General features: G+C 40.3%; 1 protein-coding gene across 1 annotated transcript; it reads left to right on the top strand.

Moving 5' to 3' along the window:
- The first annotated feature begins 6,260 nt into the window (after positions 1 to 6,260).
- On the top strand, positions 6,261 to 29,537 carry BMS1 (BMS1 ribosome biogenesis factor). Its single transcript, XM_059821047.1, has 23 exons — positions 6,261 to 6,271; positions 6,734 to 6,983; positions 7,363 to 7,553; positions 8,918 to 8,997; positions 10,524 to 10,712; positions 11,225 to 11,367; positions 12,685 to 12,806; positions 13,507 to 13,703; positions 14,426 to 14,562; positions 15,132 to 15,952; positions 16,783 to 16,884; positions 17,979 to 18,136; positions 18,660 to 18,741; positions 19,731 to 19,807; positions 20,847 to 21,026; positions 22,749 to 22,937; positions 23,541 to 23,721; positions 24,264 to 24,322; positions 25,326 to 25,448; positions 26,506 to 26,653; positions 27,569 to 27,744; positions 28,214 to 28,375; positions 29,060 to 29,537. The coding sequence occupies exons 2-23, from the start codon at positions 6,808 to 6,810 to the stop codon at positions 29,294 to 29,296; spliced, it is 3,930 nt and encodes a 1,309-aa protein (XP_059677030.1). The 5' UTR covers positions 6,261 to 6,271; positions 6,734 to 6,807; the 3' UTR covers positions 29,297 to 29,537.
- Positions 29,538 to 66,960: the final 37,423 nt, after the last annotated feature.

The following is a 66,960-nucleotide window of genomic DNA, read 5'->3' as shown; positions in this document are numbered from 1 at the left end:
TGCAACTGTTGCTCCCTGTAAGTCCTTATGTCACTCCTGGCTCTCTTAAATCGTATTTCTGGCTTCTTCTTTGGATTAATACGTTGGTCATGATTTCACCTTGGGATGAAAGCATAGACCTTGCTTGTTCTGTACATGACTTGGATGAGCAGAGCTGTCTGGAGTTAAAAAAAAGCAGCCCTAGGAAAGGAAAAGGTTGTGCTGAGCTCTTCAGCCCATGCTCAGGAGGGAGACTGCTCCTTCTCCCCCAGGTGACTGCAGAGTGTGCTGGGGGAGGCTTTGTCCTTCACTGTGAATGGTGGATTTTGATGCAACGTCTAGTAAAGCCACCAGTGTTTTATTTACCGCAGTTAAGTTGACGAGAAATACCCCATGGATGTGAACAGGAGCAGGGTAACTAAATGGAGCAGACGAGATCTCGTCCCCCGGCTGCAGTACGAGCTGGGATGGTTTCCCTTTGGGAGAAGGGTGGTATGGAGGCCTCCCGGCATCCGGGGGAGACCAGGGTTTCCACCAGAGCCCCAGGCCTGTGGTGCAGAGAGAAGGGGAGCCTTCTCAGAGGGCAGAACGGAAGGTGAAAGATAACTTCATTAAATTATTCACTCTCCATTTGAATTAAAGAAAGGTGGATGGGTTTGTGGCGGCGGCGGGGGCTTCACTGGGAGACGCTTTGGCTCCTTCGATGGGGCGAGACCTCATTATGTGTATTTTGGTGATGGGATGACAATGGAGGTGTGGGAGACAGCTCTGAGTCACCCTCAGAGGCCCGGCGGCCCCGGCCCCATTGGCGGGCCCGGCCGGGGTGGAGGGCTCATAAGGCAGGGAGCGGCCTCTGCCTCCCCACCGCCCGCAGACCTCGGCCCGCATGGAGCTCGCCAGCCTCCCCCCTACCCCCGGCCCCACCGGTAAGCCTCCCCGGGGAGGGCAGGGCGGGTCGGGCTGGGTTGGTGGCAGTGTTGGTGGCAGTGTTGGTGGTGTCGGGGCGGGAGGAGGGCGGCTCGGCTCGGCGCGGCGCGGCGCCCCCTGACCGCCGCTCCCCTCTCCCCCCAGGCGAGGCCCGGACGCGCCCCGCCGCCCCCAGCGCGGGGCGGGAGGGCGGCCGGCGCAAGCGGACCACCTTCAGCAAGGCCCAGCTGGAGCTGCTGGTCCGCGCCTTCGAGAAGGAGCCCTACCCCGGCATCGCCCTGCGGGAGCAGCTCTCCGGCCTCACCGACATCCCCGAGTCCAGGATCCAGGTGAGAGGGGTGGGGGGCGGCTTCCCCCGGCCGGGCCGCGGCAGGGCCCAGGCGAGGGCGGGCGCTCACTCTCTGCTGGCCTCGCAGGTGTGGTTTCAGAACAGGAGAGCCCGGCAGCTGAACCACAAGAAGAGCGAAGCCGCCGCCTGCCCCAAGCCGGCCTGTAGCAAGCAAAAGCCGACCCGCTGCGGCAGCGGCTGCCAGGAGAGGTCCCGGACGCCGCCGCAGGGTCTTGGGCCAGACCAGAGCCTCCTCCATCTGCAGCCCGGCCTACCAGGAGGAAACCAGAGTTTCTCCGGTCAGCCATCACCCTACTCGGGGCAGTCGCACTCAAAGCTCGATACTCATTTCAGGAGCTTGGATAACGCTTTTGGAGCCCCAGGTCAGACCCCAGCTCACTTCGGTTTGGACTGCATGGGAAAAGGGGTCCCGCTCAGCGCGGGAAGCGTGGGGAGTCCCCCCCAGCTCTTGCTGCCTGTCCATCAGGCGCAGGAATATCCATACCTGAAGAAATCTTTCCCTGAAAGCTACTACTCAGATGCAGGTGTTTTCCAGTCTTGTATAGAAGATCAACAGTACCTGGCAGCTAAAGAGAACATGTATAGGAGGCCTGTCTTTAACTACTTAAATGCTAACCAGGGCCTGGGCGATGAGAACTATTTAGCTATCAAATCAAACACTTCTCCCTTTGGGAAGGGCTCCACTTTTAATTATGGTGAAGGGGAATCTAAGCTTGGGCTCGAGCAGATGAGGCACAGTCCACCTCAGGTTGCAGCAGGTCATGCTAGTCCTCCTTTGGTACTTCCAAAACATGAAGGGGGTTATCAAGGGACACTTGCCACTCCAGCCCCATCATACGAGCAGCAGCTGCTGGAGACAGTAAATGACTATGATCCTCATTGGCTGGGCGTGAGAAATGAAATTTTGGGAACTGGGTTAGATTCGCTGTTTGAGCAAAATGGGGAGCAAGGTGGGCCAAAAAGCCACCTTTTTGCTTTTGGTGGCCAGAGTTCAACCTGTCATTTGGGTCACACATGAAACTGATGGTGGGTCTGCTTGCCTGATGAAAAATTAATGTAGCTTTTTGTTTGATTGGCAGTGTCGTCCAAAGTGGCTAGAGGTTTTGCAGGTCTAAGTGTGGCGTGCTTGCTCTGAGTTTTGTGCGCTGTCTGGAGGGGGAAGAAAGATAAGCAAAATTAGCAAGGGCTACAGGAGAACAACCTGCTGAATTTGTGCTGCCTTCCCGCCCCACCCTAGGGGAACTGTCACCAAGCTTGCTTGTGGTATTCCTGTATGCGTTTGGTTATCGGCAGCCACGCATTAACTTGCATGTACAGACTTAACTTTTTCACAAATAGGTCAGTACTGAAGATTTACTTTTCCTATGTTCAGACTGTGCTGGATTAATTCTGCCAGGAGGCTTGGGACTATGTCATTGGTTTTGTGACCTTACAGCACTGAGTTTTGTTTCTATTCTGATCAGAATTCATTTACTTTAACTTAAGAAATCTGTAGAAAACAGACTTATTTATAGCTTTTAGTGGAGAAAGTGTTAACATGAGAGGGGTACAACCATGGGAAAAGCTGCCTTGGTGGTGGCAGGGGACAGCTCACTGGGTGTGTTTGATTCTTAGGTGTGTTCCTGATAAAGAACACTGCTGGTCTTTTCCTAGATACTTAATGCATAGCGTTTTCATTTAAAAATGACCACATGTAGCCTTTTAAAAGGCAATATTTTTGTGATTTCCTTTTGTATAATTTTTTCAAGTTGTCTGTTTTTTTAAAATTGTAGTTTTCTATTTGCCAAATGAAGGTTTTTCTACCTGGGTGACAATGAACTTGTAGAACTGCACTAACAGAAAAAACAAGAAAGAATTGTGTTCCATCTTTGCATTCGCACATGGAGCCTATTTTTAGACTTCTCAAGATCCATGGCCATCTGGGAGACCACTGTATTCATGGAAGTGTTCTTCATACGTATCTCTGGAGAGCTGCCATGGTTGTGTATTAAAGCAATATCAGGCCTAGGATGCTGAAAATGATACATGCAAATCCTTTTTTTGTTTAAAATGTGGCTCTGGAATATTTTAAGTATGCCTAGATTTTAATACATATGTTATTAACTTAATTACTTTGTTTATAGAACAAACAAAACATAATAAAAATGAAACTTAAACCCAGACTGTTATTTTATTAATAAAGTTGATATATCTGTGAAGAAGCTGTCTATTGAGATGTGTACACAAGAAGTCCAGAAAATTAGTCCTGACTTTTGTCAGTAATTATTAGCTGTGGTTGTGAAGAAGTCATTTCACTTTTCTGCCTTGACCTGAACGATGGGAACACGCTCATGTATTACAGAAGATCTATAGCTTCATACAATAGCTGCAAGGCACTTTGAACACAAAAAGTTGTATCTGAGAGCTAAGTACAAGGTGAGGATTGTACATATGACTCCTTTAGTAAACTTTTTTAAAACTGTGCACTAAGACTTACATATTTACATATACCCTCTCCCTCATACAATCTACTTAATGAGAAGTGAGACTTGTTCCTAGGCACAGGCAGAACAAGAATAATAATTTTACCCATGAAAAAGACAAGAAACTGATGTTCAAAAGTGTGTACCAAAACAGTCTTGCTTCATAAAGGAAGACTGAGTTGAAGAGGAAAAAAGACATCTGGAAGAATAGCATGCCCCACTAAACCAACAAAGATGTGGGCTTTTGGTTCTTCCCTGGCATCAGCGACCACCTGGCAGGCAACACCCGATCTTCCTATGGTACTCTCCCTGCTGATCTCAATGCATAACCAGCACCCTCTTATCTAATAACGGTCTGAGGTAAATAATTGGAGGGTCATTGTTACAGATTCTCTTAAGTGAGCCTGGTGTTTGCAGTGCATCCAGCTGTTTCCCCATCTCATTCTGTAGACATCCTATGCTGTCAAAGCTCACAAAGCTGCATCAAGGCAGCTGTGTTAGGCATTTGGTGTTGAGCTGTCACTCCTGGCTGCTCTAATAATACCAGGCATTATGAGCCCTTCATCGGGTCTAGGGAACACGCTTCCCTTATTAGCAAACTGACTCTGAATGTCCCCCCTTCTTCCTTCTTACCCCAGCTTTATATGCTGAGTATGACATCATATGGTATGGAATATCCCTTTGGTCAGTTGGGGTCAGCTGTCCCGGCTGTGTCCCCTCCCAACTCCTTGTGCACCCCCAGCCTACTCGCTGGTCGGGCAGTGTGAGGAGCAGAAAAGGCCTTGACTCTGTGTAAGCACTGCTCAGCAGTAACTAAAACATCCCTGTGCTATCAACACTGTTTCCAGCACAAATCCAAAACATAGACCCATACTAGCTCCTATGAAGAAAATTAACTCTGTCCCAGCCAAAACCAGCACCCAAATCCATGTTTCCAACACTGAAACGGAATACACTCTGAATACTTCTTGTGAGCAAGTCCAAGAAAAAATAAATCATTCTCCCATCACAGAGCTACCTACAGCTCAGGGTAGAGCTTTCCTGTAAGTTACTGGTTTTCTTTATCTTGTTACAAATTGCTTTTAACCGACCTACCCAGCACATATTTCACTAATAAGAAAAATCTGTGCAGAGCAGTCAGATGCAACGCTCTCTTGTGATGTTTCTGTAAACTCTCACTCCTTGCTACGAGGTGGAGAATGCCAGAACACAAATTACATGCTTATTCAACATGTAGGAGGTACTTTCACAGCAATGGTATTAGTAACTTCCCCTGGACTTGGATGCCAAAAGTATCTCTGCTGTCATACAAGTAGGTCATGCTGAGGAAGAGGTGGGGCAGGAACCAAGGGTGTTCAGTATTGGACTACTCTTCCATTGCCTGTAAAATGCTCCTGTTTATAGAAGAAAGGAGGATTTTGCATGCTGAATATTGAAAACTGTATCTTCTCCCACATAACGTGTCAATGAGAGATAGCGAGGACCCAAATTTACCAATGTGGCTTATAGTCAGCCTGGGCCTGCCCCACTGCTAGGCTTCCTGAGTTCCTCATTTTGTGGGAGCCTGCAAAGCGCATTCCTTTCTTCTCAGCAACCTCCTCCAGCTGCAGGACCAGAGCGACAGCCACAGCCCCTGCAAGCTGCGAGTCCTCGCTGGGCGCTGCCCGCCCGGGAGGCAGGATCTGGCCAGCCCCACGGAGGCAGCAGTTCATCACCTGCCCGGACACCTCTTTAGCAGCCCTACTTCTCGCTGTTTCTTGGCATAAGGCAAATTACCCCAGTAAGGAGGCTCTTTGCTTAATTAAGCAGGGCCTGTACCTATAAATAACCTCAGGACTCGCCTTGAAGCGCAGGCAGAGGCCTGAGATAAGCTACTCACGTCTCGCTGGAGTACCTTGACTCCCGCAAGCCTCGTCACGTCCTTATGGGGTGGTGGGCTTGATATCTGAAAAGAGCCCCCATCCAAGTACATTTCGTCCGTTCCATAGCACTGGAAAGCCCTTCACAGGTTTTCACCCTCCGACTTGTTTGCCCTCCCACAGTCCTTGGTAAGGATTTCTTGTTCTAAAAAAGATCTTGTTTCACGTTGGTTTCTGGGGCCACCGCAGCCCGTTCGTCGGACAGCCCCGAAGACTGCGCGGCAGCAGGCGGGAACCCCCGAGCGGCCGCCGGTCAGCCGAGCCGGCAGAGGCCGTCAGCCCCGGCCGGGGCGCGGGGGCCGCACTCCGCAGCCCCCGGTGCTGTGGGGCACGCACCGCCGGACGGCTACCGCCAACCTTCACAGCACTTGGGGGAAAGTTAGTGATTCACAAGTCAGGCGCAGTCACGGGCCGGTTCCCGGGGTCCCGGCCCGGCGGTGCCTGGCCGCCGTGGCGCGCCCGACCCCGCTGAAGGAGCAGACAGGTCCGTGCCCCGCCGGGCTGCCGCCGTGTGTGTCTGCAATAGGGCTCCGCCGCAGCCGCTTCTCCCGGAACTCCAGGCGCAGACGCTGTTTCCGGGGGCCGCCATTGCGGGCCGGTCGGTGCGGGCCCACGCGGACCGTGCGGCGGGACAGGTAGGTGGTGGCGGCGGCCCGTGGGGAGCAGCCCCACGGGGTGGCCCAGTCCCCCTCCTCAGAGGGCGTGGGGCCGGCCCGCGGCGTGCCCGGCAGCTCCCTGCCGCCGGTGGCGTTGGAAATCGGCTTTCCCTGGAGTAAAGTAGCGGCCCTCCCCCTGCGCTGGCCCGCACCGCCGGGAGCAGGCTGCCGGCCTGCCCGGAGACCCGCGTCCTGCCGGCACGGAGCCCGGCCTGGGCCGAGCCCCGTGGTCGTAGTGGCCCCGGCCAGGGCACAGGGCCTGGGGTCAGCCAGGAGTGCCCCTTTACGCTGGGTGGGCTGCGGCGCTTTTCATGAGCGGCCAGGCAGGATATAAATTAGCTCTTCTTTCAGATGGTTAAGTAATGTTTAGATGGTCCTGCTGTTCTTTCACAGGTATGCTGTATACGTATGCTGTATGTGCTAACTGCGTTTTCTTCCTAGGTCAGCTGTGCGCAGTATCACACAGAAACAACATCTACATCGTATTGATTGTAAACAATTGTTGAAAGAGCAGGATGGAGGAAAAAGAGAAGAAGAAGCATCGCGCAAAGCATAGTGGGCCAAAGGCAGAGAAGAAAAGGAAACGTTATCTCAATGACCTAGGAATAGGAGATGAGGAGAATGCGCGGAAGAGAAACCCCAAAGCCTTTACTGTCCAGTCTGCTGTGCGGATGGCCAGAACGTTCCATAGGTAAGAAGTGGGAACTGGTTACAGAGTGTGCAAGGTCGGCTGGATGGATAGGTGTTGGCTGGGGTTTCTTTGTTACTTTGTGTAGAAATATACATAGTGTAACTTTCACTGGTGTGCTTCCATAGCTTTCATCATTCATCAGGTTGTGTTGTAGTTTATGTGTGTGTCAGCAGTATGTTATGTGGTACAGCTGTGTTAGTCCTAATGGAAAAAAATGTGCATAGCTCCTCAGACTTGGTGGGAGTTCTACATACATATTAGTATCTGGGCTCTTGGTGAACTTTTGTGTCCGAGTTTTTGCAAGTACCAAAGACTTTCAAAGAATAAATGTGACTGTTTTTTAAGTTCTTGTATTTATTTATTACAAATTTCTTTTCAGAACTCAGGATTTGAAGACTAAAAAACATCACATTCCTGTGGTTGACCGTACTCCTTTGGAGCCACCTCCTGTGGTGGTGGTTGTAGTCGGCCCTCCCAAGGTTGGGAAGAGTACCTTAATAAAATGTCTCATTAAGAACTTCACAAGACAAAAACTGGTTGAAATCCGGGGTCCTGTTACAATTGTTTCAGGTGAGAACAAAGATGTGAAAAATGGAAATGCTTATTTTGCACTCCTTATTTGTCTTGCTTTTAGAGCTAGGGCACGTTCATGTTCTCATAATTTTTGGTAATTTTTAAAAAATCATTTGTATGTGTTATCAGACATACTTACTAACAGTAAAAGAACAGTGAGATCTATGCTTTTGGGGGACTTGTCCCTCTGAACTTGTTTTCCACCCTGCTGGGATCCCAATTCTGGGGTTTTTCTTAATCTTTCTGGCTTTTTTTCCAGTTTCCATCCCCCAAACTTTTCCCAAGTTTTCCTTTTCCACTGGGTTCTGTTTTCCCTTTTGAACTGTTCTTCTCTGGCTTCATCCTAACCTCTACACGCATTTCCCATTCTTTCAGGTTCCCTGTCCTATAATCCCGTCTTTGTGTCCCTTTCTTTCTTAAGCCAAGAATTAATTTGCCTAGCCATTTCCAGTTATGTTTCTCCACTTCACCCCCTGGTCAGTTCCTTTTCCTTTTTGTTAAGTTTTCAGTCCCAGTTTCCACTTGTCTCAGTCTGTTCCTTTCATACTTTTCCCTGTATATTACCGGGGGGATCACTGAGGTTCTAACGGGGAGCACAGCCCACAGCAGCTCAAGGAACCAATTTGTAAGGGAAATCTTGCTTGGATGCAGACAACTATATGTTTGGTGCAGGTAGACTCTTCAGAGACTTGAATAAATCTCCTTTTTTCAAGGAATAATTGACAAATGTGGGAAAGAAAAAATGGAAAGGAAAATTCATGTGTTAAATTGGATTTCTTAATTGGTCTCCTGGGACTCAAGGGCTGAATTTTGCAATTGATAACCTAAAGAAAAAAACCATGATCCCTGTTGTCTATAGTTGTTTAAAGTTGTTATTCCTGTTGTCTAAAGTTCAGTTAGGTAACTCAAGTTAGTCAAGCCAAGTTAACAGTGGGTACTTTTTTCTTATTTGGACGCATGTTATGAAATTTTTTGCTATGTAAATCTACTCTTTTTTTTTAAAGGCTAGAACAGAGTGTATTTTCCCTGATAATATCAAAAGAACAAAAATATGTGGTAAAATAAAATCCACAGTACTAACTGTGCTATTAGCTTTGTTTTTGGAAAAGACCGCACAACTCCTTTGAAAACATGCACTCAACCTGATAATTTTAAACTAAAAAGTTAAAATTTAGAAGAATTATAGATGTTTGAAAACAGGCACTTCTACAGTGGTGCATGTTGGACGATCTATATGCTAGACAAGAATTTGAGTCCCAGACACTGTTTAGGAACTTCAGGAATGTGACCTGAAAAGAAGACAGTGAACTAATTAGTTTCTTCCCTCTGTTTCAGTTTTTGATTCTTAATTCCATTTTCAGGTAAAAAACGCAGGCTAACTATTATTGAATGTGGATGTGACATTAACACAATGATTGACCTGGCTAAAGTTGCTGATTTGGTAAGTTAACAATGGCACATGCTTTCTACGACAACTTATATTGAAAATACTACTTTTGACTGGACTGCACCAGTGTCTGATTTCTCTACCCATTGCTATCGAAGGCAAAACTGTCTTTGGTTTCAGAGAGAATAGGACTAAGCTCAGCAATAAACCTAATATCCTAGAACAACCCCTAGGACTTTCCTTATCCTGGGAGTGGGGGGGAAATAAAGTGTGTGTGTGGTGGTGGGGAGGATGTGGAAGAAGGGAAATGCAACTGAACTTCATTGCAAATGCAACTGGTAAACTTTCAGTGGAAGATCTTACAACAAGCCAAGGTGATAAAGTGACTTTTCATTAAGGAATTTGGTCAAACTGTGGAAAATCTGAAGATGGTTTTTAGTCAAGAATTTTTCAACTAATCTATAGAGTAGAAATATGTATTAGTTTAATAGTTGGTGTTATTTCATGCACTCTGATGTCTCCATCTTTGAAGATCACTGTGTAGTAATACGATTGATTTCCCTGGAGTGTGGTCACCACTGTAATTTACTTGTAAATTTTGGTTCAGTGATCTTGGGGACCCAGTGCATGATCCATTTGTCTATTTAGAATTTTACTTTATATGTTGATTTGGAGTATGTTATTCATAGCTGATTAGGGTTTGGATCCTTATCTAAATACTAACTATCTAAATATCTAAATACATGCGTGCACTAATCCCGGTATCATTCTACTTGCATGTTTTCTACTTGAGGAAGGGAGATGTATTAAAAAATACAAACATTTTCTGTTAGTAGATGTGACGGGTGTTTGAGATTCTGCATGTGCATGGTGATGCTGAGACTCTATTTAGTTTTATCGTTAGGAGGCTGAGATTACATAATCGTTTGCAGATCTCTGTCATTGGTTCCCATGCGCTTTAAGTTCTTAATTGCTGAGGCCCTAATATGACTTTGCTTCCATTTTCATGTGACTGTTGGGTGCTGTTTTCCTGTGTCAGTGCGTTTTAGTGATGCGTAACAGTAATTGCAATGTGTGAAGTAAGTTTGTCTCATTTTGCCAAAAGGCTTGGCCTTAGAGGCGTTAGTGCATCCAAGACACAGATATAAAAATGTTACTAATTTTCTCAGACATTCCTGCAAATATTGGAAGATATGCAAAATTGAGTATTTTAAATTCACCAAGTAAACACCTGTTCAGACCTTACTATGATACTGTATGTTATTGCATTCATAGAGCAGCCTTATTCTTCTATAGTTTTCTTGGAGACAACAAGCAAATCAAGTCTATACAAAGGCGATTTGATTGACAGGAAGAAGAAATTTGATTTCCTAAGCCCCACTAACTTCTAAAGCAGCTAAGTTCCATACTTTAATTAAAAAGCCAAAGCTGTTTTTCAGGTTATATGAAAATAAAGAACAAAACTTTTTGCAAGGTTTTGGTTCCCAAGAAGCTTATGACTTTAAAGGTGTGGTCTTTGAAATTAGCTCATGTGCGCACCGTGGTATTGTTATAGTGAAATGCTGATGATCTGTTTTCAGGTTCTAATGCTTATTGATGCCAGCTTTGGATTCGAGATGGAAACATTTGAATTCCTGAACATTTGTCAGGTACATGGCTTTCCCAAAATTATGGGAGTTCTTACCCACCTGGATACATTCAAGAACAACAAACAATTAAAGAAGACTAAAAAGAAGTTAAAGCACAGATTCTGGACTGAAGTGTATCCGGTATGACATTCAACATTCATTTTTTCCATGTATTTCACATTATGGAAGCTAAATTAAAAGTGGGGCAATACTTAAGTATTTATTATGTTCTTACATCTTTTAAATAATAGTATAAATGGGCAATGCTAATGTTGTATCAGATTATGTAGTCTTTCTTCTATTTGCTAGAATACTCGTGTAATTATTCCCTATCCCAGTGTGACTAGCTACTAAACATGGGATACTAGTAAAACGGTCTGTTACACAGGAGCTGTGCAAGGAGGATCTGCTTGTAGGTCTGAGGGACAAATTAACCTTTGTACGAGGTTTTCTGGATGTGAATTGTTTCCCCCTAAGGTTTAGGGGGCAGTTTTCACGTTGAAGTAAACTAATTAAAGTTTGATCTTTTGGAACCAATTGTAACCTGCAATTTCTGATTATGATTTACAAATTAGAATTGCGTTACCTTTTTTTTTTTTTTGGTAGGTATTAAATTGATGATTAATGTTTTTATGTCTTTTTAATGTGTTTAGGGTGCTAAGCTGTTTTATCTGTCTGGGATGGTTCACGGAGAATATCAAAAGCAGGAAATTCACAATTTGGGGCGTTTTATCTCAGTTATGAAATTCCGACCTCTCACTTGGCAAACATCTCACCCATATGTTCTCGCAGACAGGTGTGTGCTTTTCTCTCTGTTCTTCGATCTCAGCATAGAAAGCACCTTGCTGTTTAAAAAAACTATAATAATAAAGCCAGTCAGCTCTATGTGTGAAAGGGTATTTAGCGTTATCTAGATGGCTTTGGGGAAATGAAAGCATACTCTTCAGGTTTGTGCCAATAACTTTAGCCGTTCAGTTTTCACTTGCAATGGATCATGTAGATAGGCCTTTGGTATATTGTAAATACTTTTGAAACACAGAAAAAAAAATTCCTGCTTGTTGATGATTATATTGAATTTCTGTGGAAAAGAAACAGCATTCCAGCAATTTAACAACAACTGGTGAATTAGTCCTGTGAGTTCCCTGGAACATAGCTCTGCTCCATCTCCACATATAGCATATTTGATTCACAGTCTCTTTGGAACGTGAAAGTAATCTTGACGGTGTTTCTGCCTACCTGAGAAATTACCTCATCTTTCATATTTTATTGCCGGAATGCTTACAGTTGTGACTAAACTCCCACAAGAATCCAAGGTGCCTAGAACAAGTCTCTTTCAAAGCTCTAATTCTTTAGGAAAAAAGGTCAGAGAAGTAGATAAGTGTCATGCAACGTCCTGCAAAAAGCACAAAGGAAAGAGAGGGCAAATGAGAAAAAAAATATTCTGTAGTCTTTCAGTAACATTGTTTTAGGTTGCTATAACTGTTACAATTATTTTAATTGTTGGGTCAGTTTTAAGCTGATCTGCAGCCAGAACGTGTGTCCCATCCTCCTCCTTGGCTGTGTGTTTGTGTTGCCTCCCTTGTGCAGTGTAGAAAGGAGCTCTGGAAGGAGTTTCCCCTCCATCTGCCTGAAAACAGCCAATCCTTCCCTGTTCCCTTTTCTGTGGTAGTTTTTGTGTTACCCACTGCCATTATTAGGGAAAAGAAGGTATTGTGTGGCTGCAGAGAATGCATCATTCAGCTGTCTTAGGGTGATGATTCTGTTTTCCCTCTAATGACAAAATTGATTTGAGGAGGGTTGTGTGTGGAAAGCATATAAACAGTAATTAAAATGTGCTAAGAAAGCAGTACATGTTTAGTGAAATGTCAGTAAGTCTTTTGGAAATATATTGTTGAATATGATTATACAAGTTTTAAAATAAAATTTTAAAATATTTTTGAAAGATCTTTTTTCCTTTTTTCTTATGCTCATTCTATTTTGATTATTAGAGTCTGCAGAGCACGCAGTGGCAGCAGTGATGCTGCAATTCTCTTTTCTTAAATTACCTTTTCTCAAAAGTTACTACTAGGACTGCTGGATATTCTAACTTAGGTTTTTTTTGAATGTTGGTTAGAATGGAAGAGTTGACAAACCCGGAAGATGTTCGAATCAATCCCAAATGCGACAGGAAGATATCACTTTATGGATACGTGAGAGGAGCACACCTGAAAAACAAAAGTCAAATTCATATGCCAGGTAATTTATCAGATTCTTAAAACTGTTTTTATACTGATCTAGGAATAACAACATAGCTCTTGCTATTTTTATTGTGGAATGATTTGTATCTTTATACTGTACATTGTAAAATAGATTTTCACCTTTCTAAATACATGTTATGTTTTTGGAAATTATATTTCATAGTACACGTTTTTGTAAAAATAAATCATTGTAAATAGTTCTGCTTTTAATTGTGCAGTTCTGTTGCAGAGTTAAACACGATATTGGCAGTGTCTGAAGTTTTTCAAAGATGTTTTGCTTTAAAAGGTGCTTTAAGTGTAAAGCATACCAGCCCTAATAGTGAAAAGTAAATTTGGCTTATATAAAATTTGCCATATTCATTGAATAAATTTAATATTTTAAGTGAATGATTTAAAAGCTTAAATTAATTATTATTTTAATAATAAATTTACAGACCTACTCAGAAAAGTGAGTTACTAGTTTTCTCATTTAAAAACAAGCAAACAAACCCAAAGCTTTGCAGTACTCTGGTGAACTTACGTATGCTTCTCTAAGTAAGGCAGAAGAATTGGATGTTCGATACAGGGCTCACTGTTGTTGAATCAGTGAATGCTACAATGTTTTGTTTTGTTTTTTTAATCTCTTCATGGTGAATTGTACAAATTTCAGAATCAAAACTTTGTGAAAACGTTATTGCTTCCCTTTTCTGTCACCCCAGGTGTAGGAGACTTTACTGTGAGTGATGTGAGTTTCCTACCAGACCCCTGTGCTCTACCTGAACAGCAGAAGAAGCGTTCTTTAAATGAGAAAGAGAAACTAGTCTATGCCCCTCTTTCAGGAGTTGGGGGCATTGTATATGATAAAGATGCTGTTTATATTGACCTTGGTGGAAGCCATGCTCATGAAAAGGAAGAGGTAAGGGAATGCTGTTGGTGATTTGAATCCTCTTGCAAAACGTAGTTTTTATCCTTAGAGTCAAAATAAGTGTTTAAAAATAAGCTTGTTAAAAATATCCCTCCTCTGAAATCACTAGAGGATAAAAAGAAATTACCCGCTATGGATATATAAGGATTGACTATTTTAATTCTCTGTGTAAAATATTGAGCAAAACATTTGAAGGATCAGTTAATAATAAGTACCTAAAGTTAGTTTCATAAACTTTCCAAACATTGACCTAAGATGTATAAAACCTCCTGGTACTGGGAAATTAACACTCTTATTTTGCAGGGCAGGGTGATTGTGGGAGAACACTTACAGGATTTGACTGGTCAAAGGGAGAGGTCAAGAACATTTGTATACAAACAGGTTAAATTCACCTGTTTTCCCCTGTATTGTGCTAAATGTTAAATATGTTTGGGTCTATGATATTTGTATTTGCTGATATTTACTGTAGTGGTTGCATAGTGAAGGAGGCCCTCTTCACTTTTTATGGGGGTAATATCATATGCATTCTTGAAATGTGAAGAGGGGAAAGGAGATTTTGGTATTCTGAGAAAATCATTATTTAAAATGCTTAGGAATTTTTTCTTGCATATGCATATTTCTACTGTTTTAGCCAGATTAATGACTCTGTTAGCTGTTCATTAGACATTTGTTTATTCATTTTAATGGAAAAGTTAAAAATGTTGGTTTTACAGGAGGAAGTGAGACCAAATCACGAACTAGTTCAGAGCCTCATCTCCACACATTCAGCCATTGATGTTAAGATGGCATCAAGCAAGGTCTCTCTCTTCATGGACTCCAGACCCTTAGGTTCAGAAGATGTAGGACAAGAGTAAGTTTTGAATGCTGAGCAGTGTTGGAGCATGAATGAATCTCTAATTTCAGGCTCTAATTTAGGAAAAATTCTCAATAGAGCACAGTTTGTAGAATGGCTTATTGCCCAATTCTTCCTCTTCTGAGACTGCTTATATGCCATGTGTGTATTTTGAGATAGAAATAATTGATATTAGAAAAGTTTTGCAAGCAGTATAGTCGTGCCTTCCAGGAATTCCTTGCTGATATAGCCCTAAGTAACATATTCCTGTTTCTCTTCAGAGTTTTGTAGAGTGGCAGTCATAATCTTCAGTAAAATTAATTTTATAACTTATTTTTTATTCCATAGAAAAAGAAGTAGTTTTTTGGAATTATTTATGGCTATAACATAGGGTGTGTTCTTGAATTAAGAGGCATTCCATACTTAAAGAACTCCATTGCCTTTTTAATGTTCTCCATAACCTCGCTCTGTTTTAAAAAAAAAAATCATTAGAAAAATATTTTTAAATATTAACATGAAGATTCATTTTCATTAACATTTCCTTGTACTTTACCATCTTACCCCAAATGTGATCTTTGGGAAAACAGGTTTGTGATGCCAAAAGAAGAGAGACATATTGATTTGAAGACTGGAAGAGTACGTCGGAAGGCATTATTTGAAGAAGAGAAAGAAAATGATGATATGGTAAGTGATGAGGAAGACGACCAAGAAGAAGAAGCAGCAATGTCTGAGAATGAAAGTGATGGCGATGATGAAGATGATACTGAGGGAGAAAGTGACACAGAGCTATTAGGGGAAGAGATGGCTCTTGGGAGAGCCAAACGTCTGAAAACAGAAGTGGCTAAAGAAGAAGCTGTGAATGAACTGCCAGCATTTGCAGACAGTGATGACGATCTTGAGGTGAGTACTGAAGGAGAAGAAGGAAAATCTGCCCCTGAAGAGAACGAGATGGAGGAAGATGATGGTGAGGAGGAGGATGAACAAAGGTCTTACGAAAATGAAAGCTCAGATAGTGAATTTGAGGCTGCAAGCAAGAGAGCATCTGAATCTAAGCAGTATGAAATAAATAGTGAAGATACAGAAATGAGATCACAAATCTCAGATCACAGTCGGAAAAGAAAAGCAGTGCTCACTACAGATTCGGGAAACTGCACAGCAGAAGAGGCATCAGAATCTGAGGTTGAAAACTCTTCCCTTGATGAGGGCAATGATGAAGAAGGATCACATGATGAATTAGAAGTTGAAGAGTCAAATAGAAAGGGATTTCGGCACACTCAAGCTAAGAAAGCTGATAGTATTAGACAGACTAAACTTAAAGCTATAGAAGCTGAGGATGATGATGTGGAGAATCTACTGAGAGAGGAAGAGGAGTATGAAGAAAAAATAGATTTTTCTGCTGACACAACAGGTAGACTATAAACGTTAAAAATTTTTACTGTCCATTTTTAATTGGGTTCATTGTTAAAGTATATTATAATTAATAAATACTATGTAATGCTGCCCCTCCTATATATATAGAGCGAGTTGTTAAATGGCAATCGTCAAGTTAGGAAACCTGGGATTATCTTTTATTAAGCCTTTGATTTGCAATATAGTATGCAGGTCTTGGCTTTCCTTCCTCTAAAATGGAGGTGATTTGTTTTATAAAATTCATTGATTCTACATACATTTCTCTTTTAATCTTTATGGCTATGTGTGTAAAACAAATTATGATGCTCTATCAGATTTAGAAAGAAGAAAACATTCTTGGGGGAATGTTTCTAAAATGTATTAACTTTTTACTGAGACTTGGAACAGGCTGCCCAGAGAAGTTGTGGAGTCTCCATCCTTGGAGATACTCAAAAGCCGTCTGGACATGGTGCTGGGCTACCTGCTGTAGGTGACCCTGCTTGAGCAGTGGGGCTGGACAAAATGACCACCAGAAGTCCCTTCCAACCTCAACCATTCTGCGAGTCTGTGAGGAAGATACGTATCATCATGAAAATAATAAAATCTGTTACTATTGCTAATAATATCTTAAAATTTTGTCCTAAAATTAGGACTCATCAGAAAAAAAATCAGTGATACAATTTGTTAGCCATGGTTTATGTTTCTGTGTATGTATGAAGAAAAGAAACTGTGGGCTGTGCCTACACTTCTTAACGCCTGTCGTGGTCATGTCCTTATTTAAATTATTTGTGTAGCTCCCAATTCTTGTTCTTTTTTGGAGGTAGAATACAAATTTTTTTCCCTTTTCAGGTGCACTTAAGTGGAAAGAGGACCTTACACAGAAGGCAGCTCAGGCCTTTCTGAGACAGCAACGTTCAACCCCCAATCTTCGTAAACTCATATATGGAACAGGTAGAAATCTGTTTGGAAACTTGTACTGACTTAATATATGGTAGCTTTTTAGCTGTTACCAAGTTTGCAAGTCTGAATCTTTGAGCACTGTCTTTTGGTGGGAGGCTTGAGGAGAGTTAATTGACTTTTTCAATTGCTGATACTAATTTTCACTAATAATTGTAATAAAGTCAGTTTTTACTTTTCCAATAAAAAGCATTTTGAGCTCATTTTCTAGACTATTCGATTATTACTCATGTTTTCTGGTACAACTATTTCCCCCCAAACATTTAAATATCTGGTAGATATTATGCAAATCCATTGTGGTCATTGATGTATTTCATAGAGGGATGTCGTTTGTTGGTTGTTTTCAGGAATTTCTGTCTCACAGTGACTGAGAGTGGAATATTCTCTTAGACATGACTTTGTATTATCATGTCTGTAATAAGGGTGTTTGTCAAGGAAAAATAAAAGCTAGCTGGCTTGAAAGGAAGAGAAAGTTGCTGTTAATGTAACTTTTCCAGTAGTTGTCTGAGTGTACAAACCTGATCATGTAGAACCTCTGTAGAACACAATGAGAATTTGGCTTTTGTAAACCTTCCACCAGTGCAGGAGCAGGAAGATTTGCTGACAGATTCTCAAGTGCGGTATTCTTGATTTACAGACTAGCTTAATGTCATTTCTATTCACAGATTGTTTTGGTATTGTTTCCACTTACGATATTGAATGAACATCTTGTCGTTACTTATTGGGTAGTATTTTTTCAGATTATTCCAGTTATGCAAGTAGAACCAGATTTCAGGTTGTTCAAAGAAATTTGAACTATGTGGAATTTGGGAAAGGAATTACATATTTTCCTGTATGACTGAAGTGTATAGTATCTCCCTGGTTGCTGCTCACCTCATTTTGTCCTTGTGAAGGTATTAATTTAACTCTTACACTGGATCAGTGTACCTTTTTCTTCAGTCTTTTATATTTAAAACTATTTTTAGTTCGCATCTTTTTTTCCTCAAACTACTGCAGGTATTGTGAAACATAAGGCAGAAGAGAGGTTGTTAATGAACGTAGTCCATGTACTGTGGGGGAAATAATCACAGCTTGTACGTTTCATTTAGCTGTCGAGGATGAGGACCATGAGAGTGAGGATGCAGGTGATGAACTTGGAGGTTTGTTTCGTGTCAGCCGTCCAGACAAGGCATCCAAGCAGAAGGCTAATGCTCTCGACTGCTCCAAATTTCTGATAGAAAAGCCGCAAGACTGGGATTTAGAAGAGGTAATACCATTGGATAATTGCTTCTGCATATCCTGTACTGGTTATGTCCTGGCTGTGTCTCATAAAGTATTACTGAGTTGTTACTGAAACAGACCTGTGGGAGCTATGGCTGGAGTGTCATATCTTCTGCTACTTGCTGTCGTTAGAGGTATTTACTAGCTAACACATTCCAAGGTCTGTTCTTAACAGGAATGGAAAGTTAGAATAAGTCAATTTAAAGCTTGGCTTTCTTGACCATTTGGTGGATCATAGTTCGCTATTTATTTACCGAAAAGTAAAAAGCAGTGAAGATATGATGTAGTGTAAGACCTTGGTAGTGTAAAGATCTTTGGGCAAGAGTTGAGCTGGCTTCACATTCCTGCTTTTGCTGAGGCATTGTGTAGTTTTGGTAATGATGTCTTGATGTGGAGCTGTGTGTGAGAATATCATATTATCTCTGAGGTGGTATCTCTGATGGAGGAGTGGGGAACATAGTGGAGAGTGTTTCTGTTGATTACAAGCTGTAACTGTACCTACTTCGCAGGTTATGAGCAGTATTCGAGACTGCTTTGTTACCGGAAAGTGGGAAGATGATAAAGATGCAGCAAAGTTGTTGGAGGAAGATGGTATGTGTAAGAATTCTAAAAATGATTAATGTATACAGGATTTTTAAGAAAAGTATGGCTTTGTAGTTAACATATGTAGAATGTTTTGCATTATATATTCGCAAATTTTTTCATACTATTACATAAAGTATTACACAGGTACTAATATAATTAAACTCACATTGCTGTAAGTCTCTGTACAAGCAGTAAACAAGTAGCACATTCTGAAAATCTACTCTCTGAAAAATAGGGTTTAAATTTGAATTAGGAAATGGAGTCCTTAGTCAACACTTGGCCATGCTAACTATGGTTATGTATCTGAGTTTAGCTATTCATCCTCTATGTATGGTTTATTCTTTTGGATAGTCTCGGTGAAAATAAGCAGAAATTCTTTTTTAATGGGAAGGCAAAGTGGTCATTCACATTTGGCTGAGAAGCGAGATCTGTCTTCAGATGTTTTGGAGCTGTTGTTTTTGTTTGGTTGGTTGTTTTTTATTGTTTAGGAAATATTTAGACATTTTCAATAATATGGCTGTATCTTATATGCAAAATGATTGTGGTTTGACAGGCTTTTATAAGCATTTGTTTTTAACTTAAAAATTGTCTGCTATATTTCAATTTTTAATTTTTTTTTTTAAATTAAAGATAGAATTTTGACTCCTCTGCTGGTGTCTTGTGTCATTCGAATGCTAACTAACATGCTGTATGGTCCTTTGGAATGATCTAAACTTTATTTACATTTTTGAAATCAAAGTTAAAGGTATTGAAAGGCAAAAGGAGGAGTCACTGGAATTCAGCTGAGAATTTTCAGCTGAAACTATAGAGAGGGCAGAACAGACTTATAAAACTGTTGATGGGAAGAAAAAATATTTGGGCTGAAACTAATCTACAAAGCAGTACTGAGAAGTACACTACTGAAAATATGAGAAATTGTATGTAACAATACAACAGAATGGTTAACTGCAATATAAGAGCATGGTTAACTGTCAGATATCTGCTTATTGTTGCAGAAGAACTGTATGGAGATTTTGAAGATCTTGAAACTGGTGTTGTGCACAAAGGAAAGCCTGCTGCTGAAGGAGATGAGGTCTGACCTGTATTTTCATATTCTGTAGCAATGTGCATGTATATGAGTTTCTGATCAAGTGATAGGCGTCCTATGCAATAAATTCAGTTTTCATGAATCAATAGGAAAGAAATCAGTGGGAACAAGGAAGAAAAGGTCTATGTGTTACGGACTTCAGAACGTATAAATATCTAGAAGGGCATGTTTTTAGTCTCAAACTGAATTGTTGTTTAAAGTTAATTATGTCGGAGAAGTCACCTCACTTATTTAACAGTAGGTGTCAGGCTTAATCAAGAGCTGGAGGATCTGGAGGTATGAGAGAAGTATTTAAAAACCAAAGGTAATCATAACTGTTTGTACTATGTCATTTCATCTGATGCAGAAGATTATAGAGCTCTGTTTTAACACAACAAATCGTGGAAACTGACACAGGTTCCTAGTCATTCCTTGTATCTGCATAAAAGAGGCTGGTAGAAGCAATTTTATGCTGTGACTTGGATATCTTCCAAGAACAGAGCTGTAGTTGTCTGTGACAATACAGATTGAAAAATCAATTTTTTTTCAGACTGAGCAGCTTGATGGCTTTGCATTTCATTATAAAATTGAGGGTAACGGCATCATTTTGGCAGTTTTCAAATGGACTATGAACCAACTTCCTCCTCTCTGGCCTCTGGAGTGCTGCCTTCCAGCGCAGTATTACTCAATGCTATCAACAATTACCTTTTTTTTTTCCTCTTTTATTATGTGTGTTTATTTTAGCTGTAGAATAACAGATAGGTCAGTTCTAGGGTCTGTTTCTTGACATAAAAATAAACGTTAAGTCAAGAAGTTTTCTCAGTGAAAAAGGATATGATTAGATCATGAAATGTTTTGGTCATTGCTGAAGTTACATCTTGTATGAATGACTTAATAATTTTTGTCTAAAACTGAAGTATTTTTGAAGTGTCTAATAATTTGCATTATGACAAAATGTTACTTAATAATATATATTAAGCTGTTAATCAGAATGGGTTGTTTTCAATGAACCGTTTTACATGTTTGATACCTTACTGTTGACTAGTCTGGAAGTGAAGAGGAGGAAGATGGAAAAATGTCCAAACCAGAACCTGAGGAGGAGGAAAAGAAAAAGGAGCGCATGGACAAGAAACGGAAACTGAAAGAAATGTTTGATGCAGAGTATGATGAAGGGGATGCCACGTACTTTGATGATCTTAAAGAAGAAATGCATAAACAAGCACAGGTACAAGCTGTTAACTTGGCAATTTATCTGGCTACATGTCTTCAAAAATACCCCACAGAGTTTGCCCAAAGGTGTTTTCCTGGAGACACACATGACATTCAGGAGCTACTTCAGAAAGTACACACAAAGAAATAGATGCTTGCAATTATTTTATGGTTGAACTTTTTGATTCCATTAGCTGGAAAGAAAAACACACAAACAAGCCAAATAACTGAAAGCTTAATTTAAATTGACTTAAGTAGTTAACCATATTCTAAATGACTGAATAAGTCAGGATGTGTCATCTAAACTAGTATCTACTTAAAAGTTTTTTAACAGTTACCCATTTGTCCTGTAGTGGTGGAACTAGCATGACAGGTCTCAAAAAAACCCAAAACATGAGAGAGAAGGTTCCCCTCCAGGAAGAGGAGGGGGCGGGGAAAAGGAAAAAAAAAAAAAAAAAAAAAAGGCATCCTTTTATGTGTAGGAAGGTGAAAAATCTTTCTCATACTAATTTGTGTCAAAAATTTTCCTGGTATTATTTTTAGTGTGATTTTTGCAATGTTACTAATGGATAAGTAACTTCTGTGTGGCAGTCTTTTTCATCAAACTGTCAGGTTATTTTGAGGAAAAAATTGATGACCGTTGCTCTGTACGTGTGGTAGGAGTCTTCAGGGTAACTGTATGCAGAATTGGAGGTGTTGATTTTGTTCCAGGCCTTGGTTTTTTAGATAAAATCTTGTAAGCTCAAAAGTAGTTTCTTTCTTTGGCTGACTTGAAAGAACATTGCCTTACATTCCTAATAACTTCACTGTCTTCTCTTCTGACAGAATCTTGCCCTAAATAGTCATCAAATTAATCGTTACCTTCTTGCCTTAGCCTCTGTCATAAGTAAGCTCTGGTATGCTGATGTACTGACCAAGAGCACTTAAAGCGTAAAGAACGACATTCCAGTAAAAGAACACAAGACAATTTACAACTGTTTCATTTGAGGTCTGTTACAGAAATACCTATCAGCAATACTTCTACTACAGGGTGGAAGGGCAAGGATCTCAAACTGGGGATGTGTAAAGGCTTCTAAAAAAATAAACTTGGACTAGAAGATTGTGCCATATCTCAATACCTTGAGAAATGAAATTAATAATTAGTTTGCTTAAACATGGCGTCTTTTAGGTAGCTGAACATCAGGAGCTAGAACAGGAGGGTGAGGCTTCTGTTATTCACAAGGATATGTTCTTAAATATTTACACTATGTACATTCATATGGTACAGAAGAGCTTTAAAAGACTCTTTTGATGATACACAGTGTGAGGATGCACAGGAATATTATTAAGCTGCTGAGTAAGATAGGAGCCCAGCCTCCTCGTAAAGTGACACCTTAAAAATCAGGACGTTAACTTTAAAAGGTACTTGGGCTCCTAAATCAAAAACGTACTTGTGACAGTCGTATCTTTAAAATCCAAAGTCACTATTATGAAAGGTATATCAGAAGTCACTCAGTCATTTGCTTCTCTTGGGTACTGTCTTTCAAGTAGACTAACAGGCCCACTTGGGATTTCAAATTGAAAGGAATTCATGGTGGCAGAGATCTTGCTCTGAATAGAAAGTCAGAAAACCTATCAGATCTTTTCCAAAAGATTTATATAAATGTTAGCATGTTTTAAATAGAACTGGCACCTCATGAACAAGTTGTTAATTCTTGGATTTTGTAAAACACATGGTGACTTTCTCTTTGTCATATAGCTTAATCGAGCGGAATTTGAAGATCAAGATGATGAGACCAGAGTGCAGTATGAGGGCTTCCGGCCTGGGATGTATGTTCGAATAGAGATTGAGAATGTCCCATGTGAATTCGTCCTGAATTTTGACCCTCATTATCCTATTATCCTGGGTGGTTTAGGCAACAGTGAAGGAAATGTTGGATATGTACAGGTATGTAGCCAAAGCTGTGAGTGCACTTTATATCAGTACAGGTATGTTTCAGAGTTATTATTTATTTTCTGTGTATTAACGATACAGTAAACACAGAGAGAAACCTTTGTCTCTGTCTCTTGAACAGGGGATTTACTTTTGACACAAATAACTCTACAGTAGCAGACACTGGATTTTTACAGGCTTAACTGGATAACTGGAAGAAGTTGTTATTGTTGTTTTAATGTTCATTTGCAGAAATGTCTCGGGACTAAGGTCTGATACTGTGATTGCTAAATTGCAAACATAAATTGTACTCTGAGGTTCATGGTCTTATGGACAAGTGGCTATAGAAAAGTTATTAGCACATATATATGTATTTTTTAATATAATACTTGCTCGTATGCATACAAACATGACTTCAAAGTGAGGGAAATACTGATTAGCTTTACCTTTCCAGTCAACCTAGTGTTAATAAGAATGTTTGAAGATAGAAAGCTTACTTAATCAAAAATTCTAGTGTAGGTGGAAGTTGCTTTCAATCATTCCTGAAAATCAAGGCTTGAATTTCAGAATTAATGTTATTATCCTGTAATAGCATTGTTCATCTTCTCTTCTAATTAGTTGCGCCTGAAGAAGCACCGATGGTATAAGAAGATACTTAAGACACGTGATCCTTTAATCCTGTCATTAGGGTGGAGGCGATTTCAGACTATCCCCATGTTCTACATTGAAGATCACAATGGGCGTCATAGGCTTCTGAAGTACACACCACAACATATGCATTGTGGAGCAACTTTCTGGGGTGAGGGCATTCTAGAGTTACTATCCTGTATCACTTAATCATTATAAAATTCTCAAGCTTTACAGGATGTATCAGGGAGTACAGTCAGTAGCTTTTGGAATGAGAAGTCTTTAAAAAGTTGTGTTCCCTGTGGAATATAAAATAACACTGAATAATATGGGAAAATAGGCAATTGCCTATGATTTGTGAATTATTTGAATGATTTGTGAATTATTTGGCTTTTAATCAAATTCTGAGCATTCTGCTAGATTGTATCGTATCAGAGAGGAACCTGATTTGTTGGCTGTGTGCAGAGACACACTTGCACGCATTATGGGCCCAGCCCTGCAAATGCTTCCATACATGAGTAACTTCTTGTTAACCATGCCTTTAACTTTTGTGGTGCTATATATGTGAGTAATGGGTTGCATGCTTTAAACTTTTATTTAGTTTTATTCATTGAGAATATTTGGCACGTATTTCTAAGCTTTCTGACTTTAAATAGAGGCTAGATGTTGTGTAGTAAAGCTTTTCATAATTTTTTAAATTTAATTTTCTTGTAGGGCCCATCACCCCTCAGGGGACAGGATTTTTGGCAGTTCAGTCTGTCAGTGGCACAACGGTAGGTTTGTTATCACAAAATGTTGATTACTGCTTTCCTGGGGTCTTTGGATAAAATACATAGATTTGGGGAAGGAGGTTTACATACGGCAAAGGAGTAATGTTGTAGGAACTGAGAAAGCAGGTGGACTCAAGCTTTTGAAAGGTGTATTGTGATGAGATAGGAAACTGGATGGAGGCTTTTTTTTTAACATTTTTCATCTGCTACACTGAAAATGACAAATATTGCGTTATTATTTTCTGTGGAAGGATTTCTACCTACTTGATTTTCAGGTACTAAGTATTTAGATAACTTTTAAAACCTTTTTACAGGATGAGATACTGATGTTCCTGTTGAAAAAGTTTGCCCTTAATGTGATTTCTCTGCGTCTTGTTAGAATGTTTATTGGTATCTGAATTAATTTAAATACTGTTAAAACAGTATTTATCAAATATGATCTTTGTTGCATATGTATTACCCAAAGGTAGATTTATGTTTTCATACAGTGTATAACAAAAGCTTTGCATGGCATTGTAATGAGCACGACAGTAATTGGAGTGGTGATTATTATCTCCTTCCTAAAATAACACCTTGTTTAAGTCCTACTGCACAGTCATCATTACATGTATTTAAAAGGCTATTTTCGTCATGTGTCCCTAGCATAATATCGTGATTTACAGCAGTGCAGAAAGCACTTCTCCTTTGAGACTTTCTGTCTGAGTAAGATTCTGTTTCATAAAGAGAATGCAGTGAGGTAGATAACAAGGACTCTTAGATTGCTTTCAAGGTAATTAGAATGGCAGTTCTGAAAATTTCATTAGTGAATGGTAGGAATGTTATGTCAGCCACACCTCAACTAGTCTGTACGAAGTCAATTTGCATTTGTCATGCTGCTGTACTCTTGTAAAGGTGTTAAATTCTGAACTGAAATTCTAAAAAGCAGTGAAATTCTATCAGTGAAATGGTTTCTTTACTGTTTGGTAAATACACATTCAGCAGTGTCTTTCATCTCTGTATATTTCAGCCTGATTTCCGGATTGCTGCGACAGGAGTTGTGCTTGATTTAGATAAATCCATAACTATTGTAAAGAAATTAAAGCTAACCGGTTTTCCATTCAAAATTTTTAAGAACACTTCTTTTATTAAGGTAGGTGTGTAGGTATGTATACTGTAAACCCACATGTACTGATGTTAGGAACGAATGCAACTTGGTACTCCATCTGTCTTTTCTGAGGCAGAAGTTCCCTGTAATTGTTGTGTAGTGTTCTGGATCTCAGTAGTGGCTTGGGGTTTTTTTGAGCTCTCTTCAGTGCGGTCTTGAAAGGTATTGATCATTAGCCAATGAATATGAATTGTTGTAACCAGACAAAAATTCTGCAACAGTCTCCTGGCTCACATTCAATGTGATTTCCCGCTCTTCCCCCCCCACCCCCTTTCTCAAACCCACTGATTAGTCTCCCACAGTGGCAGACACCTGTGGAGAATGTGAACCTGTCCCTGGTGTCATTCAGGCAGCTTGATCCCATGGAATTTCAGCTCTGGAATCAAAGATGACTTCTAGCAGTGCTTAGGACTTCACAGTTACAGTTACAAAAGTGTTTTGGGCAGGAAGTGTTGCAGAAGTGAATTTTCATTGACCTTTCAGCTGTCCTTAGTTGGGCTTTCAGGCTCAGGAAGAGGTTAGGTTATTCTGCATTTGGTGCAGTAAGCAACTAAGCACTGATCCCAACAGTGAAGCACTCGAGTGTTTGCACTAAGCATACACAGAATTTTTCCTGACTTCCTTGACATTTATGAAAGCAGCACAAACCTTGGAGAGCTATATTGTATTAGAGTCTCAGAGCTAGCAACTTAAGGCAGCTTACTTGCTTTTAAAGTATGCTGTGTTCCAGCAAATGACTTTAAAAGAAAACTGGACAGATTCTCTTAAATATGTTCTGGTTTAGAATTTTAAATGTATATATTTAATGCTAAGAAGCCTTGCCTGTTGTGTATGACTCTAAGTAGATTACTTCTAGTAGCTTAACTTAAAGTCAGCTCAGTAGGTTTTTGGTATGATCAGTACTCTTAGTATAAAGACAATGTTATGTTCTTCCTGTTTCTTTGCAAGATATGCTTGTGGGAATTAATGTTTTTTGTGGCCTACATAGGTCACAGAGAGAGACTTAGCATCTTGAATGATGGTGGGTAATTTACACTTTCAGGGCATGTTTAACTCTCAGTTGGAAGTGGCTAAATTTGAAGGTGCAGCGATTCGTACTGTGAGTGGTATCCGAGGACAGATCAAAAAGGCCCTCCGAACTCCAGTAGGTGCCTTCAGAGCAACATTTGAAGACAAGTTGCTGATGAGTGGTAAGTTGCACTTTGTGTAAGTTATCTCACAATTTTCGTCCTGCTTCACAGATTGAAAAGCTGTGTCTCAGAATCTCTGGAATCTGATAATTGAGATGTGAATTCAAAGAGCATGAAATACCTGGTGAGATGCAGAATGAAATTTAAAAAAAGTACATTTTATGTTGGATTTCTTTCAGTTATACTCAGAAGTCATATAGTATGCAGATGAAAAGGTTTGTCCTGGAGATCTTTTTCTCTGAGTGTTTTGAAGTGTTTTACACAGCATGGTATACTTTTCTCCTTGAATGTGAAGATGAATTGTATTTAGTGGTACAAGTGCTAGAAGGACATTTTTTCTGAGAAATCCAAAGAGTGGCATTGTAACTCTAGTTAACTTTTTTCCTAACCTTTTGGGGAAATTATGCAGGGGATAGGGGTAAGTGATCCTGTGTTTGCTGAGCTTCGCTGTCATGTTGAGAACATGAGTTTATGCTTATTTAGGTTTATACGGCCTCTGTTTTCCTAAACCCATCGCAATTATGGGTAGTGCAAAATAAAATCAAGTTATTTCTTTTATGAAAATAGGCAGAGGAAAAGCAAATTGTTTTTGTCAGTAATAGTAGAGGCACAGATACATATATGAACTGGGTTGCTAGTTCTTTAATTGAATATGAATAATGAATAGAGTGGTATTCAGCTGGCTGCTTTTCAGGAATATGTACTGTTTATGACTTTTTGGGGTTTTGCAGAATCCGTGTGTACAAAAACATTGCTTTTGCCTAATGTTGCAGAGATTAGGTATTTACATGAAACACAATACTAGCATGTGGTCTAGATGTTAGTTGTCTATTCTATTCAGGCAATCTTTGCTTAGAGTGGGGATGTGATGAACTGTGTTGTTACAGAGCCAAGTAACATTTCCTTTTCTTTCAGATATTGTCTTTGTGAGGACTTGGTATCCTGTTTCTATCCCAACATTTTATAACCCCGTAACATCCTTGCTGAAGCCAGCAGGTGAGAAAGATAGTTGGAGTGGAATGAAAACAACAGGCCAGCTGAGGCATGAGCGAGGCATCAGACTGAAACAAAACAACGATTCTCTCTATAAGGTATATTTGATATGTCTTTTTTTTTTTTTTTTTTTTAAACCAGTCATCACAGTCAAATTTGCACTCTGCCTCAGACCTGTGCAGACTGAGAGTAGGGTAAAGTGTGCATTCATACGTATGCATGCGTGACTTTATATTTTTATCCACAAGGCACAGCCTTTCCTGGCATAAGATGGGAGTAAAGCAGTGGAAAGCAGATTGTTATGGGTCAATGAGAGTTTATCAAGTAATCTGCAGGGGAGAGGTCTTCTCCAAAAGCTTACTGAGACTTCTGTCATAGTAAAATAGGGGTAAACATACCATTCACAGTTCGGTGCAAGGATGTCGGAGAACGTTTTTTGAGTGTTTGATGGGGTTTTTTGTGGTTTTTTGTTTGTGGTGTTTTGGGGGTTTTTTCCCCTGAAAGATGGAAAATAACAGCTTTTTAAGATCATGACTCTTCATATACGTTCTATATCAATTCTTTCAGCCTATTGTGAGGGAGAAGAGGCATTTCAATAAGCTCCACATTCCTAAAGCACTGCAGAAGGCACTGCCTTTTAAGAACAAGCCTAAGAATCTTGAGAAGAAAGGCAAGACTCCAAAAGACCAGTGGAGACCAGCTGTTATCAGGGAGCCTCATGAAAAGAAGGTAATTATCACTTATTCTGAAACAAGGAATCTCGAAGGGCAAATGTGTTGCCTAGACCTTTTCTAACTATTGTTTTGGCACTTGAGTCTGCTGCAAGTGCTAAAGACATATATGCTCCTAGTGAAAAATAATCACCTGCAATTTATTTTGTTCCTGTTTGGCATGCGATACATATATGGAACTGTCTCTGAGTGGATGGTGTCTATTATTTAAACTAGTAGGTCACCTGAAGCCTAAATAGGACTTGCAAGGTATTTCAGTTGGATGTAGTGCTCTCACATTATGGGTGACTTAAATTGGCAGCTGCGGTCTTTTATTTGACTTGTCATTGCTATGCATTGTTAACAAAGACAGGACTTAAAGCAAATACTCTGCTTCAAAAATTGAGAATTATAGAGTACTTGCAAAGTAGATCCAAACTTCGGTTTAAGTGTTCTGTAGTAGCAATTAGCCTTTTAAATAGTATCTAACCAAAAATCAGAGTTCGCAAAAATTAAGCCTTTGATTAACTTCCCAAAAAGATAAATGATTAAACCATTTTAGAAATTGGGTAACAGGTGCAGAAATAATTAGGAACTTGCCTTGAATCTCTGATTCATTATATGACTCTTTGCTGAGGTTATACTGTTTCTTACTCACCAAAACTGAACTGTTTGTGTATTGATTCTCTATTTTCTGTTTTAGATATCAGCGCTACTCAGTGCTTTGAGTACAGTGAATAATTACAAGATAAAGAAAGCCAAAGTAAAACATCGGGAGCAGCTTAAAGAATATCTCAAAGTTAAGCAGAAGGAGGATGAACAGAAATTCAGGAGACAAAAGGAGGCTAAGAAAAAAATCTATCGCATACTGGGACAAAGGGAGAAAAAGAGGCAGAAGTCAAGCTTGAAAGGATCTAGCAAGGGAGAGAAGAATATGTAAAAAACTTAATCAGATTTTTAGGCCAAATGAGGAAATAGGGTAGCTGTGCAATTTTCTGTTGAAGAGACAAAAAGGCTTTGGACTACACTAGATGTGCTTTCAAGAGAAGAAAAAAATGCAAATATGACTTTACTCAAGCTCTTGAATACATTTGGCAATGTATATAAATAAGATGTAGAAGTATGGATTGTGGTTTTTCTACATGATATTCTGGAAGACTTTGTATTTCAGTATATTTCTATCCATACTGCACATTCTATCTAGCCAATAAAGTATTTTAATGTCAATTACAGAATATTGTTTGTAAGTGTTTTGTGTGGGAGAGAGAGCTCCTCTGGATGTCTCTGAATGTGCTTCTCTGCTGGTAGTACTTTGAGCTATTGCCTAAATTTTGCCCTTGGCAAGCCTTCTGTTAAAAGGCATGAAGATCAGCTGTTGCTGGGCAGGAGTTTTGGATTCTCTAGCTTTGATGTGCTAGCAGATGCCACCAGAGTAGTTTGCTCCTGTGCTTAGATCATATGGTCCTGCATGAAAGCATCTCAGTTTTTTCCACTTCTCACTAGATACTAAGCAGATCTTCAAAACAGTGTTTCATCCAGATCTTCTGTTACTTAACCAGTTTTGGCACACTGAGACTGTCAGTAGATCCCTCAATGACTGCAACTTTCTGGGCAAGCAGTGTCAGACCCTTCCCAAATGTGTGTAACTACTTGGGGATTGTCTGTGAGGTAAGCACAGATGGGGTAACTTGCTTCCTTTGGGAACATCTACTTACATCCAGCCAGCTTGGTCTGATGATACGGTGTTAAGACTTTCTTAGGATGAATGGAGAGGAGCGGTACTAGATTGTTTCAGTCCTGTTAAATTAACTGAGAGTTGAAATCTTTCTTGGCATGACGAGAGGCTTTGAACAATCATTTTGTTGGAAGAGCAGGGGAATTTATTTTTGTTATACCATATATGGCATCAAATAGTTACTGCGATACACGTATTTTTAATACTTCATCTTCGAACAGGGAGTGGGTCAGATAACATCAGTAATTTCTTGGTCTCCTTCCTGAATGTTTTCCCTCTTTATCATCAAGCCAAAATTCATTATTATTATTGTTACACTGTAGTAATATTTGCTATCTCAGATGGAAGATTCTGTGTGGGATCAGGCTGCTTCACACAAAAGCTTTCTGCTGAATGGGTTTGTAGACTTTTTTGTGAACGTTTAGCAGTTCAGGATTTTCTTAATCTCATAATGTTCTGTCTACTGATACTGAAATTCTAACGCATCTGTCTTTGCCTACATGATATTAGGCTGAAGCCTGACTCAAATTAATTTGTCAGTAACTTTTCCCCCCGTGAGATTCAGCTGAGGTCACGTGAATATAAAAACACAATTTATGCTTAAATAATTGAAGATTCTTTGCTGAATAGACAACTGCTGCCTTGAGAGATTTACAACAAAGCTGTTGGCTTTTTTTTGCCCTAGAGAGTGGCGCAGGGTAGTCCACCGTGACTTTGTTCTGCAGGGTTGTTTCCTTTTCTGTCACACTGCACTAGGCTAGGTCTAATCTAAACCATCAAGGAAGTGTTTCCTATTAATCCCATGTTTATGGGATTGTGAGTAAACTTCCATTTTATGTGCTGTTGCTTGCATCTTCATGTATTCACGTGTGACAGGTAGTTGTATGTTTTTTTGAGCACCTGAGAAGTTACCACTGCAACGCTGGACTTAAGGTTTCACATCTGCTATTTATATGTAACAAAAAAAAACTTTGATGTAGTTTGTTCATAATAGCTCTGCCAAAGATGAAAATGGGGAAATGGCGGACTTCAGTCTTGTTTTCCTTGTGGAGAGAACCACTCGGAGAGCCAACCAGGCATGAAAATGTTTCACCTGCAAAGACGATACAAGATACTTATTCTGGATTACACTTTTTTTACTCTTTAGGTAGCCCTTTTCAAAGGGAGAGAAAATCTTGTGAATTTAACTGATTTCTTTTAAAGAAAGAAAAGTTTAATATGCAGTGGGTTGTAGATAGGCGCTGGTGTGTCTTGTGAGCCCTGCTGAAAGAAAGGCAGAGGTTTTGCAATCTCTTGCAGTGCTGACTTTATTTTGGAAATGGATGAGGGAGAACCACTTCAGCGACCGTGCCAGCAGAGCCTGGCCCTGCTTTGGCCCAAGGAGGCCTCGCACCGCCCAGGCGCTGTGGCGGAGAGCCTGGCCAGGGCCCGGGCATGTGCCAATTGTTCCTGGGTTGTGATTTACAGTGCTGCAGGGTAGGTCACTGTAAATCCTCTGCTCCGGTGTGAGGGGAGCACTGCACAACATATAGGTTGAAATTGGTGCTGTATTTGTCTGAAAATGACAACTGCGCTACAGCCCTTGCATGGCTGGGAGAGACATTAATCCTGTATGTGAGGAGAGTTACCAGAGTCCTGGTAACAAAGGTATTTGGGTTTCATCCAGAAAGACTAAATAAAACCTTGGGTTTAGTAGTAATAGCGACCTCTAATAGTGCTTTTGGCCTGTTTTTAACATCGAATGTTTTGGTTTTGCCCCTGGGACAAGAGAGGGCAGTGGTTAGTGCTGAGGCGGCTGAGCTGGGTGCAGTGTTCAACTGGCAGCCCCGAACTGCAGCTGAGGGAGGTTTGCTCTGGAGAGCCGCTGCGTGCCAGCGAAAGCTGCTGGCCTTGGAGAAAGCGAGGGCCTCGCACTGCATTAAGGAACCTCCAAAGTTACTTAAACCCCCAAATGCGTGCCCCCCTCCTCAGAAACCCGTTTCCCGCCACTGGGCTGGGCCCGCAGCTCGCGCTCCCCTCTTGCCTGGGCCTTCGGTAGAGAGGAGGCCAAAGCCTGCCCCGCAGGCTGTGTACCTTACTGCAGCCGCCAAGTAAAGCTGCCTGCTAGGAAAACAAAAACAATATTTACTCCTCCACATCAACTGCAAAAAAAAGCCTGAGTTATCAGAGGGAATCACTGGCAACAGTCTTGTGCTGGCAGGTGGTGGAACAAGGGGCTGAACTGTTCTTATCTTGGATAAACCTAGTCAGCGCTGCAGGAGGTACAAATAATTAGCAGTCTTGTTTGTGATTAAGCCCTAGGCAAACATGAAAACCTGTAACAAAAACAAAATCTTTTGTACAATGATTTCCATGTTAAAGGAAAAAAAAAAAAGTAATCTGCTACTAGAAGGCACCATACGGGTCTTTCAGGCGGGGTAATGCAAAATGAACTGTATCCCAACATATTTCACCTAGGAGAGGATGCTAATTGCCTGTAAGCAAGGGGATTTCAACAGCAATGGTTCAGCCTGTGAGGCTTCAGAAATGTGTAACTTGGGAGAGAAACTGAAATTGCAAAGAAACAGGCCATATGTGGTTTTGAATTAGAATTAAAAATGGATGAGATGCGAGGGTGTGATGGGGTACAATCAAGAGGGCAGTCGTGTTGCTGACGGGGGTCTGTTACCCACAGCACTACCTGTGCAAGTGGTTAGCAAAGGCAAATGCTAGGTGAAGAGCAGCTAGGAGCTGGCTTTTTAAATAAAACCCTTCCTAGGAAGCATAAAGCTAGATGAAGAATATTTTCAATTTTGGATTAACTACCTGGATTAATTTTACAAGGATTAGACCTCATTCCTCCTAACTCTTAGTGTTGCTTCAGTGCGATTTCAAGCTGGAGTTGGCGATACATACATTGGAGCAGATGAGGTTTCATGCCTTGTCCTAGAGGCTGGGTTGTGGGGTGGGTATCTGGCAAATACTCGCTCTGGCGGTTTGCAAAGTCTCTGTCTCGGCGTCCCCATCCACTGGCTGCAGTCGCTCATCCTGTGTTCAAGACTTGGCCCCACACCTTTGTCAGGTCACCTTGTTCTTTACTTGTGGTGGAAAAGTCCTCTCTGACTGACTTAAGAGGTGGTATAAAACATATGTGAAGGTACCTGGCTGTATAGCTATGGGAGGAGGTAGGAATCGTATCAGGGCTAACTAGCTTTGAGAGAATTATTTTATATCGTTTGCTATTTTAAAATGGAATTACATATTTGTAATGGTTTGCAAATAAAACCTCCATTCCCATCGTATTTCAAACTAAGTTAATGTGATATTGTGGCATAGTTATTGGATTCAATTGATATAATTAAAATAACTATGTTAGACTGTCAAAATACTTTTGTGCTGTGTGTAATGCTCCATGTTGCTTGCATATACAAAGCTAAGGCCAGTCTTGACTTCATTGCTCAAACTAGGCTGTGTCTGTGCTAGGTGATGCAGCTGAATACAGAGGTCCTGTTTTTTCCACAATTGCTATGGACCCACAGCTCTAAGTGAATTCATTGGCATCTGCACATGTCCATTGCTGCTTCACATCAGGACTGTAATTTGTTCCTGGCCACCAACAAACTGTTTGCAAAGAGTCTCAAGGTGTTGTAGCATTGACACAAACTAATGCAATTAGACATATTAGACACTGGTTTCTCTGCAACCAATTTTAAACAGCATCCTTGCTGTAGCTTTAAAGGTCACTGTTGATGGAGCCTCTCATTCGCAAACATCAAGCTTAATTTGTTGTCTATTTTAATGTATTGTCCTGAAGTTACTGGGTTTTGAGAACATAGAATCTATTAAGAAGCTTAATAGAGCAGCTCATTCCAATTATAAGAAATGTATTGGTGGAGAAAATGGAAATGCATGGAAGATCAATGTATTAAGCAGTTGCCTGAATGGAGGAAACAGAGGAAATGGATTAAAATTAATTCTCTTTAGTACAAAAAAGATATTTGCTTCTATATAGTACTAAAAATGTTGGGTTGCTTATATTGTAGGGGATGATAAAGCATTTCTATGCTGATCATATAAAATCAGATAAAGAGCTACCCACAACTTTCCTTCATCCATTTTTTCCCCCCGAGATAGTGCTGGGTATAGTTTGTCTTTATTTTTTTTTTCCTCTGGGTTATGTTTGCCTACTTTGGAGGTTCTTAAATTCCTACCCTGGAAGACCGTTTTACTGAAAACTTACTTGGCAGTAAGATAACTTAGCAGTTATCTGTGGCTTATCTGTGAAGACGCGGTCTGGAGCGACTGGCTCTTTGGCTTTCAATTTCTGTTGCTAAATGCCAGGTTTCCTAGGTGCAAAATCAAGAGTTTCAGACTATGGTCTAAGGACATGGGCATTTGGATAGCAATCCCAAGTGAATGCTGCCAGTTTCCTTCATCAGTGGTGTCTAAAGGGAAAAACGGGGGAGGTACTTTTGACTCAGATCAAATCTCTGCTCCCGTTTGCCATGTGGCACAACTCAATGTGTCATCTGCTTTGGCAAAAACTCATGGGGAGGCAGAGGAGGGGGCAAATTCACTGAGCCAGTTTTTGCTTTTACTACATCATTAAACTGTGGCCGCAGCCCCTCATGCTCAGTGCAATCACAATTCAAACACAGATGTTTGAAGAATGCTATTGTAATTATTTTTAACTTACTATTAAGGGCAGGTTTCATAGGAACTGTGAAACAAACTTATGATCCATAGAAATTAAATGTTAAAAACTAGTTGAATTATTTACAGTATCATCTGTATACTAATTTCACCTTTTGTGGTATAAACAGATTGCCGTTGAAGCCTCATTTTAAATTATCTGTGGATAATATCTGTGAAGGAGTTCCCAAGATTTTTTCATGTAGGAGAAGATTATAGCCTGAATGTAAGCAAAACAAGGTAGAGACTGGCTAACTCAAAAGTTAACTCAAACACAAATTGTATGTTTGCAGTAGGTTTTTTCTTTGAATTGTCTCAACAAATATTTTTCTTGTTTCCCCATGAGAAAAGCAGTCGGTAAGACCTTACAGAAGGCCCACCACCGTGTCATGGGAAAGAGCTAAAAGAGTGATCATGAACCTGCTGCTCCGCCTTGCTGGAGCTCCTTCCATATGAATGGGGGAAGGGGTAAAACCACTGTGCCAGAGATGAAGCAGGCTAGTAAGTGGGTATATTATAGTTGGGACTGAACTGAAACATGCTCATATTTGGCCTCTGGGATTTGCACCAAATGTGGCATTTCAGTGCATGAGGAAGAACATGGCTTTTGTGCCACAACAGGGTTAAGTGATACAAACAAAGATAGGTTAAAACAACATTGTCTGTTGCTGAAAATCACTTCAGTCTCATCAGGCCTGCTAAGGTCATCTCAGGTCTACTCTTTCTCTGGTTTGGCTGTCATAAGTTCCTTGCTTTGTTTTTGGTGGTTTTCAATTTTTTTTCTTTTAAAATAATATATATCTGATGCCAGACAAAAACACAACTATGTTACAGGAATTCTCCTTTATGCGCAAGTCTTCAGCATGTGTTCATAGTGTTGTATGCTCTTTCAGAAATTGTCAAGGGAGGCTGCAAATCTTACAAGGCTGCAGGCTGCTAAAGATTCAGAGGTCTTCAGATCATGCAATAGTTTCTAGGGCACATTGTTCATTACAGACAGTAATCAACGCAGGGAAAGAGATGGATTACTGAGGATCTTGACAGATGATTCTGTGATCTGACACCGGTCATAGCTTGAAAAGAAAGATTGAGATCTTTATTCCTGAAAATATTAAAACCCTGACTTTGATGGGATTGCTTGTATGATTCAAATTAAAAACCTTTTTTTGGAAGAGAATTAATTTCCAGCCTAGTGGAATGTGTGTATTTTTAAATTTTTTTATCCGATTTTTCCTGCTTGTTCTTCTGTTTCCAACATTCATCGTTTAAGTAATTTAAAAAAAAAATCTAATTGTCAATAAGTTGTTTATCCCAGTGCTATACAAAGGAATTTAGTTCACTTGGATTTACAAAAAGGCTTTTTACAAAGTTCATTACAACAGGCTCTTCAGGAAACAAACAGATCATGAGTTTGGTCCTCCTCCCCCCATGATGCTCCATCTGTCTAGACTATATCTATTCTAGACACATAATAACCTTTGCTCGCATCCAGGAAGGAACAGACTTTCAAAAATTACTCCCAGAGTTGAGCTGCATATGTTTTTGCGTAGTTTTATATTCTATAAGGTGTCCTTTGTGGCAATAATGCGGTGAAAACATATGTAGATGTGTTAGGAAGAATCCCATAACAATTTTGCTTTGCAGAATCCATTTACAAATGTTGGATGTTGTGCTACTATTGACCTTGCTTGTATTGTAGCTTTTGGTTAATGGGGGCTGGTCCCTGAGGACAGGGTACCGCATGTGTTTTGAGAGCAGTAACGTCTGCTAGGTCTTTTCTGCCTCTTGAGAGGTGGTCTCTGCAAACTCCACAGAAATCAGAGCTTGGCTTAAAAACCATCTTTCCAGAATGCAAAACTGATTTGTACAGCTTTAGCGTTAGTGTTTAGGGAGGAACAGCAAACCGCTGAGACTTCCAGCATTGAGTTTTGTCTTGCCCGGATTGGGAGAGAGTAAAAGTGTTTCCACCTGTTGGCTATTTGGCTGCCAACATAGGTGAGAGCCCTCCTCCCACCTGCCCTGCAGGGGCGGTGGCTGGCGCTAGCATCCTCCTTGCAGACTGGCAGGAGCAAGGTCTGGTGAGGCCATAACTGACCTGACACCTCCCAAAGCCTCGGCTCTGCTCTGACTGCTCCGCCTTGTCTTGTACTTGGGCAGTTATGAACCAGTTATAACCTGAGGGCTGTACAGCAGATGCTGCAATAGCCCTGAGCATGCCAGAGCCTTCACCACATGCAACCAGCATTCAGGTTGCTAGTCTCATAGAGCTGGGACTTAGAGATGAAAAAATATGGGATGTGCTCATTGTGCTGTATACAAAGTTGAGGAGGGTTTTTTTCACTCTTTCTGTTGGAGAACGGAAGTTTTGCTCTTGCTATATATACTAGCAGCATGATTTCTTTTCAATTCTAGCTGTTCCCAAAATATGGGAAATAACTCTGTAAGGAGTTCAGCAGCAAATTAATTGCTTCCCCACCTGTACTAGCAGAAGTCTGCAGGTGCCTGTCTCAGGCCATCATTCCTGATACTTGTTAACAGTTCTGCCTGTGACAACTACGCTATAAAATATTATTTTGCTGAGACACTAATGGGTCCTATAGGGTTTTTATACTACAGGAAACTGCAGTATTGCACAAGGGAAAGCCTTGATTTAGGACATGTGCCCATGTGTGGGGGGAAAAAAAAAGTGAGGAGGGCTAAAGGCCAGACCTTTGAGAATCATTGCTGCTTTGGGAGAGAAAGGCAAAGGACCCACTTTTCTCCTGAGAGTGAGGTTTTAATTCTGTCATTCACATCTTTGCCGGTGGTTCAGTTTTCCTTTCTGTAAACCTGATGTTGATGTATAGCTGCATGCACAAATTTGCATTGTTATGACTCCGCCTTGCCTTGCTTACACTCACACAATGTGGGGCTGCAGAGCAGGAGGTGCCGTTCAGCTCTGCCACTGCAGGCAGATGGTCGTGAGGATGAGGCACTGACACGCACTGTGGTACTTGCCTGCCTCCACGTCTGTTGTGAAGCTTCATGCATTTTTGCAAAGTGCTTTAGGAGCTGTGGATAGGATCTGGTCACTGTTGGAGGGACAGCATGAATTAAGGCCGTCATTGACCCACAAGTGGCATTGCCAAACTGTAACGGCAGACGTAGAAAGCATAAATCCTTGGGCAGTGCAGGCAATCCTCATCCTAAGCTGAAGCAATTCTAAATTCAGATATTTGGAAGGTCCCACAGTGCTTTGTAAACTCTGTATGGCACTCTCCAAAATCTGGAAGCTCTGTCTCCTCTTGCTTTGAAGCCAAGAACACTTAGAGCTAATTCTCTCTTCTTTGCCCTTGCCATTGACCTCATTTACAGAGATGAAAGAAGTAAAAACAATTAGCTCACCGGGAAATTCTATTATGTGGAAGGGAGGTGGACATTTGATCAATACTTGTGGGTTATGGTCTCAGCTGGAAGGGCAGATTTTTGTCTCCCAGATGGAGTGATGCCTGTTAGTCCCAGAGGCTTTGCAAGTGGGAAAGATAGTGATCCAGCCTTTCACTACTGGAAAACTAAAAGATGCCATTTTAATCTTCTCAAGTAGTGAACTGGAGTATATATTGGACATAATTCATCCTGTTATAGGGGTAAAAGGGCTCATTAGGGAAATGTGCCCTTCATTCACCTATGTGTAATTATATAAAGCAGAACCCACTCAGCCTCTTGCTCCCCCAGCCCAGACGTGATTTCTCTTGGACTGTTTCACAGTGTCAAGTAACTTACTCCATTCAAACCCATAACATGTTGTCTGAGAGCCTTCCTTGCTCCTTCACTTTGCTGATGTGAATGGGGCCCCTGAACAAACCTCTGTGCTGTGGGCTGGAGTGTACACCAGCCACATGTGCACAGCATGTCCTGCTGAGGGCAGCCTGTGTGACTGGGGTTGCGGCTGTGACTCCAAAGCAGCCTCTCTGGTAAATTGGAGCAGGTGAAGCAGATCTGGCTGCTCTTGAATGTTAATATTCTCGTTGAAGCAAATGAACATATATTAGGAGACACAAGGATAAGTGGACATTTGCCTTTGAAGCTACTGTTGCATGATTTGAATCAGTGTTTTCCTAACCGCTACAGAAAAGTATTAGTTTATCTCATTTAAGGTTTGTTATTATGAAAAGGCAGAGATGCCAATATTTTAGGGTTCAAGGTTTAATTTCTAGTGAGAGAAGTGTTGATAAGCTTTAGAAAGGTATGGCTAATTTGCTGTAAACTTAAAAGCATAAACTAGCACTGTTAATGGTAGGGAATTCTTGCACCTCTGCTAATGCCCTCTAACATTCACTTATTATTTTCATGCCACTAGTTGCCTTTTGGAATGGATAATTTGCCATACTGAGTAAAGCGATTAGTCTGCTGAGCCTCCTATTTTCCTTCCAGCCATAGCTAATATGGAGAGTTAATGTATTTTGCATTTTTATTCTACCTCCACTCTAAGAGTCTCAACAGTTTTTACTCACGTTAGTGTAAGAAGCCTCTAGGCTACTCTAATAGCAGAGAGATCATAAATTATCTCCTTTTGCCAAGGTGGGGAAACAGAGCAATGGCATGACAATGTGCTTAGTGTTCCTGGTACTGGATTTAGAACATTGTAGCTGTGAAACACAAAGCAGTAATTCCACATATCTTTATCCTATTAAAACGTCAGTGTGTTTTTTTAAAAAAATCATAATGATTTAACTCCATTTTGGCAGGTTTTATTCTAGTTCATTTATCTCTTGTTTTCCAGTATACACTCAGACTTTCTACCAATCTTTTTACAAGTCACTTCTAGCTCTCTTGTGCTTCTTTTGCCCAAGGAGCTCAGCTGGGTGCCAGCACTGCACCTCACACAGCCAGGCTCTGTGTGTCCCTGGCAGTCCCTTGGCTCCCCTCCCCACTATTATGCTAGCTAGACCCCAGAAAATTTGCTAGGGCTCTGTGGTCTAACAGATAAGACACAGGCTCTTCTGATTAAGGTGAGAGATAACTGATCTGCTACACCTTGTTTTGCAGGTGTTTCAGTATCAAAGGTGTTCAGTGTTGGGTGGCTGAAATTGGTGCATATAAAGGTTGAGCATGGTCATGAAAGCTGCTGCACTTGGAGGATGGTGATAAAACCAGGTAAGAGAGAAGGCTCCTTTATGCTGCTGATTCCCTGGTGTTGCTGGAAGCCTCCTTAGGAGCTAACGGATAATGTAAGAAAAAGGCTTTCTAAGCCAGGTATGATGATGCTGTTAGGAATTTTGTATCAATTTTGGTACTTGCTATGTGCAGTGCTAGGGGGTGGCTGGGCTGGGCTGATTTTGTAGATGGTGCTTCTTGCTGAGACGTGTTCTAGTGTGGGGTCCAGATGGCTGTGTGTCCCTAGGGGGTTGCAAGGGCTGGAGCATCAGGTACTGTCTGCTGTGTCACTGTGAGCACTCCTGGAGGAGCCCTGGCCAAGGCTTGCAGCCTCTTGTTCTTTTTTCTTTAGCCCTCGCACCTGAAGCTTTTTGCTCTCAGTTCTTAAGAACATAAATAGCAATGCAGAGCTGCCTGTGTGCAACAATAGTGGTGACTTGTTCCTGCTAAAAGTGAGGTTTCTGTGGGGAAACTGGGCTGGACCCTTGAATGATTCCCCTCTGCTCATCAACATAGATCAGGTATCTGACCTCTTCCGCTGTACAGTTCATCATTTCATTACTGTTTGGACTTACAAAATTATCTGTAGCTAAATATAGCAACAGATCTCCTGGGTAGTTTCTGGGGTAGCAAATTTGTCTGCTCACATTTAAGAAGTTCTGTTTCTTGGTCAGATGATACAGCACAAGATGCCCTCAACTTGGCAAACAGCAGGGCTTGCTAAGGTGTGCGCTGGGCATGTTTGAGTATGCTTTAGTTCATGGTCTGGCCCCAGCTGCGAGAAAAGCAGATGGTCCATAACGGTTATTTCTCTGTTGACCTGTGAGGGCACAATGACCACCTTCACTTCTTTTCTTGTGGAGAATAGATGCTTGATGCTGTATGCAGTGAAGTTATGGTAGCACTGAAGCAGCAAGGAGAAGCTGATTTGGGCAGAAGCATGCATGCTGTTTTGGAGTGGGGATGCTTGCTGTGGATTGTGTCCGGGAGGAGTATAGCTGCTCTCAATGAGCAGAATGGGCTTGAGAAAGTAGTCCTGGTCATGAGAATGAGTGCAGTGTCAGGAGCACTCATCAGTCAGCAGACTAAAATGGTGTACAGTTCTTGCAGTGCTGAGATGCAAATAAAGGTCTGATCCAGCCAAGCAGCCTTTCTCCAAGGCTGTTTCTTGGAAATGTGGGTGACCTTGGAAACAGAAGGGTTCTCTCTCGAAGAGGGCTGCTCAGAAAGCCTTGCAGTATTGCAGAAGAGGCTTTTTGTAATGCACCAGGTGGTGGGGATCAGTGCAATCTGGAATACCAGGTGGCATGCTGAAGCCTGGTGCCAGCACAGACTTGCTATCGTTCTCATCATATGATTCATTGGTCATCTTGCTAATTTGAAATCTGATCTATGTTTTGTATTGGCTTAAATATGTTCTGCCAAATGAGTGGTAGTGTGAAAATCTAGCATTAATTGTTTGTCAAGACACAGTTGAAGCCACAGTCAAAGTGAGTATGACTCATGTTAAAGAAACGTTTTTCACCTTTATTTTCCCTTCTCCTCCCTCCCTGCTTGCTGTATCACCCTTATCTTTGTAGACTGATGCTTTAGGCAAGCAGTGGGACTTCAGCATTGAGAACTGTGCAAAGGTACTGTTCAGGCTGCTGGAGCTACTGAAATACTCTGAGTAGCAGATGGCAGGTTTTCCATCACTGCTGCATTTCTGGTGCTCTGGATCTTTTCCTGGATGTATATAGTGGCATTTCACAGCAGGGCCAGGTTCAGTGACCTTTTGATGGGTCATCAGCGTGTGGTTTATCCTCACTTTTCACACAGTTGCGAAGCAAATGCTGCTGGCACAGTTTGCAGGTAAGACTGCACTGCAGATGAATCTGATGTGATGGGACTGCTGCAGTCCGGAGGGATGAATGCATGGCAAACTCTAAAGCCAAGTAACTTATCAAGTCTGGCTTGTGATATGGCAAAACAAGGTGAGATATTTTTGCGTGCTTAATTTAAATAAGTGGAGTATTGTGCCCTCTCCTTGCTACAGCATTTTGTATCTATTTCGGAGGAAAATAAATAGCTTTAAAAATGTGGGTGTATCTATGGCAGAAGTAGTGCTGAATAGAAACAGTGTGAAGAAAACGGTAGTGTTTGCAAGCTGTCGGAGAAGCTTGCCTCCTTATTGATCCTCCGGGTTAACAGAATGTGACATCCTATAGCAACAAAAGTGAACAAGTGTGGAAGAATATATAAGGTCTGATTAAAAATTTATTATGTTAAACTCCAAAACCACAGAAGGATATTTCTGTTGGGATTTTTTTTTTTCTTAATGTTTCTAAACAATCTGGAGTGAATTAGGCCCCTACAATTGGAAATTTAATTTGGGGTCATCTTTAAATGAACTCTAAAAGCATTAGACTCTGTTTGGCCAGGATCTCGGCTTTGGGCCTAAGCCCAGCATGTCATCTCCAAATCAATTCCAAGGTCCCTTTCCAGCCCAAGCTACTATCGATTATTTCTTTTTCCTTTTAAGAAAAAGTCATCTCTATGGTGATCACATTATATATCTTCGTCAGTAAATCAGTAAAGCCAATTTCAGACTGAAGGAAGCTGCTGCACGAGGAAGCACTGTGGCTTGCATTTGGCAGCGGTGCAGCAGCTGGCGTGTGTGCCCAAGCTGACCAGGGTCCTGCTGGCAAGGCCACGTCTTGGGCTCACAAGGCTGCAGCTGCTTGGAAGTCATACAAAAAAGGAGCGTGTATACATATCTTAGGCATCTGTACTTCCCAATCTTGAGTCACGGAAACAGGCTGTTTTACCTTTTGATTCACTTTGGAAGCGGAGTACAATTCCAGAGGAAGGGTACTGCAATTCAGTGGGTTTTGCTTCTCCTGAGCTGGTGTGTATCAGAGGTGCTGCGGTGCGTGTTGTGTCGCGTTTGTAGTGGCAGGCTGCACCATATGTGGTAGGAGGTCTCATTTTTGACCCATCTGTGGTTGTTCCTCTTGTATTTTGACAGAAGTCTTGTCTGATTCATTTGCAAGGGTTTGTGTCAGAAGGAGTAAATATGAGATGACAAAAGCATTTTAACACCGTGCTGAAGGTAGTAGTGCACATAAAGTGTTCCATTTTGACAACTACCATTCATAATCAAGGAGTTCATACAAAGCAACACACAGTCACAGTGAGTTGTTTTGCTGGGGGTTTTTTTTGCCACATTTTAAGCCTGTTGTACTAACGTCATAGTTTTGTGCGTGGATTATAGCTTATTGTTATTGAATAGACTAAATTTCTTTCCAGACTTTAAACTGGTAAGTGGGTCCTACACATGTTGTTTTAACTAAATTAAGGCCATTAAAGTGGTGCTACTCTGCATGCAGGTGATCTCAGTGCTTCTGTTAAAGAGCTGAAGTTTAGCAAGCACATTGCATCATGGCATAATGGTGTGTATATTATACTCTCAATAATGCTTCATAGACGTGTCTTTCTCACCAATAAGCTCTTCTCTTTTACAAATGGCAAGATAGTACTAGTGCAGTGTTTTTTCTGTCAGTGTCTTGACATAATGTTTAAAGATAGAGAATGCGGAATGGTGCTATGATAAGTTTGGAAGACTAAAGGTATTTGTGTTTGTGTAGTATAAGCTTTCATAGGCTTAATTAAAATTTGTAAAGCAACAGGGGGTTTTTTTGGGTGAAAAATACTCCTTTTTAGTGTAAGTTGTCATGGGAGTCTAATGGAAAAAAACTTGTAAATAAGGGACTGATGTGAATACAGTTTGAGTCAAGGCATATGGAATTAGAATAAATCTCTTAAAATAAAGGCCAGGTGGCAATACAAGCCAGAGCAATGATGCCCTGTGTGCTACTAACCTAGTTAGTGTAGTTACCAATAATTACCACATCCTTAAATGACCATATTGTATTCAGTAGTGTCAGTAAGGTCAAGTCACAGTCATAGGATAAAAGGGGACACTCCAATAGCTCTTAATGTGCATCAAAATGAGAAGATTGATATTGACAAGGTGACCTCAGCTCTGAAGGGGCAGTTTGTTTTGAATGCCTGTAGTTTTTCTTGCTTATGATTTGACAACCTCAATGATATGACCATTTTCTTTCTGTGTTTTCTTTTTCCTAAAGGAGCACCACAGTTCATGCTAGCTATTTCAAATAACACACCAATAGTACAAGTAAGTAAAGACTAGCAAGATTCCTGTGGAAAGCTGCTGCACCCCAGTGCCCAATGTCCCCCATGTGCCCTTTGATCGTTCTCTGAATGACCCCAGCTCTGTGTTAATGTCTGGCATGCAGTTCCGCAATTAAAATATGTGGCCTGACATCAATTCTAAATTTGCCTTTCCTTCAATTTTTCATGTCCACCCAATTCATTCTTTTGTCCTCTTAACCTTCTCTGTGTCAGATAACTGTGTGTTTTATTCTTCAGTTGCCATCAGTGGAAAGTTTGCATGCAATTTACTTTTTCATTTCTCATCTTTTTTTTTTTACATCAAGTTTTGTACTGAAAAAGATTTTAATTGATATTCTGTAACATTTGGAACCATCCACCATCTTCTACTCCATAACTTATTTTTAATTTTTTCCCCAAGTACAGCGATTACAATGATATGTTCTGTAATATTTTTGGAGGAAGAACTGTGTATTCTTCTTTGCCTGAAGAACACCTAGGTGCAGGCAAATTTGTAAGCTTAGTTAAGTAAATGTAGGTCTTGAAGACTGTTCTCTGATTACATTGGGTGATTAAGAGTTCAGGCTTAGTGACCACTGTTACTGTCAGCAGAAAGAGAAAGCATTTTAAATAAAAACAGTGAGTATCTCTAGGATTTGGCTGTTTGACAGTATTAGCTATGGAGGGAGGTTATGATATCATGGCTTGAATAATCAATGCAACTGTTTTGAGATGTGGAGGAGAAAGGAAAGTTATGAAGTGTAGCAAACTTGTGAGAAAATGCAGGTTTTGGTAGAGGGCTCTTTAACCTAAGCTTCCTTGGAGGTTAAGAATACTTATACTGCATTTCTTCCCGCAGAATATGGTGCTGCAACTGTAGTAAATGCTATGCACTGGATAAAATAAATTGTACAAATAGAATGGCACACCATACCCCCACACCCCCCTTTCTTTCTAAGCCTGTTGTTTTGGTATAATACAGTGTGAAAAATACATTTTGAGAGTTAAGGATAAGTGTTTCTGAGGAGGCCAAGTTCTTTGTGGTCAGAGGTTTCCTTTTTTTTTTCTTTCCTTCTGAAGGTTTGTTTTACAAATATGATGCAGCTCTGAAGCAATTTCTGGTGCAGAAGTTGCTGCATTTGCCTTAGGTGAATGGATGGCAAAGGGAAAAAAATAAGCGGAAAATCTAGAAATATGGCTGCAGGAGCAGTAACTGTGCTCAGAGATGGGAAATGTGAGGAGCTGTCTTAGTGGACCTTGGAGCTGGGGGAGCAGGCAGACAGACCTCAGATCTGCAGGTCCTTCTCTTTCTGTGATTGAGGCCCCCTTCTCCCCACCAAACCTTTGGTGATCCCTGAGTAGCAGCAGCACAGTGTGGCTGGTGTCTCTTGCCTGAGTGGTGGGGCAGGAATGATGCCTGATGTGGTGTGTAAGGTAGTAAGGCAAACCTGTGGCTTATGTTTATTCCTCCATCAGTACCCGTGTTGCATCTTCAGCTGTGTGTCCAAGTCCATGAAAATTTGGAATAAATATTGTAACAAGTAAATAGCAGGCAAATGTAACTATTTTGTCTTGGTACATAACACTTTTTTTTTTTCAATATTCAGGAAATACTTTGCCTTACTAAAGCTTTTATGTCAGGAAGAAGGATGTACTTTTTCAACTAACTTTTACTGTCTTTTATTTCCTGTTAGTCAAATCACTGGCATATTTGGGGTGAAAAAAGGGAACAAAACTTAACCAAGAAAAAAACCCTGATACTTTGACCAGCTTCTAAAAATAAGTTCATAAACCATGCATTTGTAATAAGTTTACATTGATTTTTTTTTTTTTTTTTCCCCTGAGATATTAAGATTTATTCTCCCTAGAGTGTCATAAATTTCAGGTGGAAACAGGCCAGCGTACGCTTCTCTGTTGCCTCTTGGGAAATGGTGTTTGCAGAGTGATGGCTGGCCTGGAGGCTCGTACTATCAGCCTGAACTCAGCACCATCAGAAAAAGTTTAAGGTTTAATTGTAATGGCTACATTTTTGGTCTTTAGACCAGTAAACCTATCTGGCATGTTGTTGAGGTTCAGTCGTATTCGGTGAGAGAAGGTGTAGCACTTATGAAGCTGCATATCCTGACTGGCAAGAAGCATGTATGTATACACGTCTCGCTGTGACCAGGGTGTGCAGCCAAACAGCTCCAGGGCAGGTTAAGAAGCGTGAGAGCAGAGCCATGGATGAAATCAGGTCAGGGACTCCAGAGTGAGCTGCCCGCTCAGCAGAGTGGAAGAGAGGTGTTTTTGTCAAATAGTTTGAGAAATGGCTCCGATTTCAGTGATGGGTTTTCGCTGAGTGGGTTGACATTGCTGAGCCCAGTCAGGCTATGTGCTATCCCTGTCTGAAGGAGCATATTTTTATATTTTCCTGGGCAATATAAGTTTGCTAAAATATTTCTTTTAATTGATCTCTGTTAAAAAGTGTTGTTTTAACCTCAACACCCTTCATTGGCTCTGTTGCAGCTCTTTAATTTGGACATGGAAGCAGTTTGCTTCCATATGTCCCAGGCTTCAGCAAACTCTTGTTATGCTCTCTGGCCTTTGAGCAAAGCTCTGGGTAAGTGCCTGCTGGGCTTGCCTGGGAAGACTGTTTCTGCTTAACAGGCTGAAAGCCTTGACCAGTTTTACGCATTCCCTAAAAAGAGCATGGGAGCTGGATTGCAGCTGGTTTATTGCTGATTGTTATTTTGCTACATTTTTGTGTGAACTGTTTTAAATCCTCTCCACCTTCCTAAATTATCTCCATTACAAATGTTAGCACAAATAGATGTGATACAGCTAAAATCCATGGCTTGTTACAGAACACAGTATTAGGCATGTCTATGATATTCAGTCATGCTGGTGATAACACATAATTTCTGTTAAAGGTGTTTACCCTTAGCAGTATTTCATCAATGAAAAGAAATGATGATGTCAGGTCTCCTCTCTTGTTAGGAAGTCTTCTGTTGGAAGCACAGGAAAGGGGCCACAAGAGGCAAAGGGTCCGTATTTTTCATAGCAGCAGTTAAGGAATTGCTACAGTCTTATTGTAATCCCAGGCTGCTTTCTTAAACTGTGATCTGAGGGCAGAGGAGTGCTATGACAAGGCAAGTGTGCTGCTTTGGTTAAGTGCCTTTCTCCCTTCTGTGTTAAGAAAAGGGGAAATAATGTTAGTATATTTCTTTTTTTTTGACTTGAGTTGGTAGCTGAAGTCCTGAAAGTCTGTTCCGCTGCTACCCTGCAAGTGGGAGCATAGCCTGGCTGGTCACTGGATGTACACACAGTAAGTAAGCAGCGCTGTTTTGCTTGTTACTGCACCAAACCTCTAACCTCCTGTCAGGATGCTGCTGACAGCAACGAGGACTCAGCTTGAATTTCAGGCGTCGCTAACAAACGCTGGTTTAAGTTCCCACCCAGAAAAATTTAAGCTAATTGCCCTTATGTTGATCAAGCTGCTCTTCACCAAGTAACATAATAAAGCAGTGCGTTACTGAAGGGAGGAAAGGAGAGGACGTCAGGAAGGAAATCAGATTTGTACACACTTAAACAGGCTACTTTTTTTCCCCAGACTCTGCTGTTACGTGACATTCCCCTCTCTGGTGCCCAGGGAGGCATCAGGCAGTTGCTGCCCATTCAGCAGCAGGGGCTTCTAGCAGCCCAGCATGCCCAGGGACTCCTCAGCCACTGCTGCACCAGGGGCAGTGCCAAGAGAGATTACCTCCTGCTCTCTGGTCCACAGCATGTGCGGATCTCTTGCCTGCAACAGAAAGGCTGTCATGGGTCTTTTTGTAGCTTCTGTTTCCTGGTCCTGTGAATCATCCCTCCTCGAGACAACAAGAGAAATCAGACAAATTTCTTTCTGTGAGATGGAAGTGTCTTGTGACCTGCTGGCCACTGAGAAGTAGATCTAAAAATGCTCTTTGCAGAGGTTATATATACTAGTAATTTATATTTTGGCTAATACTAGGTTTTTTTGAGTGGGCACATGAGCCAGGTGGTTTTATTCCGTGATGTGTAACTTTACACATTGATCTTGTGGCTGGTCTTTGTTTTGCTTACTTGTAAAGCATGAAACCAGAGCATCTACCTGCTGAAGTGTATCCCTGGTCAGCTGGATTAAAGTGCAAAAGGGGCTGACTGAAGTAATCTTTATATTCCATGCTCTGGGAAGGAAACTCATGGTACGCAAGAACATATGGTAGGTGTGAAGAATGGCCAAAGGCAGGAAGGGCAGCTGAGCCTGGCTTACGCCACAGGCAAGCCCTCAGGCACGGGGCTCTCCTGGCTGTGCCTGGCTTCCATCACTGTACCAGGATGCTGTATGTTTTACTGATTATGAGATGTGATTCCTATTTATCATGTTACCGGAGAAGTGGTACTTATTTCCTGCAAATACTACTGAAGTAAAATAGGACTGGAGAATTTCCATTGTCTAAAACATGCTGGTGCTTACACTGAAGGTAGTAGAAAGCGCATGTGATCCATCAGTTCTAGCATTTTCTTAATTTGTTTATTTTCTTATCGAGACAGGGGGTTTAACATTTCTGATTTGTTGGAAAAGCCAAGACTGATTTTCTTTTTTTAATGCATATATAGACGGGAAGGGTAGGAAAAGTATAAAACATCTTAATTCCTCCAAAAAAGAATTGAAATATTTCAGTCTCTAGAAACTCCATTATAATTTTATTTCTGCAATCAAATAGCAAGTATATCTTCTAAATGTATTCTTTGTTCTCACTGTTTTTAAAAAGTTTTTCATGGAGTATGGTTGAATGTGGGTGATGAATATTATAAAAGGAATAGAAGAAAGATGTGCTTTATACTGGCAACTAAATATGAGAGTTCTACAAATTCATAGTTTGAGTACATTATGGACTTAATTGCTCCTAAATGGTATATTAAAAAAAAGAAAGCTTTTAATTTAGCTGAGCAATCTGATTTTACTGGGCTGGAGCTGAAAAACCTTTTACAAAGGTATTCTCCTCATGCTGTTGGAGTTAAGCTAATGCTTTGTAGGTGCTGAAGCTGATGACGTGTTTCTAGAGAAGAGGGCTTCAGATCACAAGGTTTTTGTCTTTATTCTTAGGATGCACAGAGCTAACTTGTACTGAGTGTGTGTGCTGTCACAGTGCTGAGACCCCCCAGCTTTTGGTTGTGCTTGCCAAGTCATAGCTCATTGCTGTTGGAGGCCATTCTTGTCCGTTGAAGACATGCTGTATGCCTCTCTTACCCCACAACAGGACATTTCACCTTTTTCTGCATAGCAAAGTTATAGCTGAAAAATGCTGTGTGGGGTTTTTTGTTTTACCTTTTTATTTTCACTATGGCAAACTGGACACCACGCATGAGAACTGTGGTAAACGCCTGCTAATTCAGCTAGATGTCAGGTACAACAGGAGATGCTGGCATCAGGTAATTCTTTCCTGAAGAATTTATGCTGTAACAAACTTCTTGATTATAGAGTTCTTTAGCCCCATAAATATATGTAGAAGGGGGAAAAGAGAGAGCAAACATCATATGTCATACATCTAGCCTGCCAGTTTGCAGATTGATAGGAAAGAGAAACTTATTTTCAATTGAATTCTCCATGACAGAGGTGACTGCAGATATCCTGCATTTCTTACTCTGTACAACCTGGTTTCAGGATGCAGCACAGTAGGAACCCAATCGTTGGTTTCTCCTGCCCTTTTTTTTTTTATTTGCAGCAAGTGAGATTAATTTCTCCTAATACTTAGGGGCAGCTTTCTGAAAAATATTAGATAAAATAATTTTTGAATTGTAATTATAGGTAGATACTAAAAATTGTAGTCATTGTCTAAAGTTCATAGCTGGGATATTTTCTTTCCATTTTCAAAAGACCCTTGAGACTTCTTTTTGAGCTTATGTTTCAAAACTGATAAAACTCAGAGGTTTTTTTTCTTGCTGCAGTATTAATTTCGTTTACGAAGAAAGCCAAGATATCAAATATTGACCTGACCTAGAGAAAATATTTACATTAGATCTAGAAACGTTGCTGGTTAAGGTGCAGGCTGAGAACAGAAATCTCTTACGCAGGGGGCACTGAGAGCTTAGAGGCAGCTTGGGGCTAATGTAAAGAGACAGGTTGTCTGGGTTAATACCAGCTGGGAAAGGACTGCGTAAAACCAGAAGGGAAGAGGATGAGGAATGTCTTTCTGAATTTTACTACGCTTTTGGGATCTCATCTCTGTTTTATAATGTATAGCAAAGTGATTGATAGTCTTGTAATAATAGAATATTATAGAGGATTAATTTATTGGACTTGTGGTGTTAAAATGCTTGATGATTTCTAGGTGATTCTTACTTTTTTTTTTTTTAAAATGTCACTATTCCAGTTTCTTCTGCAGTACTGACCATTGGATATTTTGTGTTGCTTTGAACTGATCTTAAAAAGGATGCAAGAGGCACCTCAGGTCTTTTAAAAAAAGGCTGAGTAGAAGGAGATGGTAGTTGCTGCTTGTCACTCTTTGTAAGGGGTTAAACAGAAAGTGAACAACCTCAGGCATCAGCCATGAGGCCATAGAAACAGCACCAGGTGAAGAGGGCTTCATAGCCCAGAGAAAGGGGAAATGCCTGGAAATAGGATGATCTGGATGCTACTCCTTGCTCTGTCAGTATGGCTGGGGCAATCCCGCTTCTTGGATTTCTCCCTCACTTGCTGTCTGCCTGTTGACTTTTTGCTCCTCACTGTGCACGCATGTGGCACCCCGTGAACCAGGTCCTGGGTTTTGTCTTCTCTTTTCAGAAGGGCTGAGACATCTTCTGTCTCATTTGCTACTGAACTGAAAGTAACATAAAATGGCTAACAGTACTATGAGAGTATTGCATTACAAGATCTTTTGGCTACCAATTACTTGTAGTGAAGTAATTATTAAGTAAAACTGGTCTGCCTGAGGTCACAAAGCCAGGAATAGAGCACATCTCTCCTGACTCCTGGTCCAGTGATGCAGCTGTTAATTTACGCAATTTCTACTTGAGTTCATTAAAAATCTTCTCCCACAGGTCTGCCTCCCTCAGCAGCCAAAAATTCTCCTTTTAATAGAAGAAAGGAGCTTCCTTTGGGATAATAATTCCACCTACAGTGAAAGAACTTAGCCAGCTGAGAGTATGTGCTACCTTTTGAAGTACTGTTAGCCCCTTCTGACCTGAGAAATGAGAGGGGAACTGAACTCTTATACCTAAGCTTGGAAAGTGCATCTGATACAGTCAGGGGATGTGTGCTAGACACTTTTCATGTCTGAATGCTGCAGATAATGTGTTTAAAAAGTCCTCTGAGATGAAAATTTGATTTATCATAACAAGGAAGATGCCCACTCCACCTCCTAAGCCAGCTAAACTCTTAAATAGAACTACAGAATGGGAAAATGAGTCAGGTGTGGGGTGTGTGTGTGGCTTTGGTAGTATTTTTATTTTGTTTGTTTGTATCTTGTTTTTTGGTTGGTGGTGTGGTTTTTTTGTTTTTTTTAGGAATAGCATTTGAGGGCAGCAGGGACCATTATGGTCTAATCTGCTGTAAAAGTCAGTGATACAAACTTAATCCTGTGATTTCTTCATTGAGCGTATAATGTGTGGTTGAGCATATTTTTTTAGGTAGATACCCATTCTTGATCTATTGAAATTGGTCCCATATGAGGGCTATCTTACCTTTTTCATATGCCAATTTGTTCCAACTCTTAAATATTAGTTTTCATGCTAATGGCGATGTATCTATCTTCAGAAGAGAGCAAACATACTTCACTACAACCAGGATGCTCAGAACATGACTTAGCATGCCATTTGGTTACAAACTGGATTATACTTGTATCTCGCTTCAGAGAATGCACCAGCTCAGAACTACTTAAATTAGAGTTCACAACATTAATTTACTTCCATGCTTGCAATGCCTCAGAAAATCATTTTGGGGAGAGTTGGGGCTATTGAGAAGTTGTTTCAGCATATGTTGTTATTCACAAAAGATTAATCCTGTATGTTTCTGGATAAAGCCCTATGTATGTTTTGGAAACAGTGGTTTAAAACCTCTTTCTAGTGTAACGTATTAGCTATACAACTATAGAAAAGACTCTGTGGTAGTGTTTTCAATTACGTATAACAAAACTTAAAACAGAAATTGGTGTTAGATATTTTCACATATTCAGCTTGACTCTGGATTATCTTAAACATTTTTGGAAACATGACTTAGGTTTTATATTCTGTAGCCTTCTCCAAAGCTTTAATTTCAACAGTGAAAAATGGCCAGTTACATGTAATAAAATCTTACGTGGATTTTTTTTTTTAATCCTTGGCATCAAGTAGGGTTTTTTTAAAGGTTTTTAAATGTTCTGTTTTCTATGAGTTCTTAGCATAATGCTTTTGAAAGGCTGCTACAGAAACTTAGTGTTACGAGCTAAAACTAAATAAATAACAGGTTTTCTGCTGTCAGATTTAAGTCAATATTGCAGTATGGCATATACACAAACATCACAAGTGCTTTTAGTTGGAAGTGGCCAAGAAGTGGGAGAAAGGAAAGGGGAAAGAAGAGTAAATCCCTTGATTCCTGCAGATGTTTGAGCTATTGGCGACAGTAGTACTTTAACAGACTGTTCTTCCCCTCTGTTCCAGGAGCAATGCCAGCGCTCACAGGAACAGGAAACTTGGCAGTCGCAGATGTCTCTCTTTATTAGTGCATCGTGTCTCTTAAACTTTGTCTCACCTACCTCAGAGAGCGGCAGAATGGGGGAGTTTCTTAGAACCGAGGGATTCTGAGCGCCCTAGAAATTGGATTGAGTTAGAGCAATGTGTATTTGTGTGTTTTGCTGCTGCTCCTCCTTAAGGCATTCCCCATTATATGCCGTAAAAGGTAAATGGTTAGTGATGTAAAAGGCTAACTAGAGGTAACTATCAAAAGCTTAAAGCCTGTCTTTTCCAGGTGCCTTTAACTCAGAGACTGTGAAATGCATGGAAAATGACATACAATTGCCAGTGATACTCATGTGGGTGGTTTGTTTGTTTTTCCCTCTGGTGTGCCCTTGCTAGTGGCAGGTGTGGGATTTTTGGTTTCTGTTTTGTTGAGTTTTTTTTAATTATAACTTCAAATTTTATACCCAATTTTTAAGGGGCTAACAGAGTTCACAGTATGTGATGGGCTCTGCACAGAACCTGTAGAAATTTGGCCCAAATCAGAATCAAGCAATATTCATATTTCACTCTGATAGTTATTTAAACTGCCTAGATGAAGGACACAAACCCATGTTTAATTTCAAGCATAGGATTTAAATTAAGCATATGCTTTGTGCATATGCTGAACTGCAATCATACAAGAATGGTGCCAGAATAATTTCTGTTGAGCACAGGTATGTATAAATGTATATACACTACCAAACTAACAGTTTATTGATGATAGCAATAGAACATGAAGATTGTATGCCACCTTCCTGGAACAATGTTAGTCAAAGGAACCAATAAGGGAAAGGATATGCAGGTAGGACATCTATAATATTGTTGCCCTGACTATAACTTCTGATGATAGACAGATTTCCTTTTTTTGTGCATCCTATCTGTACTTTTACCAACTTATTTTAAGACAGCAATGACAAAATTTAACAGTGATATTACCTAGTGAATCGGAAGTCCTGTTCTGGACTTTTAAACACACATTTTTCTCTGTATATGTATATACATCGTGAGTGAGTATATGCATAAATGTGCTTTTTTATATATATATCAGAACATTATATATATATGTTTTTATTCTATATTAACTCAATACTGCTTCACTATTTTTCCTTTAAAATTTGTCTTATGAAGATCCTAAAAATTTGTCTTATGAAGATGACCTAAAAGGTCATGTAGGTTGCCAAGATACGTATTGCTGCCATGTTTTGCTTCTGTGTGATTTTTATATGCCTATATAGATACCTATCTATATCTAGACAGATGTATCTATATAAAATCAAACAATATCTATATAATTACTCGCAGAGGGAGAGCAAGATTTCTATAGCTATGTATCACGGATCTTGTCAGTGAAAAGGAGGAAGTGAGATGATCCTGCCTCCAACCGTGGCTCTAATAGTCTCATGAAGGGAACTGTCAGTCACTCTGATTCCTCCTGTCTAATTTTGTCAAAGAGTTTGCATCCCATTTAATTTCTGGCAATGACAGAATGAAAACTGTTAGTTTTCTATAAATACATATGAATTAAAAAGAAACAGGCTGACTTACAAGGGTTCTTTTCTGCTTTTCTTCTTATTCTTCCTTGAAATGCTCAGAGACCCCTATCAATCTGTATTCTGAGGTGTTAAATATTGGACATCAGCAAATACAGAACCCTCTAAGCCTCAAAATAGCTCAAAAATAAAATAACCATATGGAAAATGTTTTCTTTTCAATTTATAGATAGGAAAACTGTAGCTGAAGGATTATGAATTTTACTTAAGGTTGTTAAGAGAATCCTGTCTGAGTCTAGAACGAAATGCAGGTCTTGTGTGTCCTGTTCTAACATAGTAACTATGAAACCATGCTTGCTTTAACTCAATGTTCACCTACAGGTACAATATATTGTTGTTCAAGTAAGATTTTTTTTTTTTGTGTGTGTGCATGTGTGTATCGTTTTTGACTCTGTATGGTAATAGGTCGGGAAAGGTACATCAGAAAACTTGTATCTGGAGGGGAGGAAGAAGAGAAGAGAGGCACCTCTGTCTGTTGAAATAATACAGCATCTAGGATGATGTGCATTACTTGGAAAAAGAATCCATTAAAAGCAGCAAGCTTGAAAGCCAAAACAAATGACAGGATATGCTTCACATATCCTGTCATTGAATGGAGCATCTGTTACTAATACTGAACAGTGCTTTTTGAAAACGAATGTGAAGCATTAGTGTGGTGGTGAGAATTAATTTTAATGCTTTTCCATGAGAGAGAGTATGAATGAGAGTCATGCTTTTCTTTATTTGGAAGTAATGTTTTAATTTCTTGCTTTATCTGAAGCCTGAACGCAAATTCAGTTCTAAGTGGAGAAGTGATGCCTGGAATGCTGGCTCTTTCTGATCCTCTAGAGGAAAGCATGTCTGGTGCGGCATAGCAGATTACTTCTTTTAGGGGGACTTAACTACATGCTTGATCAAGGAAAGGCAGGCTGGCTAATGCTCATCTATTGAGTAGTAAGCAATGGAAAATTAGCAAGAAACTGTGGCACATTTTGAGGACTTTGCTGATCTGATTTCCCTGCAGAACTGATTTCTCCATGAAAACAATCTACCTGCTCTCAGGACCCAAGGCATATACACTGAAGTTTAATCAAGTCTGGCAATCGTGATAAATACAGATTGTTCTTAGGAGTCTTTCTCAGGTGGCACCAAAGAACAAATGTACCATAATCTCCTGCTTGCTCTTTTTTCTCTCTGTTTTTTTTAATTTTTATTTTTCGGTTATTACTGCTTTTCCGTAGCAGAGTGGGATTTGAAGGATTTATAGAGTACTTTTCTTCAAAATCTGCAATAACAATCCATTAATTTTTTTTGTTAGGGCTTATTTGACAGTTGACAGCAACCATTGTGAATGTCCCTGTTTATATCTGTAGTGAACATTAAAGGTTGAGTACATTTTATACTGAGGTCTGTGCAGTTTTCCCTCGACTACAAACACAAATTTACCAACATAGATCATACACAGAAAGGTTCAAGCTCAGCTATACATTGCAGAGATGTTAGTTGCTACAGCCTGTACTCAGATGATGTTTTATGCGTATTTATGGCAGCATATAGCAGCAATTCTATAGCACCTTCCTTTCATGGAAGGATCATAGACTGCAATGATTAAGCATATTTTGTAAGTATGTTTGAGTATATGTATTATTTATAAATACAAACTGTACTTCGTATTGAATACACTGCAATACCTCTAGCCTTTATATCTGTTTTGGACATGCAGTGAGGTTGAAAGGATACATCTCAGCAGGAACACCAGAGTTTGGCTTCCATTTCTTATTGTGTCAGGAAGCTTGTGTGCCTCCCTCACTCTCTTCCTTACCTCTGTTTAGACTGTAAACTGGCACTAAGGAGGGAAGGTACCTTTCTGTGTCAATACAGAGGAAAGCGTGACAGGGATTTATCCGGCTTACAGTGTAAGCCCGCTCTGCTAAAAAGACGACTAATAAAAAAGCATCTTCCTGCTTGACTTTATGCCTTGCATGATTGAAAGGCACTTGTAGATCACACATCTTGCTCAAGTCTCCGGCTGTGCTTCTGTGAAGTGAGCAGCAGTTCTAACTTGTTAACTTGCAAGTGGAAAGGTCACTTCTCTGCTTCTGATTAGATGTCAGGTAAATGGGAAAGATGGCTTGTTGATGTGCGACAGGAAAGATCAAGTAGCACATTGTAGCTGCTCGTAGGCAGGCAGTTATATATGCAGAGCTACTCTTTAGATTGCCTGGGTTTAGGCACATTGCTTCTGATTCTTGCAAGATGGCAGGCTTTTAGTTGCATTGAAGTCCCTGGCTATGTGAACCTAAATGAATTTGTGATTTTACTTAAGAAAATGAATTCAAATAATTTTAAGTCATATTAATATGAATAACTATATGGGAAATTCAATGTTATGTTCTTCACGATCTAAAACCTCTTATCTGAATACAGAAAATGCTAGCCTAAAAGGACTAAATTTAAGGGATTTTAAAGAACTTCTGAGCTTCTGTCTTTCCAATACTTCATTCCAACTAGTATCTGGAAATTGTTCTGCTAATTGAAACTCCAGTGGACAAATTATTTTGCAAAAATCTATCATCATTCATATTGATATTTTCATTTCCAGAAAGAGTAAGGATGGAGGAACTGTGGGTTTTGTACATTTAAATTGGTTAGTTTGTATGGCTAGATGCTGTATGGAAACTTGCTTACTTGTGCTGTCAAATTTTCTGTCAATATCTAACCGATTTCAGACTATGTAATGTAGCACTAGTTGGCCAGAGTACAGCAACAAGCAACATTTTCAAATAAACAAAAGCTGAAATGGGATGAGCTGCAGATTCTTCTTTTCCATTAATTATTGGGCTTTAACATTAGCCGTGTTAGAAAGTACTCCCCCCCCAAGTATCTTAGGTTCAGTTATAAAATAATAGGGGAATATCTGCAATGATTTTTGATCTTAAAGCTACAGAATCCTCATCCATGAGACAATCTGTATAATTCCTGACAAAAAATGGAATAGCTTTGGGGTAATCTCAGACAGCATCTGCCTAGCTGCTGCTGGGCTTTCTGCTGTGGCATGTGCCAGCAGGGGCCACCACGCTCCTTTGCAAGCAGAACCGAGTGGGAGGGTAACTCAGTGGTGGGAGAAGCACTTGCCTTCCTCGGGTTTCCTGAGTGGACTTTGGGGGAGGACAGTCCCCAGGGGGCTAGGCTTTCCTCTCCGGGTACGGAGGGTGAAGAGCAGAGTGGCAGGAATGTGTTTGTTAAAGTTCTTCATAGTCACTGGCTGTTTTGTGACACGTGCGGTGCTCAGTTTACGCTGGTGGCTGAGGTCCTGAGTTAGGCTTTTGATGAACCTTGCTCAGAAGTTCAAGAATGGGTTTTTAAGAAATGGTTCTAAGAAAACAAACCCCTTTTTTCTTTCATTTGGTATACACGTGTTCTAAACCTCCCCCCAAAACTGTGGGTAAGTTTTGGGAATCATCCTTGGGGTTTTGATTTGGAATAGAGTTTTACCTTCACATGAAAACGTCCGTGCCCAGAGACACCATTTGCTCCTCTGTAGCAGTACTACTGACTCTGCCTGGGGATGCTCTCCCTTCCAGCAGCTCTGTGTTCTTAAGGTTAGGAGCACCCCACACAATCCTGTGGCATTCTCTCTGATATACCCAGCCACAAATTCAGTGTCAAGTGGCCATGCAGCCAGGGATCCAGTGCATTTGCATGCCTTGTTTCACGTGGCCTTGTAGTCTCTGCAAGTCCTTACACAGCTAGGTTAATGGGATGGTGAGGAAAGTTTGTCTATTAATTGTTCAGGTTGTTTCTTATGTGCGTAATTTGGGGATATTACTTGATAGACTTTGTACGGAGGTACCTATGAATGAGTGCTCTATTAGTTAAAACCTATATCGGCTCAAGTCTAGATATGTGCATTGCACCTATGAATAGATTTTCTTAAGCAAAAGCACTAATATTTTCTGGTGTTCTGTAGAGCAGAGGAACATGCAGTAGAAGAAAATTAGAGACAATTAGCACAATTGTACTACAATTAGACCTTTTTGAAGCGGAGACTGTATAACTAATCTCTTAAAATGAAAGACGTCACTGATGTTTTCCTAATGTCCCATTTTTGTCCCCCCAACTCTTGGGTTTTTTGAGCCTGTTTACAGGGCTTGTTCCTGTAAAGCCTTGTGTTTCTACTGGCTTCACTAGCATACTCTGTATGGAAACTTTGCAGAATTGCACCCTTTGTATCTGTTGAATTATAAATGAAGAAAATTGAAAATAGCATTCCTGCTTTTAAGCATTTCTCACACACTAATTTTTCCCTTTGGCTACTTCTTGTGGTTAATTCTGCCACCAATTAAGAAATTAATGCAGGCAGCTACTATCAGATCACTTACACAAAGAGAGTTGTAAAGGCTGAGTATTTCAGGATACATACAACAATTCAGCTCGTATGCTCTTGTTTTATATTGCAACGACTAGAACAAAGTTGTTATAAAGATATGTAAAGGAAAGGCTTATTTCCTGTCTCGAAGAACTCTCTATGTAAGGGTGGGTGTATTGCTTTCCTAACTTTTCCACATTGTTCCCTCGTCCAGTGTTTATCATCTTGAAATCTTAATAAGTGCTTCTCTGTGAATTCAACTTTTCCTCTTTCTGAATATGTTTGAATAAACTGAGGTTGTCTGTGCATAAGCTTTTGATACATGGGCTTTACAGCCTGCATTGATCAGGCAAAATATTTTTAGCACTGCATCAATTGTGGTTGAATCTTGAAGGAGTAAGGATTTGTTACTAGGTAGGTGAATAAGTATTTTGAATCAGCAGGACAATGTACATTTTGAATTAATCTAAGCCAATTTACTATTCCCTAACATAATTTTCAAGCAAAACCCTAAAAGCTTCTTTTTAAGTAACACATGGGAAAAGCAGTTAAGTGTGCTTATGCAAGATTTTTGTGAGGCTAAACCACTACTTTCCCAGCTGGGATCTCCTTTCAAAATATAAATTTATCAGAGAGACACAAAAAAAGCATTTCTCATTTGACAGCAGTAGCAAGCAGGGGGTCTCAGACCATTCGCTGGTGAACAAGATTACATATCATAAAGCTGTCATGAGTTGGCACTAATTTGACAGTTTGTTGGCTCAAGAGACTCCAGTACTGTGAATGCAGGGGAAAGAAATGTCTCTGTGATGCCATGAGGTTCACATGGAGGGCATTGATGAATGGCAGACAAATTGAATTCTTAAGTAAAGTTGTCTTGTGCTGGGGGTGGGGGGAGCATGTTAAACCTGACAAATTTGGTTGTAAAATGTGTAATGAAAGACAACGGGAGGCTGAAGATTCCTTAAAAAAGGAAATATCTGGATTTTTGTTATTCAGTATCTCTTTGAGACAATTTTAAATATTTTAGCCTTGGATTAGTCTGCATACTCTCCCTGACTTTACAGAACTATTTCTATTGGAGTCTTTTATACCAGTCAGAATTTATTGGCTATAGGCTAATAATCTTTGGGCAATATGCAGGCTACTTTTTGTGTCTCAGAACAAATGGAGAGTGTGTGTCTGGGAAAGAAAGTACATGAATAGAGATTAAGGAGACTATTCTGGGGAAAAAGTGAATAGGTAGACAACAAGGGGGATAAACAGTCAGGACAAAAAGGAGAAAAATGTTCATGGACAAACCTTTAAAAAACAAAATGTTTTTTTGTTAGAACCATGTTTTCAAGTAATATCAATAGAATATTTCAAAAGCCATTTTACCATGTTTTCCTGCTCATTAGTGAAATTATCACTAAAACGTTGTCAAATGTATTTGTTACACTTTACCTCAAAGCGCCTCATTCATATTACTCTTGGACTTATTCTCATCCATATGGAATACCAGGAACATTTAATGTAAATTTCATGTTACTCTTGGACTTATTCTCATCCATGTGGAATACCAGGAACATTTAACGTAAACTTCTCAATTTTTTTCAGGTGCACACAGAACTGGAGTTTATTTTTGAAAACAAAAAACCCCAACTAGCTTAATATTGTTCTATAGCTTCTGTGTACCTTAACTGAAGTTATTCAGATGATATTTTGAGTTCCACACACTTAAAATTCAATGTAATATAAGCTTAGCATGGCTGGAGACATTTATCAAGCAATGGGGATATGTCACAGTTTTTGGTCATTTTTTTTGCATGTCTTCATTTCTTTTTTTATTTTTTTAAATTTTTTTGTTAGTTGTGCAGCCAGACAAGAAAGAAATGAAACTATCTGTTTTTAAAGAACTGATGTTTATATTTTTTCCCCTGCTGTCCTTGTGCTGTTCTCTTTTGTACATAATTTTGCCTACAACCATTGGGCGAATAATCAGTCTGCTCTGCATTGTCGTCTGCTCTAAATTAAATATTGACCAGATGTGCTGGTTTAACGGCATAAACTTCCTCTGAGAACAAGACAAACTCATTTGGACACTAAAATTCACTCTTGCATAGATTAAGGCACCTGTATAAAGTGTAATAACATGTATGGACTTATTTTAGGCATAAATCCTCCATGTACACCCTAAGCAAAATTTGGCAGGTGACATAATTCTTAGCAGAGACATATGCTTAGGTATCTGAGTTGTTCTAGTGACCATATCTTGATAGAATATTTATTTTAATCTCTCAGAGAATTAGATAGAATTCTGTTGCTGAGATATTTCAAGGTCAATGATTGTGCTTGCTTTCAAACACAGTCAGTGTGAACAACTGAATTTCTATAGTAAATCCATATATTATTTCAAGAGTGGTTATGTAACTGACACAAGTGGAAAAATTGCTGAGTGGCTGGAGAGGTCTAATGCAGATTCAGGGAAAGTTCACCTCTGCTGAAGCTGCTGGATCTTCTCTCTTAGCAGCCTGAAATTGCATATAAAATCCAGACTGTGAGGCTTGTAATCCAGAAAAGACGAAGGAACCTTAATAAAATGTATTTAATCAGGTTTAGCAGTAAAGTAAATTGCCCAGTTTTATCTGTCCATATCTATACATCATAAAATGGAGACTACCTAGGCTAGTCTAAGGAAACCAAGCCTTGGGCATAGTCATTGGGACCTCTCTATCGTTAGTTTCTGGTAGGAAGATTGCTTTTCAAAGTGTTGCGAGTTACGTATCTCTATGTAGGTGCAAGTCTCATCCTGACACTTGAATCCGAAGGAAACCTGCAGCCAAGGCACATGCACGGGGGTTGCCTAGGTTCAACAGGAAAGTTATATGCAGTTGTTATTGATTTCTCTATTGCTTTGTATCTGATGTGCTGCAGGGAGGAACACAAAAAGGACAATTTTTTGTGCCTGTTCAGTGCCTAAGAAAATCTGTGTCTAAGGTGCATCGAGTTGCTACCAAGATTAAGAAATAATGGAAGTTAAAAATCAATGTTTTGCTTAATTTAAATTCCCCCAACTTCCTCTGAATCACTAAAGTGAATGAAGGGACTGCTTTTTCACCAGGAGTGGTTGCTCACTTTAACTTTTCTCATCAGTCTTTGTTGGTTGCTTGGTTTAGATAACCATGAGGTGAAATTAGCAGTTACAATACACCTATTTAGTAATGCCATAGGCATTGATTTATGATTTGACAAGTGTAATTAATTATTAGAAAAAGGCTATAATGTAAACTGTATTTTGAGGCATTTACACTCCTTCTGGAGTGAAGGAACAACACAAAATGAGAACTAACACTGTTTTCATTCTCACTAGAGACAGACATACCTCATCTTAAAAACAATCTTGGTTCAAGTGTCTCTAGGTTTAAACTGGAACAACAAAACCTCAAGACTATAGTAATAATAAAAAAACAGTTCAGGACTATGGGTTCCAAGAAAAAGGACAAAAGAAGTTATATAATGTTTTCCAAGAGAGTCCTGAAAAAAAAAAAGAGATTGATTTTTAGTCACACTACAGGATGTCTTGGGTCAAAATTTTTTCAATAACAAAAATCACAGGTTACAGGAGGTGAAACAATAGGTGTAAAAAACTAAAGGCAGGCTGCTGCTTATTTGCCGACATGTTTATATCTCATTGTTTGTCTATGTTGCAATATAGTTGAGCTCCAAATGGAAAAACACAGTAGTTTCTAGGTGACAGCTTAAGTAAACATGGCCATATGCTGACAATTGGTCACTTGGTGGTAATAGGATATGAATGACACCCTGTGGAAAATGCCCTATTATTTATTTAGTTAAATGTAGTGAGCCATAAAAAATAAAAAGCAGAACAAACTATTGTAGACAATGCATGGGAAGTGACCTTCTTTTGGAAACAATTAGAGGATAAAACCCCTCTTTATTCCTGAAAGGTGTGGAGCTGGGATCAGGGACTTTTGCCACCTTCACAAGCCTAGCTTTGGCCTCTAACTTCTGCATTACTGCAGATCTGCAACCAGACACTGAAACTGCTTCCAGGTGGAGGAAGTTGTTTTAACACCATCTGTTTGGACAAGTATCTGGATCAGGAGCTGAAGTAGGACTGTCACAGCTGGGTATGGTGAACTGGTTCCCAAACTGGTAAGAGAATCTTGCCTGGACAGTTCAGCTGGATACACTTAACTGGGACAAAATGTACAGGAACCTACCAAAGAAGGAGCAGCAGAACAATAGTACTCTGAGGAAATGCCTTAAAATACGTATACAAGCTTGAATATCCAGTTTTGAAAGCTCTCCCCGTCTGGGGCGTACAGGTCACACACAGCCCCAGTGCCTTTGTGAGAGGAGATACACAAGTTACCAAGAACAAATGAGAGATGGGGATTCAACCACACATTGCTTTGGCCCTTCTTTTCCCACTGGGAAAATTTATAGTCCTAATCTTTCTGTGCAAACTTAGAGAAGAGACCTTGTTTTCTCAGCAAGACACAAAATTCAGCAGATGGAGATGGGTGCCTACTGAGCTACTCTATGAAGGGAGCTAGTAAGCCAGATAAGCTGCACAAGTGTACACTAAAACTGATTTCCATCGCAGAAGCTGCCTGACCCATTTGGATTTTGTAACTGGGAATCCTTTTGCCAATACTGCAGTGATTTTCATTTTCTTGTGGTTTTTTCTTTAAAAAAAAAACCAAACAAACAAAAAACAAAGCACTAAGTTATTTAATGGTTTTCTTTTGTGAAACAGGAGTGACTAGAGATGTCCACAGTATGCAGGTTACTCATGTTGTCCTCCTTCCCTCTGTCTGGCGAGGGCTCAGTCCCCATCCTCACTGGAGCTAAGCCTTGTCTGACTTGGCTTTGTGTGGCAGTATTATCCATCTCTCCTGTTGAAGCTGGTCTGGTTTGTAGGGATTCAAAAGGGAGTCTCGGAATTCAAATAGAGTAAATGGAAAAGGAATGGGGGAGGGAATGTCATATGCTGTAGAAGGAAATCTGTCCTTGTGGTGATGACTCTTATAAAATCACTTCTAAATATAAAGTATTCAGAACAAGAGCTTTTTTCTTTCCTGGGTGAGTGCTCTCATCATTAGGATAACCTATAAAAGAATGAATGAGGCATGTCACTGGGGTTGAAAATAATAGATAAACCTTACTTTTATTATGGAGTTAAACTTGTTTGGTGTACTATGGGAATGCCTGCTAGACCACCCCCTCAGATAAAATACGTGGACTTTGCTTTAGCTTTGTTAACAAGATACAGATACAAAATTCTGAATTCCTCAGCCTTCCTCATGTGTCTGATGTGGATGTGCAGAAGTCAAGCTCCAGGCAGATGGGGAATTTGCGAGGTCTTTAATACAACAGGGAAAGGTTGAGTCTCTGTTATGCCCATCTACCCCAAAACAAAAATGGAGTCATAGAACAGTAGTAACAACAGATCATTAAAATAGACTTTAGGCCAACTAGTGACTTTGCACCATAACTTTAAATTATATTTGTAACCTGGTTCCTTTGAATTAGTTATTGAGTAAAATTTTTACTGGCTTTGAGAGGCAGTCAGTGCTTAGAAGGAGCAGGGAATTATGCCATTGTTACAAAAAATGCATGGGCGGGGCATTGGGAGGAAGCAATTTTGCTTAATCTAGTGACTCTATTCTCATCCACTTCTCTAAGTAAACATGCAGCTCACGAGCGCACACATACACACGCTTTTCCTAGTTAGTTAGCTCCGCTTATGTCTGTGCTTGGCGTTATTAAGAGTCTATTATGGATGTTATCTCCCCTTAGGCTGCACAGGATCAAACCTTGAAAGTTCAAGGTGTTCCATCTGCCTTCTATTAATTACCACTTTTATTGCTTATGATTCTGCTTCCTTCTAAGGGAGGTTTTTACATTGCTTCTAAAGGACAATTTCCTATTGTAAGATAGGTAAGCGTAAGGCATGTATTGATCTTTTTATGACCTTTTCTAGTAATAATATATAAGATGTACTGCTACCTTCAAAGAACAGAGAACGTCTTCTCGACCTCATGGATGATTAAATATTGCAGCGTGAAATGCGTAGTTCATTTAAAGGCATGTAAATACTCTTTATAGCACTTAAGAACTTTAGACAAAGATCTGGGGGGCGGGAAATAAAGGAAACATAATAAATTTGAAAAAAACAAAAAAACAAACCAAACAAAAATAAACCAAAAACTCAACACCCCGCCCCCTCCCCCAAACATCAACCAAGTAGTTTCTGCGTCGTAGTCCGTGTCATGTCCGCCCCGCCCCCCCCCCCCCCAAATATGAATATTTCAAGATTGTTTGGAAGACTTGCATAAAATGAAAAGCCCCAGGAAATAAACTCATGTGTCTGTACTTGTGCATATATCCTGTCATTTATAACACAGTTTTAAATATGTGTGTTTGCCAATAAATTCTAACAGTAATGGTATTAGCTAATTAATAATGCTAGTAAGTTTAGTAGGGTTACAAATACTGCACTCCTGTATAGTGTTCTGCCAAAAAATACATGCATATTTTTGCTTATTATTCGCATCTCTCATAAGAAAACCAGGCACAGGCAAGGGAAGTATTTTGCTTGGCAGGCTAATGTCACTCACAAAGTCTGCTGGGTTGCAATTGGGGGTGCTCTGTAAAGGCAGCACTAGCCTCTCTCTGTTACCTCTGTCCACACCTAATCATTTAATCTCCTTTACTGATGACTTCCTTGTGCTGATGTTAAGCAGTGTATGGTATATGGCGAGACAACTGTGGGCTTACTACAGAATTGGAAGCCACCTGTGGAGAGCTGAGGGGCATGTCCGCACTGTGGCTTTACTGGTGTGCTCTGTTGTGTATTGGTGATGCTCCAGAACTAAAACTGCTGGGTTGTTGCAGGAACACTGCATTCATCCTAGAAAACCTGGTATGAATAGCTGACCATGTTTCCCAGCAACAATTGTCCAAATTTCCTTACTTTAGCAGCTACACAGCTAGTCTTTCTGCTTGGATTTGTTAACTCCCATCACGCTAGTGTTATAGGCACAGCTAGGCAGAAGTGAAGAGTAGACTTGTCGTAATTCTCCTGCATGTCTGTTCTTCCTTGCTTTTTCTTTTTGCATCTGATTTCTGTCTCTTTCCAGCCACCAGCCTAATGGGTGAATTCAATACTTGGACCAATGAGCCAGCAGGAAGGGTATGCTTCCTTAGAGGCAGGTCTGGACTTCATTTTTGAGTTTTCTGTGAAAACTCAAATCTTGACATGCACAGGAAAGGAGGACAGTGCCTTCAGAAGATGAAACCTCTAGACACAACTTGTATTCTACTGCACTGCTTTGAATCACACCCTGCAATGTGTTAGGCCCTCAGAAAGCCAAGTATCATCTTACCCTGATTTGTGTCTGGTTTCTCTTCAGGCTATTGAACAGAAAAATGTTGAAAATCTTTATATGGTAGAATACATATCTCTTGGCCTCAGCACTTTGAGCTTCCTCTGGAAGGGAGAGCTGTCTTGATGAACAGACCCACTGCACAATAGTCACTGCTGAAGTTATAGACCTAATTAGGATGTAGTCTTAATTAGAATGCATTGAAAAAGTTGACCATATGGTTATAAAGATAGATAAATTGTGAAACCTTCTCGCCTAATGTAGAAAAGGACTTTTTTTTTTTTTAACAATCTTTAGGGATTTCTGGCTGCCAAAGACCTTTTTTGATTAGAAACCTAAGAAAGTACTGCATTTTAAAGCTGAGGACACACAGTACTTGGGAACACAGTGGCCTATGCCTGACCTGGAATAGATGTGCTGTGTAGCAAAGCAAAGCTGAAGAAATTGTAGAAACCTTTGTTTTTGTTTTGTTTCTAAGAGATGCTGTAACTGGCTGCACTTAATAACACAGGACCTGGAACCAATCCAGGGAGAATCATGACAAAACCACCCCCACGCTCCCCATGCACATGTAAGTATTTAAACCAAAAATATTTTAAAGGGACCACCATTTTGGAATACCTATTTTCAGTTATTTCGCACCTGCCACTCCCCTTCATCTTTTCCTTTGGAAAGTCACAGCTCGTGTGTGAGTATATTAATTTTCACAAATGTTGCTTTGCTTTGCTTTTCTTAAAGGAGAAATAACAGTGCAGTATGTAAATGTTGATTAATGTCAAGATTAATGCCCAAGGATTCCTAGAAATGGTTATTTCTTTTACCTGGTTTAGGATGTGCCCTGTTTTTCTTGGGACACAGCTATAACTAGTCTAATAAAAAATAATAACCAGAAATATACAG

The sequence above is a fragment of the Gavia stellata genome, chromosome 9 (assembly GCF_030936135.1).
Source record: "Gavia stellata isolate bGavSte3 chromosome 9, bGavSte3.hap2, whole genome shotgun sequence".
NCBI lineage: Eukaryota > Metazoa > Chordata > Aves > Gaviiformes > Gaviidae > Gavia > Gavia stellata.
Note: the sequence above shows the minus strand (reverse complement) of the source record. Positions and strands in the feature narration are given on the sequence as shown.

Coding starts and splice junctions, on each gene's coding strand:
- BMS1 (XM_059821047.1), top strand. CDS start 6,808: ATGGAGGAAAAAGAGAAGAAGAAGCATCGCGCAAAGCATAGTGGGCCA. Junction 18,742..19,730: donor AAAGTTGTTGGAGGAAGATG/GTATGTGTAAGA, acceptor TTATTGTTGCAG/AAGAACTGTATGGAGATTTT. Junction 21,027..22,748: donor AAATGCATAAACAAGCACAG/GTACAAGCTGTT, acceptor TTTGTCATATAG/CTTAATCGAGCGGAATTTGA.